The 60,948-nt window shown below is 48.2% G+C and overlaps 1 protein-coding gene across 3 annotated transcripts; it reads left to right on the forward strand.

Annotated features, from left to right (window-relative positions):
- The first annotated feature begins 22,596 nt into the window (after positions 1-22,596).
- LOC140396286 (hemagglutinin/amebocyte aggregation factor-like) lies at positions 22,597-51,063 on the forward strand. Of its 3 annotated transcripts, none has more exons than XM_072484696.1 (7): positions 22,597-22,727; positions 25,070-25,099; positions 38,730-38,759; positions 42,829-42,907; positions 43,445-43,633; positions 49,748-49,900; positions 50,880-51,063. In XM_072484696.1, exons 1-7 carry the CDS (start codon positions 22,670-22,672, stop codon positions 50,923-50,925), a joined length of 585 nt encoding a protein of 194 aa, XP_072340797.1. In that variant the 5' UTR covers positions 22,597-22,669; the 3' UTR covers positions 50,926-51,063. The 3 variants fall into 3 exon arrangements, with proteins under 3 accessions (XP_072340797.1, XP_072340796.1, XP_072340798.1); XM_072484695.1 differs by lacking the exon at positions 22,597-22,727 and adding an exon at positions 24,059-24,179; XM_072484697.1 differs by lacking the exons at positions 22,597-22,727; positions 25,070-25,099 and adding an exon at positions 34,889-35,023.
- The last annotated feature ends 9,885 nt before the right edge of the window (positions 51,064-60,948 follow it).

The following is a 60,948-nucleotide window of genomic DNA, read 5'->3' on the forward strand; positions in this document are numbered from 1 at the left end:
CCCCCCCCCCAAGTATAAGAAGGAACCCCGCCATGTGTTCCCTCTCTTGGAATTGGCTCTCAACTGGAGAGACCCTGCCACCTGCACCATCAGAAGCAAGTAAGTTCAAGTTCAATGCTCGCTACAAGACGGACGACCATAGCTATACTCCTGCCACTTCTTCAAACCCAACAGCCTTAGATCCGAATAACGGCCACTGTTCCTCTGACCCAAGTGGGCACCCGAAGTTAAGTATAGGTGGTAGTGATAGACAGAGTTTATCCTGTAGTGTTATTGTGCATGAGTTTATCCTGTAGTGTTATTGTGCATGAGTAAGTCATACTGTGTGTAAATAAAGTATCATTGACTTTGAACTAACTAACTGGTGTACTCGCTCTTTGATCGGTATTCGGTTGAATCTTGTGGCGGTATCAAGAGATAACTGGCGACTCTGAAAGCATATGCATAATTAAGATTAAAAAGGTGACCTTATTAACCACCATATTTATAGCCACAAAAGAGAGCAACATTACTGGCGACTCCGCCGGGACTTGACCTAGAAGTGATTTTGTCACTCTGAGAGAACCCAACTTTGAATTAGAAACCCAATTGGAAGAAGTAAAAACCATAAGCGTAAGGCCAGTATCGATCAAACCTCCAAGATTCGGAGGTGTGTAATTTGCATCCGTATTAACAAGGAATATAAGGTAACCTGAATAGATTTTGTTGCGTAAAACTGTCGGGAGTTTTGTAGACCGGAAATTAGCTTGAGCCGTATCCGTGTTTGCATCACCGCTTTATTCCCCCCCCGTTCCAAATTTATGGTAGAAACCCAGAAATTACAGTAGAAATGGCAATGGAACGCCTTATGAACACCCAGGAATTTGAGGTTGATGCGACCAATAGAGCAGAGCAGTATCCTAAATGGGAAGAGGAAATTAGGAAGTATCTAAAAGGGAAAGGATGGCCCCTTTGGAACAAATTTTGCACAAATGAGGCACCAGGTCCCGGAAGTATAGGACAGACTTGGTGGGATAACCTGACCGAGATTCATAAGAAGGGTTTAGGGAAAGTTCGTAAGCCGATGGCAATCGTGTCCTGCTTGGCACAATTGCGAGGCACAGAGGAGGTTGTGAAGATGCTCCGCAGAGAGATTCGAGACAGAGAGAAGAATAGTGAGGGAGACGTTAGCGAGTGCGAGAAAGTTCATCAGCAACTCAGGGAGCAGTTAGCAGCGAAGGACAAGGAGATGGCTGATGTCAAACGGGCACACCAATCATGTCTCGCTCACCTAAGCAGCTTTCAGTCCCAGTACAATAAGGCCTACCAAGACACGCAGCGTGTGGTTTTGGTAAGAGAAGAGGCCGAACTTCAAGTCGAACAATTAAAGAAGCAATGTCAGGATTTAAAAGCAGCCCTACGAGCCCGCCACAGTTCCACGATGGAACAAAGCCAGAGTTCGGTGGACCATGCCAATGCCGAAAGCAAATTGCAGACCTGCAATCCCTGCTCTCAATACAAAATGGTTTCCAAGATACATTTGGACCCCAGCTAGATCAGGAAAATGGCCCCGATTGGCAGGAGTTAAACGAAACTGCCCACCGCTATGTGCATGGAGCATGTACTCAAGATAAAACCCAGAAAAGGAAAGCACCCCCACTCCCAACCGCATAGGTAGTGCACAATCCCATGGACCCTGTCACCACACAGAGCAGTGCCACAACAAATGGAGACCCCGATTTTCTGTACACCACCCCATTAACCGTCACCCAATTAAGGGACACGTGTGACAAAATCAAACCGTTTCAACCCACATCAGACCCACACCATTACTTTGCGAAAGTTAAGCAACAGGCGACCATGTATGGCCTGGACGAAAAAGAGCAAGTTAAGCTCACAATTTTGAGCCTCGACCCCTCAGTCGTGGCAGCCCTTCCCAACCCACAAAATGTAGGAGGAGGCACCCGCCAAGAAATGAATGCAGCGATCCTAGATGCGATCGGCTACATTAAGGGAGATCTTGTAGAAGGACTCAATAAATGCAGACAGAAAAAGACCGAGCACCCAGCAGCATTTGTTGGACACCTTTGGACCCACTTTACAGTAGTATTATAGAGTTAGCCCGCGCCCATTTGACACCAGAAAATATGGCCAAATGGACTCATATCCTAGTCTCCCACGCGACCGAAGCAGGACAGAGACCTTGCGCCAATTATGAACCCTCAGATGACACACATAATGAGAAATGGGTATTAAAGAGATTATCCCGAGCTTGGGAACAGTCCCTTCAGGGAAGGTCAGAACAAGGGCAAGTAGAGGAAGAGCAGGCAGATGCTAACATGCATCCAGTCAGGACACATCAAAACTCTGCATGGGTAAACGAGGGAAGAAACAGCCCATAGCAACCTAAATCGCAAGAATGCTATAATTGTGGACAGTTAGGACATTACGCCCGAGAATACAATGCCCCCCCAGAAACAGCAACAAAACCAGCAGGCAAATACCCTCAATAAGAACAGAGCCAAGCTCATTCACAGTGTTAGCGCCCGTTCCGAGAACGCAGACATGAACGGCACCGATTGACTTGGGTCTGCGACACCCGATGGGACAAGTCCGGAAGACCGGTAGTAGCACGCACAGTCCGGGGACACCCTGTAGAATTTCTTTGGGACACAGGAATGTTCCGTATCACGTTAAATTCCTCCACAATGTTCCAACGGGATACATGGCCCACCACAGACATCATTACCCTTAGCAGCTTCACAGGACACTTACAGCAGAAACACATTACGGCCCCTGTGGCTATTCAGATAGGCAACATTGAGACAAAACACCCCATTGTTCTAGTAGATCTACCCCAGACAGCCGAACACATTTTGGGGATAGATTTCATGAGCTCCCACAATCTTTCGTTCGACCCCGTCAATAGATGTGTATGGAGAATGGCAAATGCAGAACGAGCCCCCGCTACGCTCACAGTTGGAGACTATACACACAGGATTAGCGCAGTAGGAGACTTCTGGTTTGATCCACGAACCATTAGTCAAGACAAAAAAATTAGAGACGTTTTACAGAAACACAAAGCATCTTTTTGCCCAGCACGAGCATGACTGCGGCAGATCGCAGGTTTAGTTAACATCACAGGACCCGATCCTAAACCCCAGAAACAGTACGGTTTCCCCCAACAAGCAGAGGGAGAAATTGCAAAAGTCATCCAAAGTTTACTTGACCAAGGCGTATTTCGTTCAGTAGCCTCAACTAACAATTCCCCAATCTGGCCCGTCAGGAAACCCGATGGCTCATGGTGACTGACCATCGATTATAGGGAACTAAACAAAGTGACCCCATTAGCAGCCCCACCGTAGCCACGAGTCCCGAGACAATGTTAAAACAGGGACCCCAGGCGAAATTTTTCATGGTTTTGGACATCAGCTACGGCTTTTGGTCCATTCCATTGGATAAAGCGTGCCAATACAAATTTGCTTTCACCTTCCAGGGACATCAATACACGTGGACGTGCCTACCACAAGGCTTCCACAACCCCCTTCCATTTTCCGCAGACAATTGGCAAATGGATTAGCTAAATTTTCCCGACCCGATTGCCTTGTCCAGTATGTAGACAACTTACATCTACAGACGGACACTAAGGGAGAGCACATTTAGCTTCTCACCAAATTATTAGGACTCCTTCACGAAATCGGATGTAAAGTTAACCCCAAAAAGGCCCAGATTTCCCAGGAAAAGGTAATTTATTTAGGCACAGTACTCACCCATGGCAAACATGAGATCGAGCAGAAAACCATTGACTCCATTGTTAAATTACCCTTGCCCCATAATGTTACAGCACTCCGGTCATTTCTAGGACTGGTTCGCTACTGCAGGAACCACATGGACGGTTTTGCCACAAAGGCAGCCCCTCTTTCCGAACTCCTAAAAAAGCAAGCCCCATGGAAATGGCTTCCACAGCACACGGATGCCGTGGATACATTAAAACGTGTCCTGAGCACAGCTCCCGCTTTACAGGTACCAGACGCACTCGCCCCATACGCAATAGAGGTAGCAACCACCGACCGAACCCTTTCGGCCGTGCTCCTTCAGGAAAGACACGATCGTTTAGGCCCCGTAGCCTACGCCTCACGAGTTTTAGATCCGGTAGAGCAAGGATTTTCTGCCTGCGAAAGGCACTTGCTCGCAGTTTTTTGGGCTGTTCAGTACTTTGCGTACATAACAGGACTCAACCCCGTAATCATTTTGACAGAGCACACCCCAACCCAACTTCTACTAGATGGTAGATTAAAGGATGGCACAGTCAACCAAATTCATGATGGACCCTACTCCTACAAGGACGGGACATTACAGTTAAAAGGAGTGAGGCACACACGTTTCTAGCAGACAATTTACAGTACACAGGCACCCCACATGAGTGTGAGATCATTACCACCAAGCACAATACAGGACCCTTTGTACCCAAATCAGCTCCCCGAAACCAGGTACTACACCCCAGAGACCCCCGCCCACAGACACAGACGCAGCTCTTAGGATTTATGTGGATGGCTCCTCCACAGTTTTAAATGGTAAAAGAATCACAGGTTGTGGCATTTATGTAGAGGACGTGCAGGGACACGCATTAGAAGAAATCTCACTGAAATTGCCTGGATATCTAGGTTCGCAGGCAGCCGAATTAGCAGCCGTAGCCTACATTGTACAGCACCCTGACTCGTTCCCGACTCCAGCCGACATATACTCCGGCAGCCTATATGTCTGCAGTAGCTTAACTGAGTTCCTACCCCTGTGGGAATCTAGAGGTTTTGTTTCCACAGACGGAAAACCCCTACCCTCAGCCCCATTACTCCAGCATTTCCTCAAGACAGCTAAAGGCCGTAAATACGGTATCGTTAAGGTTCACAACCACCATCGTTCTTCCCCCCCCCTGGTAATGCTAAGGCGCCCTAGCAAAAGCAGGTTCCAGACATGGTCACTTTTGGAATCCCCCTGAGAGTACCCCAGTACGCACTGTCCAGGTCTCACAGGCCAATATTCAAGATTTAGCCCAAGCACAGAAGGAAGATGAAAAGCTCAGGGAAGTTTTAAAAGGTAACTTCCCAGCCCCCTATGATAAGTACAGAAACGCTTTAACAGCACACGATGGCATAATTTTAAAAGATGGTATTTATGTGGTCCCCGCCCAAGAAAGAAACCAGGGGCACGATTCTCCGACCACCCACCGGGTCGGAGAATTGCTGGGGGCCGGCGTGAATCCCGACCCCGCCGTGTCCCGAATTCTCCGCTACCGGAGATTCGGCGGGGGCGGGAATCGCGCCGTGCCGGTCGGCGGAAATCGCGCCGGTCGGCGGGTACACCCCCGGCGATTTTCCGCTCCGCGATGGACCGAAGTCCCGCCGCTGTCAACCCACGCCAGCCGGCGTGGATTGAACCACCTTTCGAACGGCGGGACAAGGCAGCGCGGGCGGGCTCCGGGGTCCTGGGGGGGCATAGGGCGATCTGGCCCCGTGGGGGGGGGGCCCACGGTGGCCTGGCCCACGATCGGAGCACACCGATCGGTGGGCGGGCCTGTGCCGTGGGGGCATTCTTTTCCTTCCGCCTTCGCCATGGTCTTCACTATGGCGGAGGCGGAAGAGACCCACGCCATTGCGCATGCGCGGGGATGCTGTGAGCGGCCGCTGACTCTCCCACGCATGCGTCGCACGGCAAAGTCATTTCCGTGCAGCTGGCGGGACGCCAAAGGCCTTTCCCGCCAGCCGGCGGGGCGGAAATCAGTCCGGCGCAGGCCTAGCCCCTCAAGGTGAGGGCTCGGCCCCTCAAGATGCGGAGAATTCTGCACCTTTGGGGCGGCGCGATGCTGGACTGATTTGCGCCGTCTTTGGCGCCGGTCGGCGGACATCGTGCTGATTGCGGAGAATCCCGCCCCTGATTATCTGCCAATTCCATGACAACCATGGACACCAAGGGATAGATTCAACCCTTGCCCACCTCAGACCTCTCTGCTGGTGGCCCGATTTAAAATCCAATGTGACTCATTACATTGAGGATTGTTTGATTTGCGCCCAGAACAATCCAGACAGGTATGCGAAGAAAGGTCAACTCAGTCACACCCGCCCTGTTAATGGCCCCTGGACTAATTTACAGATTGATTATGTAGGTCCCCTACCACTCTGCAAAAATGGTTTTAAATATGTGTTGGTAGTGATCGACACCTTCACGAAATGAGCAGAAGCTTTTCCATCTAGGACTAACACGGCTAAATCGACAGCCAAGATTCAAACACAGCACATCTTCACAAGATGGGGCCTTCCCCATAGTACAGAGTCAGACCAAGGCTCACACTTCACAGGACGCATCATGAAAAATGTCTTCACAATTTTGGGCATACGACAAAATTTCATATAGCCTATCACCCCCAATCCAGCGGAATCGTAGAATGCATGAATCGAACCCTCAAAGCAACCCTTAGGAAAATGGTGCAGCAACATAATACGACATGGGACACAGTTCACCCATTTGCACTCATGTTCATTAGGAACACGGTATCGACTTCGACAGGATACACCCCGCACACCCTCATAACCAGACGACCCATGAAGGGAACAGAATACTTATTAGGGCTTGATTTGGCCAGCCCCACAGTCACCGCCCTCACCCATGAGAAAGCAGTACAACAAATCCTGGAAAATGTTAAAGCAGCCCAGCTCGCAGCAGCTGTAGGCTTGGCACACGGAAAAAACAGAATAAAGCATGTTTTGCCAAAACGGTACACCCAACGGAATTTTCAATAGGACAGCAAGTCTTGCTCTCCCTGTACAACCCCAGTTCATTTCTTTCCCCAAATCCGCAGGACTCTACTCAATTTCAGACAAAGTCAGCCCCTCCGTTTATAAGATCACTTATCCTAATAGCAAGTCAGGATGGTTTCACGTAAACCAGCTTAAGGCTTATGGCACACAGAGCAACCACTCCCACCACATCTCACTCGCAGCGGCAGACAAACACGCCCCGCCCATTGACGACCTATTCCTACCCTTCCCAGCCCGTCCACGGACACCACTTCGACTCCACCCCCAACCACACGACTCCGCCCCTGACTTCATTCGACCAGCACCGACAGTGACAGCGACAGCACTGATACGTTAGACCTCATAGAACCGCCACACAATTTGAACTCTGCACCAGGCCCCACTCCCAGCGACTCCGAACACGATATGTTTGACCTCTTCGCGACCACTTATATAAAAGCCCCTGAACCGGACCCACCACCCGATGACAATGGATTGCCCCCTACCGCCTCCACCCTAGACACCAAGCATTGGCACCGCGACAATTCCTACAGACACATCCGTAACGATGAGATGGACCCCATGTCGGCCCAGGCCGCCTTGGCACACCTACTCCAGTCATGAGTTTGGCAACCGGGAGAAGATGATGACTCAGTCTGACTCCCACCAGGCCAGCCCCTTTGCGACTCTTTTTCCAGTAGACCAATGAGGTGTCCAGATGATGGTAAAAAGGAACCGACTGAGATTTACTGTGTCCTTCTTTCTGATGGAACCTGCCCGTTTTGTTATTTTAGATTGCTATGTTACATGTTGAATGTTTATATTGTGTACGACCCTTTGATACTGTTTCTTCATGGCCCCACGCCAAATTCTGATGCAGTCCCAACTACTCTTTTGACGCCACATGGCAGTTAAAGGAACAAGTTTGTCGGCAGACACCAATTGATACAGTCATAATTACTCTTCTGATTCGACGGCAATCATAAGAGGCAGTTTATCCACGGTGAACACAAATTCTTTCCATTCTTGTCCGGTCACCCAGGCAGTGGAGTAACGGCACTGGTCCCCGCCCTACCTGAGGACCCCCATCTGGTCAGGTAAGCTTGGGTAGTGCACCTACGGCACTGGCCACCGCCCTACCTGGGATTCCACCCATTATTGCCCCGCCACGGCCCACACGCACCCCATTCGGCGCTTTTATTTTGAAACTCTTTTACTGTTTCTTAGGATGTGGTTTAAAGAATGCTCTTTGCCACAAGTTTTGTTTGCTTTCTGGCGACCCTTAGGTCGCTATCACACATGCTATTTACATCCTCAAACACGTGGGTGAAACAATTTGCTGCTGGACGGAGAAATTGTCCACCCACTCAGCGCATCGACCACACAGGCTGCGACATTGCTCGCACTGTGACAGTATTTTCTTTTTCGGATGTCTTGTCCCCAAAAATATTTAGTTTAAAAGAAAAATGAGGGAGTCACATATGGTGACAATTCTAATGGGCAATTGATGATAAAAGGAGAGACAGACAGACATACGAGATATTAAACAAGGTAATAACCGATATTATGCTTGTGCCTACAGGAAATCCAAAACACCAGAAGACAGAGGAAGACCAAGAGAAAAATGAAGACGGACATAATGACCTACATTTGGATCATCGTGGGATCACTACATTGCGCGTGGAAGCGACCCCCCCTTACCCCTACCACACAGGCCGTGAATGTATCCCATCACTGTCATACACCACACCCAGAAACAGCCACTAACCTGGTGCGACAACCTCATAAAATGGTATTCCCTTTCATACATCGTGGAAGCCCTATTAGTGACAGTAATACTCTGCAGTGTCATCCAGACACTGAGACTTCGAAAATGGCGAAGGAAAGCCTCCCGCACTCCGGTATACACACTTAGACCCCCTATTTTCGGACTCCAGCAAACCCCCCACTCTCTCGAGATAAATAAAGTGCATCGACTATTTTTAAAAATTTATTCTAATAAAAGAAAGGATTTGAATTTTCTGTACTTGACCGCGAGGATACAGAGAAATGTAACGCTGCTATTGTATAATTTTATACTGTTTGTAAATTCTTTTTATTGCCTAAACAGCCTGAATATAGTTTAGAGGAAGATAGTTAGAGGTTCCCGTGTTTAAAGAAAGAAATGTAATGCTATGCTTGAATGTTATAGTGCCCCTTAGGATTTTATAATGATATGATGTAAATAAAAGCAATTTAGGTAAAGGTTCGAATCTATAGGACAGAGTAGGATAGAACCTGTCCTTGATTGCGGGTGCTCAACTTAGGCAGAGAACAAAGAAGATTCAGTAATGTGATCCTTCGCGTTGAGGATCATAAGGAGGAAGTGTAGCCATCTGGGGTGGCCACTTTCAGCATACAAAATGGACAATGCAAAGTAACAGGCAGGCACAGAGCCTGGATGTGTATTTAGAAGACAGACTGCAGACAGAACCGAAACTCTTGGCCGATTTGCACATTGATGGCCCATCTCCGATAAACAAAGGACTAGTGCTCAGGTAGCCGATATCGTCCCAGACATTCCGGCGCCACTACCTCAGCAAGAAGACACAAACAAAGCAAAGCCAACGGCCACTTAGGACTCGCCCAGCCATCAAGGCGCGCGGACCTTTATTGGCTCAGATCGATGGCGGTGATCGAGAAGCTGCCTAATTGATTGGGATCAAGTTTAAGGCCCGCCTAAAAGCGCGCGAAGCCCCCCCCAAGTATAAGAAGGAACCCCACCATGTGTTCCCTCTCTTGGAATTGGCTCTCAACTGGAGAGACCCCTCCACCTGCACCACCAGAAGCAAGTAAGTTCAAGTTCAATGCTCGCTACCAGACGGACGACCATAGCTATACTCCTGCTACCTCTTCGAACCCAACAGCGTCAGATCCGAACAACGGCCATTGTTTCTCTGACCTAAGTGGGCACCCGAAGTTGAGTATAGGTGTTAGTGATAGACATAGTTTATCCTGTAGTGTTATTGTGCATGAGTAAATCATACTGTGTGTAAATAAAGTATCATTGACTTTGAACTAACTAACTGGTGTATTGGCTCTTTGATTGGTATTCGGTTGAACCTTGTGGCGGTATCAAGAAGATACCTGGCGACTCTGAAAGCATATTCATAATTAAGATTAAGAAAGGCGACCTTATTAACCGTCATATTTATAGCCACAAAAGAGAGCAACATGTAGGAGTGCTTGTTGTCGAGATGTTCTAGGGATGAGTGTAGGCCCAGGGAGATGTGTCTGCAGTGGACCGGTTGCAGCGGTATGCGAATTGCATGGGATCAAGGCGTTCTGGGAATATGGAGATGATGCGCTTCATGACCAACCTCTGTGAGCCGGAGTGCGATGCAACAGGCTCACTCCCGTAGGCGAAATCAGGACCCTGCCATAGCAAGGCGATAAATCAATTATCACCACTAAAGCCCTATTTCTGTACAATTAACGGGAGGCACCCCACATTCAGCAGCCTTCCGTGATTCAGCCGCCTCCCCAGCAAGTGGTCATGCTGGCGCCGATTAATACTCCTTTTGAAAAACATGAACGTAGTGGATGGGCTGCTGCAGGGAGCCGAGGAGGTGAGCAGCCATTTTTGCTCACAGGCAATGTGGGCACTGGGTGTGCTGCCCCTGTGCTTGGGGGTGATGGGGGTGCAGCACCGGTTGGGGGTGGGCCGCCATGGGAGGGCTGGGGGTATTGGAGCTGTGGGGGGGGGGGTCTCTGTTGGGGGAGGGGGGTTTGGATGTGCATGGGTCCACCATGCCATCTGCTGGACTATTCTGGTGGGCAGCACGGTAGCATTGTGGATAGCACAATTGCTTCACAGCTCCAGGGTCCCAGGTTTGATTCCGCCTTGGGTCACTGTCTGTGCGGAGTCTGCACATCCTCCCTGTGTGTGCATGGGTTTCCTCCGGGTGCTCCGGTTTCCTCCCACAGTCCAAAGATGTGCAGGTTAGGTGGATTGGCCATGATAAATTGCCCTTAGTGTCCAAAATTGCCCTTAGTGTTGGGTGGGGTTACTGGATTATGGGGATAGGGTGTAGGTGTTGAACATGGGTAGGGTGCTCTTTCCAAGAGCCGGTGCAGACTCGATGGGCCGAATGGCCTCCTTCTGCACTGTAAATTCTATGAAACCTAGCCCCTGCCTGTATGCCTCAGCAACCACCCATAACTTACTGAGCGCGAATCCCTCTGGCCTTGCGGCTGAAGGAATTGCTAATAGGGAATTGGCAATTGAGGTTAAATGCGCACTTCACATGTCCCAAGTGTATCCCTGTGGGTGGGTGGGCCATGTAGCATTGTGTAGCATCCCAATCACATCTTGATGCATGGACACTGTGATTGAACACTGTGGGAGGCAGCACCACAGACGCAGCAGCCAAGATTCAGTCACCCAGGGTATGAGCCCCACACCCAGGTACATGTCCACGACCAGATGTGCGTGGGCAGGGAGTCTCGGGTGGGGCCAATGTCTGGGGGGATGGGGCATGGGATTGGTGGGGCCAGGGGCTTGCTCAAAAAGGGATATGGCTGATCAGAAGGAGGAGTTCCCCCGACCAGGCTGGTCACGTGGAATGTGCTGGTTAAACAGTCACATGTGTTCACACATCTGAGGAGTCTGAAGGCGGACGTGGCATTTTTGCAGGAGATGCACCTGAAGTTGGAGACCAGACGAAGCTGAGAAAAGGATGGGTGACGCAGGTGTTTCATTCATGGCTGAATATGAAGATGGGGGGGGAGGTGGCGGTGTTGGCCAATAAGAGGGTTGCGTTCGAAGTGGGGAATATTGTGGCCAATCCGGGGGAGGGGGGGGAGATATGCGATGGTTATTTGGAAGTTGGAGAGAATGCCGGTGGTTCTGGTGAACGTTTACGTCATGAATTGGGACAACATGGATTTTATGAGGCGGGCGTTGGGGAAAATTCCGGACTTGGACTCATATTGGTTGATTATGGGGGGGGGGGGGTGATTGTAATACGATCATCGATCCGAGCTTGGAGTCATCAAGGGTGTCGGCAGTGGCAAGAGAGCTGAGGGGGGGGTCATGAAATGCATGGGGGTAGATGGAGGGGTGACCCCATGGAAGTTTGGGAGGCCAAGGGCGAAGGAGTTTTCATACTTCTCCCATGTGGTCCGGGTGTACTCCTGAATTGACTTTCTTGTGATGGACAAGGTGCCGCTGGCGGGGGTGGCTGACTCGGAGTATTCGGCAATTGTGGTTTCTGACCACACGCCCTATTGGGTAGATTTACGGGTGGCTCAGGGGTAGGCTCAACGACCGCAGTGGAGACTAGATGTGGGGTTGTTGCCGGATGAAGAGAAGTGTGAGCGGGTGTGGGCTATCATTCGGGGCTTCGTGGAGTTGAACGACATGGGGGGAGGTCACAGCTGCCACGTTGTGGGAGGCACTTAAGGCGGTAGTCAGGCAGGAGTTCATATTGATTGAGCATATAGGGAGGATGCGGAGTGGGAGGAGAGGGCAAGGCTGGTGGATGAGATATTGAGGGTGGACAGGAGATACAAGGAGGCGGGATTGTTGAAGGAGAGGCAGAGGCTCCAGGTAGAGTTTGGCCGAATTTCTATGGGGTGGCGATGGGACAGTTGCGGAGGGCCAGAGGGGCTGTGTATGAATATGAGGGAAAGGCGAGTAGGATGTTGGCTATCAGTTGAGGAAACAGGAGTAAACAACTCTCGTAGAACTACTGCAAATACGTCTATCTCCCAGCACGACCAACTCCCTACTCCCAGATCACATGGTGATGTGATATGTTTACAATGCCACCTAGTGGTCAGAGGTCATGCAAAACATTATGTACAAACTTACATTATACATATCATCACAGGGATGATAAGGGACCCGGAGGCCTTTTATAGGAGGCTCTTCGAGTCGGAGCCCCAGAGCGGGGAGGAGGGGATGAGGTGGTTCCTGGATATGCTGGAGTTTCCCAAAGTGGGGGAGGGGTTGGTTCAGAGTCTGGGGGCCCCAATTGGACTGATTGAGGTGATGGTTTGGAGATGCTGCAGGCAGGTAAGGCTCTGGGGCTGGATGGGTTCCTGGTAGAGTTTTAGAAAAAGTTTGGGATGGACCTGGGGTCACTGCTGGTGGGGGTGTATAATGAAATGAGAGAGAGGGGGGAACTCCCCTCCCTTTATTGTCGCAGGCCTCCATCTCCCTGATTTTAAAGAAAGATAAGGACTTGGAGCAGTGTGGTCATACCGCCCAATGTCATTGTTGAATGCAGATGCCAAGTTGTTGGCGAAGGTGGTGACTTTGCGGAATGAGGACTGTGTGCCGGGGGTGATAAGCGAAGATGAGACGAGGTTTGTGAAGGGAAGGGAGTTGTCGGCGAATGTGCGGAGGTTACTCAATGTAATTATGCCTTTGGAGGGGCAGAAGGTAGAGGTAGTGGTGGCACTGGATGTGGCGAAGGCATTTGATCGCGTGGAGTGGGTGTATTTTCTGGAGGTACTGGAGCGGTTCAGGTTCAGGCAGGGGTTTGTGGATTGGGTCCAGCTGCTATATAAGATGCCGGTTGCGAGCGTGCGGACGAACTGAGTGATTTGGGCATTTTGGGAAAGGCAGGGGAGCCCGCTCTCCCCGTTGCTTTTCACCTTGGTGTTAAAGCTGTTGGCAATGGCGCTTAGGGCGTTGAAGGTTTGGAGAGGGATTGAGCGGGAGGATACCAAGCATAGGGTCTCGTACGCGGACAACCTTTATTGTATATCTTGGACCCAGTGGGCAGCATTGAAGGTATTATGGAGATTGTGGGTGACTTTGGCCGGTTTTGGGGATATAAACTGAACCTGGGAAAGGGTGAGGTGTTCCTAATTAATGCCAGAGGGCAGGGAAGGAGGCTGAGGGAGTTGCCATTTAGGGTGGTGGGGGCTAGTTTCAGATATTTGGGTATCCAGGTGGTGCAGAGCTGGGTGCAGTTGCATAAACTGAACTTGGCTCAACTAGTGGAGCAGATGAAGGCATACTTTAAGAGGTGATGCCGCTGTCGTTGGCAGGGCAGGTGCAGATGGTGAAATTGACGGTGCTGCCTAGGTTTCTGATCCTCACGATCTTTGTCTCCAAGTCATTCTTTAGGAAAGGTGATGGGCTGATTTCTGGGTTTATGTGGGCGGTGAAGACTCCGTGGGTGCAGTAGGTTTTGTGGAGGGGTGAGGGGGGCTGGCATTGCTGAATATGCTAAATTATTACTGGGCGGCAAACATTGCAATGGTGAGGAAATGGTCCGTGGGGAAGGGGTTGATGTGGGGCGGGTGGAGGCGATGTTGTGTGGGGGAACCAGTTTGCGGGCTTTGTTGTTGCCATCTTTACCGTTCTCGCTGGCCAGGTTCTCCGCGAACCCAGGAGTGGTATCGGCCTGAAGGGTGTGGGGGGTGTGGAGGTAGCATTTGGGGCTGGAAGATGCCTTGGTGTGGGCACCGATCTGCGATATCCATAGGTCTGCACCAGCGGAACTGGATGCAAGGGTTACGGGATGGCAGCGGGCAGGGATCGAATGATTTGGCAATCAGTTTATAGGGGGCAAATTTGCAGGGCTGGAGGACTTGGAGGAAGTGTATGCATTACCCAGGAGGAATGGCGTTAGTTAACTGCAGTTTCGGGACCTCATCAGGAAGGAGGTGCTGTCCTTTCCAGGGCTGACGAAGGAAATAGGGGAGGGGAAGGAGTCGTAAATTTCTAAGTAATTAATGGAGTGCAAGGGAGCTCTAGTGGGAGACATTAAGTGTAAATGGGAGGAGGAGCTGGGAGGGGAGGTGGCCGAGACGTGAGTGGAGGCTTTATGTATGGTGAATGCGCCCTCGTCATGTTCAAAGTTAAGCCTCATCAGGTTTAAGGTGGTGCATAGGGCTCATATGATGGTGGTACTTTGCAGGGGTAAGGGATAGGTGTGGGCGCTGTGCAGGGGGCTCGTGAATCACGACCACATTATTTGGGCATGTCCAAGACTGAGGGGGTTCCGGCAGGGGTTCATGGATGTGATGTCCGAGATGATGGGTGTGGGGTTGGCTCTGAGTCTGAAGATTACAATATTTGGGGTGTCGGAAGACACGGGTGTCCAGGGGGTGAGAGAGGCTGACGTCATGGCCTTTGCCTCCCTGATAGCCCGGAGATGGATTTTGCCTGGGTGGTGGGACTCAGAGCTGCCAAAAGCAGAGTGTGGGTGAGTGACCTGGCAGAATTCCTGAGGCTGGGAAACATCAAGGGCGAGATTCTCCACTCCCGCGCCGGTTGGGAGAATTGCCTGGGCCGCCAAAATTTCCCAGGACGCCGGTCCGACGCTCTCCCGCGATTCTCCCAAGCGGCGGGAGCGGCCCCGTCGAGTTCCACGGGCCGCAGGTCGGAGAATCGCCGGAGACACCCAAAATGGCGATTCTCCAGCACCCCCGCTCTTCTCAGGCCCGGACGGGCCGAGAGGCCAGGCCAAAACGGCGGGTTCCCCCTGGCGCCGTCCACATCTGGTCGCTGCCGTCGGGAACAGCGCGGGAACGCTGGGGGGCGGCCTGCGGGAGGGGGGGGGGAGGGGGGAATCCTGCTACCGGTGCCCACCGATCGTCGGGCCGTCCTCTCTGAAGGAGGACCGCCTTCCTTCTGCGGCCCCGTAAGATCTGTCCGCCATCTTCTTGCGGGGCGGACTCAGGGAGGACGGCAACCACGCATGCGCGGGTGACGCCAGTTATGCGGCGCCGGCCGCGTCATCTATGCGGCGCCGCCTTTACGCGGCGACAAGGCCTGGCGTGTAGATGACGCGGCCCCCATCCTAACCCATTGTCGGGGCCTGAATCGGTCGGGATCGGGGCCGTTTCGCGCCGTCGTGAACCTCGACGGTGTTCACGACGACGTGGGCACTTCAGCGCGAGAGTGGAGAATCCCGCCCCAAGTTCACTCTGCAGGGACGGCACATGGCACAGTGGTTAGCACTGCTGCCTCACGGTGCTGAGACACGGGTTCGAATTCCGGCCCTGGGTCACTCTCCGTGTGGAGTTTGCACGTTCTCTCCGTGTCTGTGTGGGTTTCGCCCCCACAACATAAAGATGTGCAGGTTAGGTGGATTGGCCACGTTAAATTGCCCCATAATTGGAAAAAAAATAATTGGGTACTTTTTTAAAAAAAAGTTTCACTCTGCGAGGGTCGGCAAAGGGGTTCACCCGGAGGTGGAAGCCGTTTATCGATTTCTTTAAGGAGTATTGAGGGGTCAACAAGGGGGGTGGGTGGGGGTGAGGGGGGGCTTAGGGGGTTGAAATGGGAAGGTGAGATGTGATAGGGTGTTGTTATCAGTGGGAGGCAAGCAGATTGTCGTTGTTTATTTAGTTGTTTTGTTGTTCTTCTGATATTTTGTGTATATATGTGAAAATGCCTTGAATGAAATATTTATAAAAATAAAATCTTCCTAAAATCAATGGTATACCTCAACTCTTTTCAACAAGGATTCACCTCCAGGATTTCCAACTTCTTTTTCACCATTCTTTTGTCTTGAATAGTCACAATCTTTCAAGCTTTCACAATCGCTCAGGTACTCAGTCCTCAACCAAATATTATTGTTTCAAAGACTGGAATAAGGACACCAACCTTATCCTTGCTTCAGATACCTGGATTTTCTCTATCCTGTCTCATCAGTTCTGCTCTTCCCAGTTCTGTCTTTAACTTCAATGAATTGTAGTACACTGCACAAATTTCATTCCCTAGTTTCTGGACGAGCTTTCTCGCCTTGCCCATCACTCCATTGTATAGCTTTCCTGCTTCTAGCAGGGCTGTGAGATCTTCCTTCTCTCTCACTGCTAGGCTCGAAGTGCTGTGAATTCAGCTCAAAAAACCTTCCTCCAATAAAAGTGCCCCCAGTTGTTCAGCAACAGATCATTATTTCTTCAATTCTCTTGCTTACCTATAATATGGTAAACTCTCTAAATACATACACAGTTTTAACTGAAACCAAAACTCCTTTTTTTTTGTATACAGGACATACCTGGGCAATTTTCCACATTGCTGGGTAGATGCCAGTGTTGTAGCTGTACTGGAGCAGCTTGGCTAGGGGTGCAGTAAGCTATGGAGTTACAAGTCTTCAAAGCTATTGCTGGGATATTGTCAGGACCCATAACCTTCGCAGTATCCAGTGCCTTCAGCTGTTTCACGAAATCACGTGGAGTGAATGAAATTGGCATCTGTGATGCTGGGAACCTGCGCAGGAAGCCACGGTGGATCAGCCGCTCGCTACTTCTGGCTGAAGATTGTTGCAAATGCTTCAGACTTATCTAAATGAACAAAATTTTCTACTCTGGAGACTGAGGCCAAGATTCACTGTTCCCAAACACAGCCGGCATCATGGCGGGCAAGAATGCAAAATATCATGAGAAAGCAAAGAAAATCAGTCTTACGTTGCTGTGAAACCGGGCATGCTTGTGTGCTGCAGCCATCAGTAGCAGGTTGCATGTCCCACTGCTGCACACTGGGGGCATCCGTTCAATATATTTGCATCTCATTATAATTTGGCTTTGATTTATTGTCACGTGTTCCGAGGTACAGTGAAAAGTATTGTTCTACATACAGTCCAGATTGTTCTGTACATTAAAAAACCACAGGACAAACATAAATACACAATATAAATACATAGACACAGGCATTGGGTGAAACATACAGCGTGTAGTACTACTCAATAAAGAAGATGCGTGAAGAGCTCAGTTCAGTCCTTAAGAGGGCCGTTTAAGAGTAACAGCAAGGAAGAAGCTGTTTTAAACCTGTTGGTGCGTGTTCTCAGACTTTTGTATTTCCTGCCCGATGGAAGAGATTGAGAGAATAACCCGGGTGGGTGTGTTCTTTGATTATGTTGCCCACTTTCCTAAGGCAGCGGGAGGTGTAGTCAATGGATGGGAGGCGGGTTCGCGTGATGGACTGGGCTGTGTTCTCGACTCTCTGTAGTTTCTTACGGTCTTGGGCCGAGCAGTTGCCACTGAGGTTACTTCAAGTCTCAGACAGTTTCTGGGATACAGGAATGCTCACAAACTATGACCTGAAGAAACGTACATGCATTTTACATACAGCATATATACATTGACCTAAATCGTCCAGTACTACGTGCCGCTAGAATTGTGGGCAGGTTGGAGAATTCGACAGACAAGTGAAAGGTCCATTGACACTGGGTGGTTGGGTGGGAATTTCTGGTCCCGGGGCAGGTGGGTCTGGAAAATTCCACCCATTGTCATTTTACACTTGCACCCCGTAAAAACTTAGTATTCACACACTTAGTGTACCTAAATTATTTATACCTAAGCACATGACTTTAGAGCCCAAATTCAATTCTGGAATATGTATAGTATGCACTGGATAAATGTGGCTGTTCATTCATATCTATTACTGTGGAACTTGAGTGCCTCAGTGTCTGACTGTGTACGTGTAGAATTCACAGTGGTTAAAAAGCTTCAATTCCCTCCAAACAGATGGTGTAAAATTTTGTTTATCTGTGTTGGCACCAAAGAAGCTGCTCAAGTTTAAAAATCCTGCACAATTGATATAACTTTATTATTAAAGTAAAGATACAGCAAAGTCATGAATGATTGATGAATTTACCCGTGGAACAAGTGGGTACAAGGCCATTTATGATCACGAGGACCTGATGCATGTGGTAATTGATTATATAATCTTTATTCCTGCGTATGATTTTCTTCAAACATTATGCAACTGCTTCTAATAATGAGAATAACATTGAAGTTATTTTACAAATCCTTCTCTGTGAAAACATGATTTACAGTTTTCTCGTTAGGGAACTATTTTGATAGAGTTTGGATGATGTAAGATCAGCCAGTGTTGCGTGGTTTGGCTCCATTCACCGAGTTTCCGTTTGCCTTGCCTTTCTAAGTGAATAATGCATATCCTAATTTCTGGTACTTTCTCCAAAAGATCGTTTTCTCTCATTTTCTTTCAGGTTCAGTGGAAACTTGCCACTTCTGGTGCAGAACAGGTCTGAGAAAAGCAGGAACATCTTGGGTTTCATCCCTATTCAAACATCCCTCAGTACAGAAGGAAGCCATTTGGCCCATCGGGTCTGCGATCCTCTGAAAGAGCACTCTACCATGACCCACTCTCCCACCCTATCCCTGTAACCCTGTAACCCCACGTAACCGGCAACCCCAAATTTGGACACTAAGGGCAATTTAGCATGGCCAATCCACCTAACCTACACATCTTTGGACTGTGGGAGATAACTGGAGCACCCAGAGGAAACCCAGCAAGAAATGGGGAGAAATCTAAATGCTGTAATCACAATGTTTATAAACATCAATTACAGCAAAGAGAGTTAAGTGCTGTCAATTTCCAGCTCAGCACTTCAAAATCGTTTCAGGTGAAGGGACGTGAAATACCCTTAAATCTCTTTGATGTGGTTGATGTTCGTGAACATTGTGATTTTAGCACTTGGAGTTGCTCATCCATGAAGAGGATGAATAAAGCAAGGCTCATCGCTGGTTTGTGGAAGCTGTCAATCACAGCCCACTATAAATGAATGACTTGTAGCTAATGGATCTGACGGATTTAAACATAGGTCACAGCTGTTCTCTTTCCAGGAAAGAACACATGGTTCTTCCAGGTAAGTGTTACAACTGTCATTTCTGTCACTATCCCTAGTTAATTAGTCCCTGGGGGTCCCTTTAGTTAGGGAGCTCTGTGGGGGATTCCTTTACTTATGGGGCCCTGTGAGGGATGTCCCTATTTAGCAGTCCCTATGAGGTGTCCTTTTACTTCAGGGGCCTTTGACGGGTGTATCCCTATTTAGGGGTTCCTGTGGGGTCCCTTTAGTTAGGTGGCCTTTGTGGAGGGGTCCCTTTAGCTAGGGAGTCTGTGTGCGGGTTCCTTTTGTTAGGTGGCCTCTCGGGGGTTCCTTTAAGTTAGGGGGTCCATGTGGGGGCTTTTCCTAGTTATGGGGTCCCTATATCCCTATAGAAGAGTTGGATTGGGTCAGCCCCATACTTGGGGGAAGGGGTGGGCACCCAGAAAATCCTGGGGTTGGGGGCTGCTTTGTGATGTGGGGAGCGTGGGGCTGATTTGCAGGGTGGGGATGGGGGGCTGATTTGCGATGCGTGGGGGGTGAAGCATGCATGCAACCCGCCTCTACTACTCTCCCAGGCAGTGCATTCCAGACTGTCACCACCCTCTGGGTAAAATTGCTTTTCCTCAAATCCCCCCAAACCTCCCCCCCCCCGCCCCCCCCCCCCACCCCCCGCTCACCTTGAAGTTGTGTCCCCTCGTAACCAACCCTTCAACGAAAGAGAACAGCTGTTTTTTTATCTGCCCCTACTAATCTTGTACACCTCAATCAGGTCGCCTCCTCAGTCTTCTCTGCTCCAACGAAAACAACCCAAGCCTATCCAACCTCTCTTCATAACTAAAATGTCCCTGCCCAGGTACCATCCTGGTGAATCGCCTCTGCACCCGCCCAAGTGCATTCACATCCTTTCTATAATGTGGTGACCAGACCTGCACACAGTACTCCAGCTGTGGCCTCACCAATGTTCTATATAGCTCCAACATGACTTCCTTGCTTTTGTAATCTATGTCATGGTTGATAAAGGCAAGTGTACCATATGCCTTTTTCACCACCCTATTAACCTGCCCTTCTGCCTTCAGAGATCTATTTACAAACACGCCAAGGCCCCTTTGTTCCTCAGAACTTCCCAGTATGGTGCCATTCATTGAATATTTCCTTGTCAAATTGCTCCTTCCGAAGTGTAACACCTCACACTTTCCAGAGTTAAATTCCACCTGCCACTTTTCTGCCCATTTGACCATCCCGTCTATATCTTCCTGTAACCCAAGACTCTCAGCCTCACTGTTAACCACCCAGTCTATCTTTGGGTCATCCGCAAACTTACTGATCCTACCCCCTACATAGTCATCTAAGTCATTTATAAAAATTACGAATAATAGGGGACCCAGATATATCACTGGACACTGGCTTCCAGTCACTAAAGCTGCCGTCTGTCATCACCCTCTGTTTCCTGCAGCTCAGCCAGTTTTGAATTCACTTTATCAAGTTCCCCTGTATCCCATGTGCATTCTTTATAAATCTCCCATTTGGGACCTTGTCAAATGCTTTGCAGAAATCCATGTAAACTAAATCAACAGCACTACCCTCATCTACACACCTCACATGCTCAAAAAATCCAATCAAATTTGTTTGGCATGACCTCCCTCTGACAAAGCCATGCTGACTATTCCTGATCAATCCTTGCCTCTCCAAGTGGAGATAGATTCTCTCCTTCAGAATTTTCTCCATTAGTTTCCCCACCACTGACGTGAGACTCACTGGCCTATAGTTCCCTGGCTTATCCCTACAGCCTTTTGTAAATACTGGGACCACATTTAAGGTTCTCCAGTCCTCTGGCACCTCTCCCGTGGCCAGAGAGGAATTACAAATTTGGATCAGAATCCCTGCAATCTCCTCCCTCGCCTCCCACAGCAACCTGGGCCACAATTCAACTGGACCTGGAGATTTCTCCACTTTTAAGCCTGCCAACACCCTATGACAACTTGCTCAATAACCTCACAGTCTCTCTCCCCGAGTTCCATATCTGCCTCCTCATTCTCTTGGGTGAAGACAGATGTGAAAGATTCATTTAACACCCCACCAATGTCCTCTGGCTCCACCCACAGATTCTCCCTTGGTCCCTAATGGGCCCTACATTTTCTCTAGTTATCCTCTTCCCATTGACATACTTATAGAATATCTTGGGATCTTCTCTACTTTTACCAGCTAGAGATTTCTCATATCCCCTCTTTGCTCTCCTAATTGCTTTCTTAAGCTCCAACCTGCACTTTCTGTACTCCACTAATGTCAATGCTCCCTTCGTACTTCTTGCAAGTCTCTCTTCCTTCTCATTGTATCCTGAACATCTCTGGTCATCCATGGTTCTTTGGGCTTGTTACTCCTTCCTATTACCCCAGAGGGAACATGTTGGGCCTGACCCTCCCCATTTCCTCTTTGAACACCCTCCACTGCTCTTCTGTAGATCTCCCCCACTGGTAACTTGCTCCAATCTACCTTGGCCAGATCCTGCCTTATTTTACTAAAGTCTGCTCTCCCACAATCTAAGACCTTTTTCTGCAATTTGTCTATTTCTTTGTCTGTAACAAACTTAGATTGCACCATGTTGTGGTCGCTATCACTAAAATGCTCCCCCACCATCATATCACCCACCTGTCTGGCTTCATTCCCCAGAATTAGATCCAGCACCGCACGTCCCTTGTTGGACCCTCCTCGCGTTTTCAATTTTGTGCGATTCTCTGCTCAGTCGTGAATCGCGTTGTCATTTGCACTTGATGTGAGAAAATGTATATCGACCAAGCCTGAACTGTAACAGGACATTATAGAGGAAAAGATAGTGTGCAACTTCGGTCGAATCTAGGAATGCTTGCTACTGAGATTGGCAGTTAAAAAGTTGAAAGTGAGACATTCTCCAATGTTGGCATCTTCCATCTCAACGATAATAAAATTGACTTGGACTCCCAGGGAAAATAATGCAAACTATCCATGGGAGAGAGAATTAATGCCTGTTGCTGGGCTGTACGGTTGGTGAAATGAGTGATTGCGGACAGTTTACCTGTTACTGGCTGGATCAGACTTGGGTATGAATTCATGTTCCCTCAGAAAAGCACCTGCTGTTCTATCTTTCCCCAGAGATATTTTGAAACCAGTTTGCTGATGTTGATTTTCTCACCAGCACCTGTAGTTAATGGAATTGAGAAACTCAGATTCACACAGCTGTTTATTTAGGCAACTGATCGGGATATTTCTTTGGATATAAAAGCTGGGGACAGGAGCTCCTTGTCCTCTGTTCTGCTTCTCCTGGAGTCAGTCCTTTGATCAGAAACAATGAGGACACTTGGTCTTCTTCTTATTATAATTGCTGGAATCCATGGAGGGCCTCCAGGTAAATGGAAAACCTGTTTTACTAACCTCAGAGTAACATTTTCATAACCTGACCAATCTGTGGTTTCTTTCAATGAAATTACCACTTTAGTGGCAATAAATGTCTGTACAGGTTTGTAAAGACTTGTTTGTAATTGTTGGTTTGTGGGTGTGCAGCTATGGGAACTGGATTGAGACTCCCCAAGCTAATCTTACAGACAACGTTTGAAGTCAATTGAGACAAGGGAGTTTTCTCAGTTTTGGCTGGATTATAACCCGGGTCCCACAAGTTCTCCGGTCACTCTGGCCAAGGTGTAAGTGTCTCTTCCATATGTTATTGCCTGAGCTGCACAGCTATTTACAGCAGTTAGCACTGTTGCTTCACAGCTCCAGGGTTCCAGGTTCGATTCCCGGCTTGGGTCACTGTCTGTGTGGAGTCTGCACGTTCTCCTTACGTCTGTGTGGGTTTCCTCCGGGTGCTCCGGTTTCCTCCCACAAATCCCGAAAGACAAGGGGCGAAATTCTCCGGAAACGGCCAGTCTGGTGCCCAAAACGGCGCAAATCAGACGGGCATCGCGCCGCCCCAAAGGTGCGGAATGCTCCGCATCTTTGGGGGCCGAGCCCCAACATTGAGGGGCTAGGCCGGCGGCGGAGGAATTTCCACCCCGCCAGCTGGCGGAAAAGGCCTTTGGTGCCCCGCCAGCTGGCGCGGAAATGACATCTCGGGGCGGCGCATGCGTGGGAGCGTCAGCGGCCGCTGACAGTTTCCCACGCATGCGCAGTGGAGGGAGTCTCTTCCGCCTCCGCCATGGTGGAGACCGTGGCGGAGGCGGAAGGGAAAGAGTGCCCCCACGGCACAGGCCCGCCCGCGGATCGGTGGGCCCCGATCGTGGGCCAGGCCACCGTGGGGGCACCCCCCGGGGCCAGATCGTCCCGCGCCCCCCCCAGGACCCCGGAGCCCGCCCACGCCGCCTTGTCCCGCCGGTAAGGTATGTGGTTCAATTTACGCCGGTGGGACAGGCAATTTATCGGCGGGACTTCGGCCCATCCGGACCGGAGAATAGAGCGGGGGGGCCCGCCAACCGGCACGGCACGATTCCCGTCCCCGCCGAATCTCTGGTGCCGGAGACTTCGGCAACCGGCGGGGGCGGGATTCACGCCAGCCCCCGGTGATTCTCCGACCCGGCGAGGGGTCGGAGAATGTCGCCCATGCTGTTAGGTAATTTGGACATTCTGAATTCTCCTTCATGTACCTGAACAGGTGCCGGAATGTGGCGACTAGGGTTTTCTTTACAGTAACTTCATTGCAGTGTTAATGTAAGCCTACTTGTGACTATAAAGATTATTAAAAACATTTATTTCAGCCATATGACTTTACAAATTTACAGGTGCAGTTTTTGTGGAATCCGGGTAAACCTTCTTGTCATCAAATCACAAAAAGAAGGATGTAAATCATGTGGTGATATGCATCACTGTAAGTACACAAAGGGGTTAATGTAAATACACGTAGACTAGATAGACACTAGAGGGAGCACCAGAGACATGACACACAGACAGTCAACCAATAGGTCAGTAAGATAGGACACGACCAATGGGCATTCACGATACACATAGAGGTGACACTACCACAGGAGGGCATTACACCAACACATATAAAAGGACACAGCACACATGATCTTCCTCTTTCCAGTGGAGACACTCAGTGAGTGCAGACACAGGGTTGATTGAACATCACACCCACCACGTGGGTTCTGGCAGACAGGTTCGTCAGTCTGAGTAGCTATAGAAGGATTAACAGTAGCTTCGAATCCAAGTAGGAGAATTATTAATAGTTTAATAAACGTGTTAAAGCTATCTCCAAGTCTGAACCTTCCTTTGTCAGAGTGCACATCAAGGAAGCAGCTTATGCTACGTCAAGAGCATAACAAGAGCATAACAAAACAAATCAAATGCTTGCTTTATGCGAAAAGGACCCAATAGAATGTGATTTCATCCCTTTAATATTAATTCAAGAGGATAACAGTGAAGTTACACAGACAGGGAGGGATGTGAGTTCTTCTAGCAGGAGCGTGTTTCAGTAAAACATCAACTCACTGTTGAAGATTGCAAGTTGGCACTTGTACAGCAAACACACACTGTATTGTGGTGACAGCTGTCCCAGTACTGAGGACAGACAATAAAATGTTGAGATATAAAATAACCCCAGCAGCATTCCGTTTATAGCTATCAAGTTGCCAGGCTTGAGACAAAACCTTATGGTGCAAGATTTGTAAGTTTTCAATCTATGACACTTGTGAAAGGATGAAGAGATTTGCAACTGATTCCACCTCACTAATATTTACTCAATAATTTTATCTCTTGTAGCAAGAACACCCAATGAGATCCGAGGTCCTGGTAAGTCCCATAAATCTTAATGATCAAATTAGGTTATGAATATTGTACCTTAGTAGATAAACACAACAGGCTGGCATTCTATCCAGTGTAACATAGCATTATCCTTCACACACATGATGATTCTTTACATGCCTAAGTCACGATTGTGGGTTGAGTGGGGAATCTCAACACATGCACAGGAGGAGCCACAGGATCGTGATCAGGCGAAGAAACTCTGGGAGTGTTTTTATAGCCTTTCTCTGTAGTGATCTGCATATCTGCATGTATACAAGGGGTTAATGTACAGACATCACAGTTAATTAATGACTAGACAGCAGCACTAGAGATGGGTATAAAAGACAGACTCGAGCCGAGTTCCCGCCTCTTTGTGTGTGTAGTGACTATACCAGAGGTAGAGGGAGATAGCTGAGAGTGCAGGTGTTGTTATTTGTTTATTTAGTATCTAGTATAAGAATTGGAGAGAGAAAAAACTCACAGTTTATTTGTTAACGTTACTCAATAAATTATTTGCTTTAATTGGAAGACAACGAATATTAATCAGCATCGAGTTTAGGATCATCTTGGTAAGAATCAAATGAGTAACAAAGTAATATAACTTGCGACCAGGATTAGTAATATAATATAACATGGTACAAGGTGCACATAAGAACATAAGAACTAGGAACAGGAGTAGGCCATCTGGCCCCTCGAGCCTGCTCCGCCATTCAATGAGATCATGGCTGATCTTTGTGGACTCAGCTCCACTCTCCGGCCCGTACACCATATCCCCGAATCCCTTTATTCTTTAGAAAGGTATCTATCTTTTTCTTAAAAACATTTAAAGAAGGAGCCTCAACTGCTTCACTGGGCAAGGAATTCCAGAGATTCACAACCCTTTGGGTGAAGACGTTCCTCCTAAACTCGGTCCTAAATCTACTTCCCCTTATTTTGAGGCTATGCCCCCTAGTTCTGCTTTCCCCGACCAGTGGAAACAACCTGCCCGCATCTATCCTATCTATTCCCTTCATAATTTTATATGTTTCAATAAGATCCCCCCGCATCCTTCTAAACTCCAATGAGTACAGTCCCAGCCTACTCAACCTCTCGTCATAATCTAATCCCCTCAACTCTGGGATCAACCTAGTGAATCTCCTCTGCACTCCCTCCAGTGCCAATATGTCCTTTCTCAGGTAAGGAGACCAAAACTGAACACAATACTCCAGATGCGGCCTCACCAACACCCTATACAATTGCAGCATAACCTCCCTAGTCTTGAACTCCATGTCTCTAGCAATGAAAGACAAAACTCGATTAGCCTTCTTAATCACCTGTTGCACCTGCATACCAACTTTTTGTGACTCGTGCACCAGCACACCCAGGTCCCTCTGCACAGCAGCATGTTTTAACATCTTACCGTTTAAATAATAATCCATTCTGCTGTTATTCCTCCCAAAATGGATAGCCTCACACTTGGCAACATTGAATTCCATCTGCCAGACCATAGCCCATTCACCTAACCTATCCAAATCCTTCTGCAGACTTCCGGTATCCTCTGCACTTTTTGCTTTATCAATCATCTTAGTGTCGTCTGCAAACTTTTCCACATTGCACTTGGTCCCCAACTCCAAATCATCTATGTAAATTGTGAACAACTGCGGGCCCAACACTGATCCTTGAGGGACCCCATTAGTTTACAGGTTGCCAACCAGACAAACACCCATTTATCCCCACTCTCTGCTTTCTGTTAGTTAACCAATCCTCTACCCATGCTACCACTTTACCCTCAATGCCATGCATCTTTAGTTTATGCAGCAACCTTTTGTGTGGCACCTTGTCAAAAGCTTTCTGGAAATCCAGATATACCACATCCATTGGCTCCCCGTTATCTACCGCACTGGTAACGGCCTCAAAGAATTCTACCAAATTAGTCAGACATGACCTACCCTTTATGAACCCATGCTGCGTCTGCCCAATGGGACAATTTCCCTCCAGGTGCCCCGCTATTTCCTCCTTAATGATAGATTCCAGCATTTTCCCTACAACCGAAGTTCAGCTTACCGGCCTATAATTACCCGCTTTCTGCCGACCTCCTTTTTTAAACAGTGGTGTCACGTTTGCTACTTTCCAATCCTCTGGGACCACCCCAGAGTCTAGTGAATTTTGATAAATTATCACTAGTGCGTTTACAATTTCCCTAGCCATCTCTTTTAACACTCTGGGATGCATCCTATCAGGGCCAGGAGACTTGTCTACCTTTAGCCCCATTAGCTTGCCCAATACTGCCTCCTTAGTGATTACAATCATCTCAAGGTCCTCACCTATCATATCTTTATTTCCATCAGTCACTGGCATGTTATTTGTGTCTTCCACTGTGAAGACTGACCCATAAAACCTGTTCAGCTCCTCGGCCATTTCCCCGTCTCCTATTATTAAATCTCCCTTCTCATCTTCCAAAGGACCAATATTTACCTTAGCCACTCTTTTTTGTCTTATATATTTGTAGAAGCTTTTACTATCTGCTTTTATGTTCTGAGCAAGTTTACTTTCATAGTCTACCTTGCTCTTCTTTATAGCTTTTTTAGTAGTTTTCTGTTGTCCCCTAAAGACTTCCCAGTCCTCTAGTCTCCCACTAATTTTTGCCACTTTGTATGTCTTTTCCTTCAATTTGATACTCTCCCTCACCTCCTTAGATATCCACAGTCGATTTTTCCCCTTTCTACCGTCTTTCTTTTTTGTCGGTATGAACCTTTCCTGAACACTGTGAAAGATCGCTCGGAAGGTTCTCCACTGTTCCTCAACTGCTTCACCATGAAGTCTTTGCTCCCAGCCTACCTTAGCTAGTTCTTCTCTCATCCCATTGTAATCGCCTTTGTTGAAGCACAAAACATTAGTGTTTGATTTTACCTTGCCATCCTCCAACTGTATTTTCAATTCCACCATATTGTGGTCGCTCCTTCCAAGAGGATCCCGAACTATGAGATCATTAATCAATCCTGCCTCATTACACAGGACCAGATCTAGGACCGCTTGTTCCCTTGTCGGTTCCATTACATACTGTTCCAGGAAATTATCCCGGCCACATTCTATAAACTCCTCCTCAAGGCTGCCTTTACCAACCTGGTTAAACCAATCGACATGCAGATTAAAATCTCCCATGATAACCGCTGTACCATTTCTACATGCATCCGTTATTTCTTTGCTTATTGCCTGCCCTACCATCCTGTTACTATTTGGTGGCCTATAGACTACTCCTATCAGTGACCGTTTCGCCTTACTATTCTTGATTTCCACCCAAATTGATTCAACCTTGTCCTCCATAGCACCAATATCATCCCTTACTATTGCCCGGATGCCATCCTTAAACAACAAAGCTACACCACCGCCCTTACCGTCCATTCTATCCTTTCGTATAGTCTGATACCCTTGGATATTTAACTCCCAGTCGTGACCATCTTTTAACCATGTTTCAGTAATGGCCACTAAATCATAGTCATTCACGATGATTTGCGCCATCAACTCATTCACCTTATTCCGTATACTACGAGCATTCAGATAAAGTACACTTATGCTGATTTTTATGTCCTTGTTATGAATCCTAACACCTTGATCAGTAACTTTGCGCAAATTATTTTTCCTCTTACCCTTTCTCCTAATTTTCTTTGTCTTTGACCCCATATCTCTACATAATAACCTGTCACGTAACCTGCTGCCTTGCTCTCCATTAACCATCATACTGTCCATAGCTTTACCCTTCCCTTCCCCCCAACTTGCTAGTTTAAAGTCCTTGTGACCAACCTATTTATCCTATTCGCTAGAACACTGGTCCCAGAATGGTTCAGGTGAAGACCGTCCCATCGGTACAGGTCCCTCCTGCCCCAGTACTGATGCCAATGCCCCATGAAATGGAATCCCTCTTTCCCGCACCACTCCTTTAGCCACGTGTTAACTTCCCTAATTTTCTCAACCCTATGCCAATTGGCACGTGGCTCGGGTAGTAATCCAGAGATTATAACCCTGGAGGACCTGTTCTTTAATTTAGTCCCTCGTGTTTGATAATCCCCAAACAGGTCCTCTTTCCTAGTCTTACCTATGTTGTTAGTCCCAACGTGGACCACAGCAACTGGATCCTCCCCCTCCCTCTCCAAAATCCTTTCAAGCCGATCAGAGATGTCCCTCACCCTGGCACCGGGCAGGCAACATACCATGCGGGACTCACGATCTGGCTTACAAAGGATGCCATCAATCCCCCTAATTATAGAATCCCCTACAACTACCACTTGTCTTTTTGCTCCCCCTGTTGAATGGCTTCCTGTACCACGGTGCAGTGGTCAGTCAACGCCTCCTCCCTACAGCCCTCTTCCTCATCCACACAGGGAGCAAGTACTTCATACCTAGTAGTAGTGTAGTAATATATCATATTCTCTAAATCAGAACTACTGAGTCTGTATTGTCCCCTTAACATTACCGTGGTTGTGACCCCCGATCGTACTGATCACCTCCCTCAGCACCAAAACACACGGCCGCTTTATGTCTGAGACAGTGGAGGAAGTTTGGAGTTATTTTTCAGAGTTATCAATAAACATTTTTATTCTGATTAAATGTTTCAAATATGTAAATATTAACGTACTTTAAAATGCCCAAGACTGTAAAGTTTTATTTAAATTGGAAACATAGGCTGGGGTTTTCTCCGTTCCTGAGACTAAATGTTGACGTCGGTGCAGGATTCATGAAGTTCCACGACAGCAAAGCTGGCGCCGCACCTGGACCGATTCAGCTGCTGTTAAGGGGATAGTCCGGCACCACGTGGAAGACAATCGTTTCCAATGAGAAACGATGTGGGATTTCGACAGTTTTGTGATTGGCACTCAGGAGGCAGACAAGCTGCAGCCGTATACACACACCGCACTCCCCACACACCATCCCAGCCAACAAGATGGCAGCGAGGAGAGCAGCACCCTGTTACACGGACGCTGAGCTGCAGACCCTCCTGGACGCAGTGGAGGAGAGGCGGTTGTACCCCGGCCCTGAAGGAGGCTGCCAGCTACTGCCATTCGCCGTGCCTGGGCGCAGGTGGCAGAGGCGGTCAGCGCCGTGAGCAACACCGTCCGGACCGGCCAGCAGGGCCATACAAAAGTGGACAACCTTCTCAGGGTGGCCAATGTGTGTAGGCAGCACTGTACGCCTGGCACAAACCCGCATCCCACACACCCATAACCCCCCCCAACCCGGAGAGCGGCAGAACCCCCACCCTGCACCACATGCCGGCACCCATACAGGCTGTCATGGTCAGTCGGACTGTCTAACACTGTTGTTTTCTGCCCCCCCCCATCCCATCAAAGGAGAAGACTGCCCGTAACTACCAGTAACGGGAGAAAATTGGAGGGGGCTGCCGGACCTGCGGCCCCTCCCCGCGGCAGAGCAGACAGCCTTGGATGTAGTTGGCGGCTGGGAGGAAAGGGTCGACGGGGTTGCCGCTGGTAAGGAAGTGAACCCGGTTCCCCGTGACACGTGTCAACCCCTCCCACCCCCCCCCCCCCCCCCACCCCCAGCACCACCACCACACGACTCGCACCCTCATCTCCACACCACTCTCACCCCCACACCACCCTCACCCTCACACCACCCTCACCCTCACACCACCCTCACCCTCACACCACCCTAACCCTCAACCTCACACTCACCCCCCCCCAACCACCATCACCCACCAGCAGTATAATCACGCATCTTGTGTCTTGCAGGACCTGCTGCTGATGGGGCAGATCCAACTGGTGTCCCCCATTCCCAGCCAGTGTGGCAGCCAAGCCCCCCCCGGGAGCCAAGCAGTGACAAGGAGACCAGCTCAGATAGCAGACCTTGACAAGAGACTCAGGACACCCAAGAGCTCGAGTCCGATGTTGACACAAATTTCCCATCACAGCCGCCTCCAACACATTCCACTATCCCAGAGACACTCACCTGAGTTGGCCACTTTAGTGAAGAGGCTCCTGGGATACTATCTGGTGCTCACCACACAGCTGCTCCGGTACAGCAGGTGGAGGTAGGAGGACCCGAGGGGGAGGACGGTCGGAGGGACCCCAGGGACTAGCCGCCATCCAGATGGGTTTCAGGTTTCTGTAACGGACAGTGCCATCAATCGTGGAGTTGCAGTTGCAGAGCCAGGGACTACAGCAGGGGTTGTCGGCGAGCTGCAGCTGCAGCTGGAGAGGTCCAACCGCGTGCAGCAGCAGCAGGTGGTGCCGACAATGCGTGCCACCCAGGCCAATACCGCACAGGTGGTGTCCGTGGTGGAGGCATTGGGGGCGAGGGTTCTGGCTATGCATCAGCATGTCCAAGGCCTGGGCATTCTGTACAGGAGCTGGCCGAGGCCCAGGACAGGGTTGCTGTTTCACAGGCTCTGTGCCAGAGCCACCTGGAAATTGCAGCGGCGCTTCTGAGTGCAGCCCAGTCACAGCGGGCCATGGCTGGGAACGTCAGCGGCATTGCCCAGGCGCTGGCCGACGAGGCGCAGGCACAGAGGGCGGTGGTGCAGTCACTGGCTGATGTGGCACAGGCCCAGAAGGTGGTGGCACAGTCAATGGATAATGTGGCGCCCAGACCCAGACAGAAATCGTCCACCCCCTGTGCTCCATGGCCGCGAGCATGCAGACCCTGGTCGAGACGAGAGCGGGCATCGAGGACTGGCAGCGCCAGGTGGCGGGGGGACTCGGGGGATAGCTCCACTCACACCCCCGTCCATGGAGTAGCCTGGGAACGCTGAGGGAGGAGGCAGTGACCCCTGCAAGGGGGGGGGGGGGGGTTGCCGGAACACCGCAGCACCTCCGACTCCCCCCTCCTCTCCATGGCACTTCTGGTGGGCAGCTGACAGAACAGAGCGGCACTACGCCACCTGGGACACCTGAGCAGCAGCCAGAACCCAGGGACTCGATGGCACGGTGTGATAGAGTGGCCAGCTCGCATGCAGGGATCACCCAAGTGGACGGTGAAAAGTGGTACCGTGGACAGGAGTCAGAGATTGTCAGATGTGTGGACCACCAGAGCTCATCGCAGAGCGGGTTGTCATCAATGTCCATCCCATGGACCAGACCATGTTACTGCCAACCCAGGACCCACACCCTGTAGTGCGGAGGTATGTATCATGGAGGGGGTCGTAGGTGGGGCTGGCTGGAATGGGGCGAGGGGGGATGTGGTTTCTGTGCCCCGGCGAGTTTCACCCACTCCCTTGCCCCCCCGAGTCGGTGAACCTGGAGGCGATCAGAGCCTCCTGTGCACGTTGACCCTGGCGCACATGCCGTGCGGTCTCCCGTGCCTGCCTGGGCCCCATGACCTCCCACCCTCGCTCGCCACTGCATCTTCCTCATTGAATGAAGCCTAGCATTCATCCTCCTCCTCCAGCACATTGCCCCTCTGCTGCGCGATGTTGTGGAGGACGCAGCAGTCCACCACGATGCGGATGAGCCTCTCAACATGGTGTTGGAGGACCCCTCCAGAGTGGTCCAGGCACCTGAACTCCATCTTCAGGAGGACAAAGCACTGCTCGGTCACACCCCTGGTTACAGTATGGGCATCATTGTAGCGGGCCGATGCATTGGTCTGTGGCCAATGTTAGGGTTCCATGTGGGGGCTTTTCCGAGATATGTGGTCACTACGGGGGTTTGGGTCAGGTCACCAGCATACTTGGAGGAAGGGGGGCACCCAGAAATCCAGGGTGATGTGGTGAGGGTGGGGCTGATTAGCAGTGCGCGGAGGGGTGGCTGGCCCTGGGACCTCACTATCAGGCTGCCAGCTCAAAATGGCAGCCCGATAGCGGGATTCCCTCGCGAAGGATACTGAATGGCAGCTGGAACTGTTTTTAAGCAATCCACTTACCAAACACATACTGCAGCAATGAAGAATGTTCACAGAAGTTCTACCCTCCTGGGTTCGGGAGTCCGAGATGGACCCACAACACCATTGCATTGAGGAGAGGAGGGCCACCCTCTTCCCAGGATGGGCTACAGACTCAAGACCGCCCTCTGAATGGCATCTGGGAGGAGGTGTTGATGGCAGTCTGCGCTGCCAGCCTCACCAGGAGGAGTCAGTTAGTGTTCGTGATCCCTACAACGTGAATCGCGATCATGAGGAGAATCGCCCAAAAGGGGCCACTAGTGATTCCTCTGCTCTGAGAGGGCAGCTAACCAGGGAGGGCTCCATAAGCCATGGTGCTGGTGTCCTCTGGTTGTGGTGAGCTCTTCTGATCCCTTGCTTCCTCTGCAGTGGGACAACACTTCTGAGGTGTGCCAATACCTGGTGGGCCCCTGATTGAGCTTGGCCATGCCCATCATCTTGATGAACCAGCTTGTATACAAGGGTGTCCAGAGTGGCAGCCTTGGTGGGCTGCCATATGACCAGAGGCCTCTGAGCAAAGGACACAGGCAGCCCTCAGCAGAGCACTGCAGCAATGCCGGTCTGAGCCAGGTCTCCCTGATCCCAAGGGAGACATCCTGAGTCATAGAACATAGAACATGTGGTAGGTTATATTAGGGGTATTACGGTACCTAGGTGGGATGTACCTTATACTGTAGTATGATTGGTAGAACCTGCCTGCTGGTTCCGCCCAGCAGGCGGAGTATAAGAGTCTGTGTATCACCCACAGCAGTCATTCTGTACCAGAGCTGCTGGGGTAACTTGTTAATTAAAGCCTTCAATTGGACTACAATCTCGCTTCAGTAGTGATTGATCGTGCATCAGAGCATACAGTGCAGAAAGAGGCCATTCGGCCCATCGAGTCTGCATCGACCCACTTAAGCCCTCACTTCACCCTATCCCCGTAACCCAATAAACGTCGTGGAGGGGTGGTGCATCGCGGAGGGGTGGAGCATCGCGGACGGGTGGAGCATCGCGGACGGGTGGAGCATCACGGAGGGATGGAGCATCACGGAGGGGTGGAGCATCGCGGAGGGAAGAAGCATAGTGGAGGGATGGAGCATCGTAGAGGGGTGGAGCATCGTGGAGGGATGGAACATCGTGGAGGGATGGAGCATCGTGGAGGGATGGAACATCGTGGAGGGATGGAGCATACTGTGTCCAAGCCACTAATGATATAGAAATCCAGGCCAATGACGGTTTTGCATGGATCGGCCAGCACGAGGTGCAAACAACAATATCACTGCCAGCGAGGGACGGGAGCATGGCATCGGAATCGGCGCTGGGCGCAAACTCTGAGTATCCAATTTGGGGCGATTCTCCACATGATCGCGATTGATTGGTGGTAGGGATTACGAAATGGAAAGTTCAGCCCAAAATTTCAATTCACAGACAGTGTGGATTTACCTGTGGAAGTAAACATTTGCACTGGGTGTGAGAAAATGTATATAGACCAAGCCTGAACTGTAACAGGACATTATAGAGGAAAAGATAGTGTGCAACTTCGGTCGAATCTAGGAATGCTTGCTACTGAGATTGGCAGTTAAAAAGTTGAAAGTGAGACATTCTCCAATGTTGGCATCTCCCATCTCAACAATAATAAAATTGACTTGAACTCCCAGGGAAAATAATGCAAACTATCCATGGGAGAGAGAATGAATGCCTGTTGCTGGGCTGTACGGTTGGTGAAATGAGTGATTGCGGACAGTTTACCTGTTACTGGCTGGATCAGACTTGGGTATGAATTCATGTTCCCTCAGAAAAGCACCTGCTGTTCTATCTTTCCCCAGAGATATTTTTAAACCAGTTTGCTTATGTTGATTTTCTCACCAGCACCTGTAGTTAATGGAATTGAGAAACTCAGATTCACATAGCTGTTTATTTAGGCAACTGATCGGGATATTTCTTTGGATATAAAAGCTGGGGACAGGAGCTCCTTGTCCTCTGTTCTGCTTCTCCCGGAGTCAGTCCTTTGATCAGAAACAATGAGGACACTTGGTCTTCTTATTATTATAATTGCTGGAATCCATGGAGAGCCTCCAGGTAAATGGAAAACCTGTTTTACTAACCTCAGAGTAACATTTTCATAACCTGACCAATCTGTGGCTTCTTTCAATGAAATTACTACTTTAGTGGCAATAAATGTCTGTACAGGTTTGTGAAGACTTGTTTGTAATTGTTGGTTTGTGGGTGTGCAGCTATGGGAACTGGAATGAGACTCCCCAAGCTAATCTTACAGACAACGTTTGAAGTCAATTGAGACAAGGGAGTTTTCTCAGTTTTGGCTGGATTATAACCCGGGTCCCACAAGTTCTCTGGTGTAAATCACTCTGGCCAAGGTGTAAGTGTCTCTTCCATATGTTATTGCCTGAGCTGCACAGCTATTTACAGCAGTTAGCACTGTTGCTTCACAGCTCCAGGATCCCAAGTTCGATTCCCGGCTTTGGTCACTGTCTGTGCGCAGTCTGCACATTCTCCCTGTGTCTGTGTGGGTTTCCTCCGGGTGCTCCGGTTTCCTCCCACCAGTCCCGAAAGACGTGCTGTTAGGTAATTTGGACATTCTGAATTCTCCCTCTCTGTACCCGTACAAGCACCAGAGTGTGGCCACTAGGGGTTTTTCACAGTAACTTCATTGCAGTGTTAATGTAAGCCTACTTATGAGAATAAATTGTGATCATAATATGGTAGAATTCATACTCCAATTTGAAAGAAAGAAGGTAGAATCAGATGTAAAGGTGTTACAGTTAAATAAAGGTAACTACAGGGGCATGAGTGAGGAACTGACGACAATCGACTGGGAGCAGAGCCTAGTGGGAAAGACAGTAGAACAGCAATGGCAAGGGTTTCTGGGAGTAATTGAGGACACAGTACAGAGGTTCATCCCAAAGAAAAGAAAGGTTATCAGAGGGGGGATTAGGCAGCCATGGCTGACAAAGGAAGTTAGGGAATGCATCAAAGCAAAAGAGAAAGCCTATAATGTGGCAAAGAGTAGTGGGAAGTCAGAAGATTGGGAAGGCTACAAAAACAAACAGAGGATAACAAAGAGAGAAATAAGGAAAGAGAGGATCAATTATGAAGGTAGGCTAGCCAGTAACATTAGGAATGAAAGTAGACATTGGGCCACTCCAAAATGACACTGGTAATCTAGTGATGGGAGACAAGGAAATAGCTGAGGAACTAAATAAGTACTTTGCGTCAGTCTTCACAGTAGAAGACATGAGTAATATCCCAACAATTCCGGAGAGTCAGGGGGCAGAGTTGAATATGGTAGCCATCACAAAGGAGAAAGTGCTGGAGAAACTAAGAGGTCTAAAAATTGATAAATCTCCGGGCCCAGATGGGCTACATCCTAGAGTTCTAAAGGAGATAGCTGAAGAAATAGTGGAGGTGTTAGTTATGATCTTTCAAAAGTCACTGGAGTCCGGGAAAGTCCCAGAGGATTGGAAAATCGCTGTTGTAACCCCCCTGTTCAAGAAGGGAACAAGGAAAAAGATGGAAAATTATAGGCCAATTAGCCTAACCTCGGTTGTTGGCAAGATTCTAGAATCCATTGTTAAGGATGAGATTTCTAAATTCTTGGAAGTGCAGGGTCAGATTAGGACAAGTCAGCATGGATTTAGTAAGGGGAGGTCGTGCCTGACAAACCTGTTAGAGTTCTTTGAAGAGATTACAAATAGGTTAGACCAAGGAGAGCCAATGGATGTTATCTATCTTGACTTCCAAAAGGCCTTTGATAAGGTGCCTCACGGGAGACTGCTGAGTAAAATAAGGGCCCATGGTATTCGAGGCAAGGTACTAACATGGATTGACGATTGGCTGTCAGGCAGAAGGCAGAGAGTTGGGATAAAAGGTTCTTTTTCGGAATGGCAACCGGTGACGAGTGGTGTCCCGCAGGGTTCAGTGTTGGGGCCACAGCTGTTCTCTTTATATATTAACGATCTAGATGACGGGACTGGGGGCATTCTGGCTAAGTTTGCCGATGATACAAAGATAGGTGGAGGGGCAGGTAGTATGGAGGAGGTGGGGAGGCTGCAGAAAGATTTAGACAGTTTAGGAGAGTGGTCCAAGAAATGGCTGATGAAATTCAACGTGGGCAAGTGCGAGGTCTTGCACTTTGGAAAAAAGAATAGAGGCATGGACTATTTTCTAAACGGTGACAAAATTCATAATGCTGAAGTGCAAAGGGACTTGGGAGTCCTAGTCCAGGATTCTCTAAAGGTAAACTTGCAGGTTGAGTCCGTAATTAAGAAAGGAAATGCAATGTTGTCATTCATCTCAAGAGGCTTGGAATATAAAAGCAGGGATGTACTTCTGAAGCTTTATAAAGCATTAGTTAGGCCCCATTTAGAATACTGTGAGCAATTTTGGGCCCCACACCTCAGGAAGGACATACTGGCACTAGAGCGGGTCCAGTGGAGATTCACACGGATGATCCCAGGAATGGTAGGCCTAACTTACGATGAACGTCTGAGGATCCTGGGATTATATTCATTGGAGTTTAGGAGGTTGAGGGGAGATCTAATAGAAACTTACAAGATAATGAATGGCTTAGATAGGGTGGATGTAGGGAAGTTGTTTCCATTAGCAGGGGAGACTAGGACCTGGCGGCACAGCCTTAGAATAAAAGGGAGTCACTTTAGAACAGAGATGAGGAGAAATTTCTTCAGCCAGAGAGTGGTGGGTCTGTGGAATTCATTGCCACAGAGGGCGGTGGAGGCCGGGACGTTGAGTGTCTTTAAGACAGAAGTTGATAAATTCTTGATTTCTCGTGGAATTAAGGGCTATGGAGAGAGAGCGGGTAAATGGAGTTGAAATCAGCCATGATTGAATGGTGGAGTGGACTCGATGGGCCGAATGGCCTTACTTCCACTCCTATGTCTTATGGTCTAATAAAGATTATTAAAAACATTTATTTCAGCCATTTGACTTTACAAATTTACAGGTGCAGTTTTTGTGGAATCCGGGTAAACTTTCTTGTCATCAAAGTGCAAAAAAGGATGTAAATTAAATGCTTGCTTTATACGAAAAGGACCCAATAGTCTGTGATTTCATCTCTTTGATATTAATTGAAGAGGATAACAGTGAGGTTACGCAGACTGGGAGGGATGCGAGTTCTTCTAACAGGAGCGTGTTTCAGTAAAACGTCAACTCACTGTTGAAGATTGCAAGTTGGCACTTGTACAGCAAACACACACTGTATTGTGGGGACAGCTGTCCCAGTACTGAGGACAGACAATAGAATGTTGAGATATAAAATAACCCCAGCAGCCAGGTCTTGTATTCTGTTTGCAGCTATCATAGAATTTACAGTGCAGAAGGAGGCCCTTCGGCCCATCGAGTCTGCACCGGCTCTTGGAAAGAGCACCCTACCCAAGGTCAACACCTCTACCCTATCCCCATAACCCCACCCAACAATAAGGGCAATTTAGCATGGCCAATCCACCTAACCTGCACATCTTTGGACTGTGGGAGGAAACCGGAGCACCCGGAGGAAACCCACGCACACACGGGGAGGATGTGCAGACTCCGCACAGACAGTTACCCAAGCTGGAATCGAACCTGGGACCCTGGAGCTGTCAAGCAATTGTGCTATCCACAATGCTACCGTGCTATCAGTTTGCCAGGCTTGAGACGAATCCTTATGATACAAGATTTGTAAGTTTTCAATCTATGATACTTGTGAAAAGATTAAGGATTTGCAACTGATTCCACCTCACTAATATTTACTCAATAATTTTATCTCTTGTAGCAAGAACACCCAATGAGATCCGACGTCCTCGTAAGTCCCATAAATCTTAATGTTCAAATTAGAATATGAATATTGTACCTTAGTAGATAAACACAGCAGGCTGGAGTTATTTTTCAGAATTATCAATAAAAAGTTTTATTGTGATTTGATGTTTTGAACGTGTAGATGTGAACATACTTTAAAAGGCGTAAGATGGTAAACATAGAACATACAGTGCAGAAGGAGGCCATTCGGCCCATCAAGTCTGCACACACCCACTTTAAGCCCTCACTTCCACCACAGCAAAACTGGCACCACACCTGGACCGATTCCGCGACTGTTAAGGGGCTAGCTCCAGTGCCGCGTGGAACAAAATCGTTTCGATTCCAATGAGGCACGTTGCGGGATTCGCCGGGACTGTGATTGACACTTTGATTAGTGATCATTTGATTAGAGATAGTCAACACAGTTTTGTGAAGGGTAGGTCGTGCCTCACAAACCTTATTAAGTTCTTTGAGAAGGTGACCAAACAGGTGGATGAGGGTAAAGCAGTTGATGTGGTGTATATGGATTTCAGTAAAGCATTTGATAAGATTCCCCACGGTAGGCTACTGCAGAAAATACAGAAGCATGGGATTCAGGGAGATTTAGCAGTTTGGATCAGAAATTGGCTAGCCGGAAGAAGGCAAAGGGTGGTGGTTGATGGGAAGTGTTCAGACTGGTGTCCAGTTACCAGTGGTCTCCCACAAGGATCTGTTTTGGGGCCACTGCTGTTTGTCATTTTTATAAATGACCTGGAGGAGGGCGTAGAAGGATGGGTGAGTAAATTTGCAGATGACACTAAAGTCGGTGGAGTTGTGGACAGTGCGGAAGGATGTTACAAGTTACAGAGGGTCATAGATAAGCTGCAGCGCTGGGCTGAGAGGTGGCAAATGGAGATTAATGCCGAAAAGTATGAGGTGATTCATTTTGGGAGGAATAACAGGAAGACAGAGTACTGGGCTAATGGTAAGATTCTTGGCAGTGTGGATGAGCAAAGAGATCTTGGTGTCCATGTACATAGATCCCTGAAAGTTGCCACTCAGGTTGAGAGGATTGTTAAGAAGGAATACAGTGTGTTAGCTTTTATTGGTAGAGGGATTGAGTTTCGGAGCCATGAGGTCATGTTGCAGCTGTACAAAACTCTAGTGCGGCCGCATTTGGAGTATTGCGTGCAATTCTGGTCGCCGCATTATAGGAAGGATGTGGAAGCATTGGAAAGGGTGCAGAGGAGATTTACCAGAATGTTGCCTGGTATGGAGGGAAGATATTATGAGGAAAGGCTGAGGGACTTGAGGCTGTTTTCGTTAGAGAGAAGAAGGTTAAGAGGTGACTTAATTGAGGCATACAAGATGATCAGAGGATTGGATAGGGTGGACAGTGAGAGCCTTTTTCCTCGGATGGTGATGTCTAGCATGAGGGAACATACCTTTAAATTGAGGGGAGATAGATATGGGACAGATGTCAGAGGTAGGTTCTTTACTCAGTAAGGGCGTGGAATGCCCTGCCTGCAACAGTAGTGGACTCGCCAACACTAAGGGCATTCAAATGGTCATTGGATAGACATATGGACGATAAGGGAATAGTGTAGATTGGCTTTAGAGTGGCTTCACAGGTCGGCGCAACATCAAGGGCCGAAGGGCCTGTACTGCGCTGTAATGTTCTATGTTCTACTTGGGAGGCTGACAAGCTGCAGTTGCATGCACACATTACAATCCTCACACACACTCATCCCAGTCAACAAGATGCGCCCATACAGCTTATGGGTCGGATGGGGCCAGAGGGCACCCAAGGGGGTGGCATGGTGGGGACACCTATACAAACCGTGGCCCTAAGTTCACATTGTGCTGTCAGCGGCATGCCCAGCGGCATGGCTGCCTTTCCTGCTGTGGCAATGTTGTTCCGTGCCCGTCCACCCCGACCCCACAACCCACCTCCTGACCAACCCCCAATACTCCCCCCGGCCCTGGCAGAAGCTTTTCAGACAGTTGCACAACTGTCAGCAAACTATGGCGATGTTGGGCACTTTCCTTCCCCCACTCTCTCTCCCTCAGTAGCCGCCATGCCGGTTTCACGAATTTTAAAAGCACAAGTGAACCACGCCGTGGGGAACTCAGCCCATTGGAAGCCGAGTATTGCAGAGACCTTGGAGAATACCGGGTCGGGCCCGTTAATGGTATGCAAAGATGTCCACTGTACGTGCGTTCTGGTACACATTGACGCCACTGTCGAGGTGACGGAGAATTGCAATTTGGCATCAATTTGGCGTTCGCCACGATTTTAGCATCCGAACCTATTCTCCACCAATTGCGTTTTGCAATTTCGGCATCGGCAAACGGAGAAACCAGCACAGCATCTTTCTAAAATACAACTGAAAAATATCCAGTGGAAAATTACCATGATAACAATAATAGTACAGATAATTTCCCTACTTTGCTTTACATTTTAAATTATTTATCCGTGTGCTCTATCCAATGTCATGGAACAGTAGCTGTGGGACCAGCTGAATGACAAGCCTCTGCCAATGGTCTTTTTAGCTATTTGCTCCTTGACCTTTGGTTGCACTTCAACCCCACGTTCCTCATCTTTGGTCACCCAGTGTGGAGAGGGGCGAGCAGGGAGGAGGTCCTCCTCATAAGCCTGCTCCTGTGCCTGGCAAAGTTGGCCATTATCAGGTCCAGGCAAAGGGTCGTCCGACTACTTTTACCATGGCTATATTTGTGGCTGGGTAGCCTTGGAGAGTAAGCATGTGGTGTCCACCAGCACTTTTCAGGCCCTTTGCAACCAGTAGGCATTGTGAATACTGAGGGACACCATCCCGGGAATATGTTATAGAACCATAGAAACGTTACAGCACAGGAGGCCATTCGGCCCATCTGGTCCATGCCAGCCTAAGGACATCCACGTGCCCTTTCTAATCCCAACTTCCTGCTCCCGGTCCATAGCCCTTTAGCTTAAAGCACTTAAGGTACAGATTCAAGCACCTTTCTTAAAGAGTTTAGCATCTCTGCCTCCACCACTAACTTGGACCGTGAATTCCAGACTCCCACTGCCCTCTGCGTAAAAATGTTCTTCCTCATGTCCCCTCTACATCTTCTGCCACTTATCTTGAATCTATGTCCCTGGTTCTAGAATTCTCCACCAAGAAAAACTATTTTATCCTGTCCACCCTATCTCTTCCACTCATAATTTTGTACACCTTAAATTTATTAAGGTACTTTTTCATGTTCTGTTACAGTATGCCACCAGGCGCTGTCATACTATGTCATTTGTGTTCAATTTATTTGATTTTTTTTTGGTTCTAATCATAGAGTATAAATGGGTGATAGCTGGGACACTGGTCTGTGTTACAGGAGGGATGTGAGAATGAACAAGCCAATAAACATTCTCAGGAAAGATAAACTCTGTGTCTTGGTTTTGGCTTGATCAGCTGATTTGAATCCTATCAGTGCTCTTCGCTCATTCATAACTTACAATCACTATCTGAGAATGAGATTCACTTTCTGCAGGAGTGAGGAGAGTTTAAAGGGCAGTGGTAACTCCCAAACTGCTAGGAAATACCCCTTCCAATCTTCCATCTCTCTTTCCCTTGCTCGCCTATCCCCTCCCCTCCCCTGCCTCTTTCTTTCTCTCTCTCTCTCCCCCTCCCTCCCTTCCATCTGTCCTTTCCTGCCCACTCCTTCCCCGCTTTTCTCTCACCTCTCCACCTTCCTTCCCTCTTCCTTTATATGCTCTTATACATGCATCACTCAGATCAGAACCATTTACAGAATGTGCCTAAAATGGCTTGGCCAATATTTGAAGAGACAAATTAATGTTTGGAGTGGGAGACCTTTCCAGTGAATCCTAGTCCCAGATGCCGATGCAAATTAATAGGTTCTATTTTGTATCATTGTTTTAGAGAGGCTGCAAACAGAACCTTAGATTGGAGCCCCACAAGGCAAACACCTCCCCTGCAGGGTGCTGAACTAGTATTCCACACTTTGTGCTGATAGTCAGTGTCCTGAAATATGCTTCACTTGTACCTAATGCCCAGTGAATCAAAAAGTCAAATGTGTATAATGACTGTGATCCATTCCAGATAATCGTTGGCTGAATGAGTTTGATGACAAGCTGCTTTTTACCTGTCCCACATTGAATACAATTGGTTTAATTAGCAGGTAAGTGACCTAAGATCCCAATCAGCTGAGTGTAGGGATATATTACAAAGTGAGTTTTTAATATTTCTAACTTCTGCATTTCCTCTTTGGGCTGTCCTATAATATCCAGCAACTACAAAGAGAGTGGCCAGATTACCTTTGCTCTGCTCTTGTTTTGGATGTAGAGATGAGCAGGGTGTGTCACCTATGCACAGGTTTACTGTGCTGTGGAATCATGGGGCTGGATTCTCCGCTGGTGGGAAACATCGGCAGCACACCCAGGCCCGGGGATTTCCCGACGGCGTGGGGCTGCCCACCATGGGAAACCCCATTGGCTGGCTGGCAGGACGGAGAATCCTGATCCTGATCTTTGGGTTAATGCTGCCTTAGCTCAATTTAGTTACAGCTAGCAGAGGGAGGAGGCTATCATCTTCTGAGGTAACAGTTCAATCTGAACACACATTTTAGGGTAAAGACAGTTGGCAAATTCACAGACACACACCCAAAGTCTAACACTTGCACTCGTCCTGAAAATGCTTTTTGTGTTTTCTGTTCTAGTCAACATCACAGTTACTATGAGGATCGCTTGTGGGATTTCAAATGTAAGGCAACATTCAGTGAGTTGCCAACATGTGCATGGACTAACTACGTGAACAACATGGATGAGGAGTTTGCCTTCACCTGCCCATTTGGCTCCATTATTACTGGTGTCGAGGCTTATCACAGCAACTATTATGAGGACAGAAGGTATTTTGGAAAATAATAGCATTGTTCATAGTAAGGCTAGTATCTGCATAATATCAAAATAATAAGGCATAATATTCTCCGTTTGCTGATGCAAACAAAATCCATGTTAAAACATTTTTCCAGCTCCTTAAAATGCAGTTATTCTGCAGCTTCTGTTGTGTTGATGTTACAAATGTAATCACTGAGTGATTATGTATAACTCCAGACTGAAGTATGCAAAATATTGAACATAATGGAGAGGTTAACTGAGAAAAATAATATTTAAGAACAATAATTTCATTTTAAGATTCTGGTGACAATGAATCATATTTATGCTAGCATACAAAATTTACAGCAAAGTATCAGGCTACTTTGCCCCACATTCCATACGAACATCCTCCCATCCCTTTCCAATTAACTCTAGAAGCTTTATATGCTACCTGTCTCCCTTCTGGGCCTACCTCTTACCTCAGTTGTTTGAATGGTTCCACATTCTACTTACTCTTTGGATAAACAAGTTCCTCCTCAATCTCCTCTTGGACGTATTGGTGACTATTTTACATTTACTATGCCTGGGAAAAATCACTTACATATCTACCCCCCCAAAACCTTTCATAAACTATATTGAATCACCCCTTATCTTTCTCTGTCCTGGATTGGTATTGAGCAGAATCTTGGTTTCGACTGCATGAATCTGCACTTCACTTCGCTTTCCCACTACATTGTTTATGAGGTACTTGTCTTGATATGCAGACATGCAGATAATGATATACAGACAGGCACAGACAGGCAGCTAATGAACACAGAGAACAGGACATGGCCAATGAGCAGGCAGGACACTCAGGGGTGGTATCTCACTATAAAAGGCACAAGGCACTCACACTCTGCCTCTTTCCACTGATGAACATCTACAAATTGAGTCAGGGTGTATTTACAGTATCACACCTCCAGCACGTGGCTAAGAGCTAGTCTGGTTCAGTCAGACAGAGTAATTACACTGAGGTTAGCAGAGAGTTGAACTCATAGAGAACTGTGCTAACTGTGCTACTGGTTCAATAAATCGATTGAACTAACTTCAAGGTCTGGAGTATCTTTGGTTAAAGCTGCATCCAGTTGCAGCCTGTGCTATTCCAGAGTACATAACACAACATGCTACCAGGAGACTGGTTTACCTCAGTCCGTTCCGTGACGACCAGTGAGTGTATCCCGGCACCATGGGGAAGATTCAGGTTCCTCACCAGCTCAGGACCTCCGGCAATCTCAGTGCCAACTGGCGGACATTCAAGCAAAGGTTTCTGCTGTACATCGCAGCTTCAGACCTCGTGGGTGCGTCTGATGCAAGGAAGATCGCGCTTCTCCTCTCAACAGCGGGTGATCAAGCCATCAAACTCTTCAACTCTTCTCACTTCACCGAAGGCCAGGACAAGATAAAGTTTCAGACCATCCTGGACAAGTTTGACAGTCACTGTGAAGTGGACACCAATGAAATCTTCGAGCGCTACATATTCAAACAGCGTCTACAAGGTAAAGATGAATCTTTCAACTCCTTCTTAACTAATCTCCGCCTGCTTGCGTTGTCCTGCCATTTTGGTGATATTGCTGACTTCATGATCAGAGACCAAATCGTTTTTGGAGTTCACTCTGATCCTCTGAGAGAGCAGCTACTGAAAATCAAGCATATGACCCTGCTAGTCACGATTGAAACATGAGCACGCCAAAAATCGCTATGCCCAGTACAAATCAGCTGAAAATGAGAAACTTGCCTCCCATGAGGCAGAGAGTGTGCAGGCCATCTCCCGGATGCAGCGCCTCAGCATTGATGAAAGCAGCCATTTCGCGCGCTTTTCCCGGGGCCCTCGCATGCGCGATGCGAACGGGATAACGAAGCGGCCGACACCCACACTGCACAGGTGCAGATGTCTGCCGACTGCCCTGCGCATGTGCGACGACGCGCGGAGCGGCAGGACGCTGACGTCATAACGTGCTGGAACTGCGGCAACGCCCACTTAAAGAAACACTGCCCTGCAAGAGGCAGGCGATGTTTAAACTGCAGGAAGCCTGGACACTATGCAGCCTTGTGCAGGTCTGCACCACCAGTCAGGGCCCAGCACTCCCAATTCTGACGACGGCGCATTCAGAGTGTGCAACAACGGCTACAGGATTCTGAAACTGGCAGCACAACGGATCCAGAGGAAGAATGCCTGGACTCCGCCTACTGTGTGGGCATCATTACCAAATGTGAATATGCCACATCCAACTCATCACAAATTCAATCCATCCTCGCTGTGGGTTCTGCAGACGAATGGCGTGCAGTGATGCAGGTCAACCACTGCTCCATCCAGTTTAAGCTGGACACAGGTGCTTCTGCCAACCTCCTCTCACAGGCAGATTTCAAACGCATCAAGAAGCCCCCAAGGTCCTTCCAGCAGCCTGCAGGCTCCTGGACTACAACGGAAATGCCATCACGGCACTGGGATCCTGCCATCTACTCGTCTCCAACTGGAGCACCCACGCACGGTTACGTTTTGAAATTGTCAAGCCAGACAGGGCATCCCTACTTGGCGAGCATGCCTGCAAGCAGCTGAACCTCGTGCAGCAGGTTTACACAACGACATCCTCCAATGTGGATCTTCAGGCCGGCATTGACGACATCTTTGCTCAGTATCCAGATGTGTTCGTCGGGATGGGCACGTTGCCATATCGATACAAGATTCTGCTACGACCTGATGCCAAGCCAGTGGTCCACGCACCAGGCCGGGTCCCGGTTCCGCTGAGGGAACGCCTGAAGGCACAGCTCAAAGATCTTCAGCAACAGGGCATCGTTTCCAAGGTAACCGAACCGACTGACTGGGTCAGCTCGATGGTATGTGTTAGAAAGCCTTCGGGAGACCTGCGCATCTGCATTGATCCCAAGGATCTCAATAAGAATATAATGCGTGAACACTACCCCATCCCAAAGTGGAAGGAACTCACCAGTGAGAGGGCACTCGCACGTTTTTTCACCAAATTAGATGCATCACATGGATTTTGGCAAATCCAGCTGGATGAGTCCAGTAGAAGGCTCTGCAACTTCAACACACCGTTTGGCAGATACTGCTATAATTGCATGCCGTTTGGCATTGTCTCGGCATCGGAGATCTTCCATCGCGTCATAGAGTAGATGATGGAGGGCACTGAAGGGGTTCGTGTGTACGTGGACGACATCATCATATGGTCCACGACCCCTGAAGAGCATGATTCCCGTTTGCAGCAGGTATTCCGCCGTGTCCATGCCAATGGCCTGAAGCTGAACAGGTCCAAAAGTTGCTTTGGCATGTCGACACTCAAGTTCCTAGGTGACCAGATCTCTCAGCAGGGCGTGTGCCCGAACACAGACAAGGTCAAGGACATCGAAACCATGAAGGTCCCTGAAGACACGAAGGCGGTGTTGCGCTTCCTGGGCATGGTCAATTTTCTGGGCAAGCTAATCCCAAACATGGCCTCGCACACCACGGCCTTACGAAACCTGGTGAAAAAGTCGACTGCCTTTGAGTGGAAGGCAGCACATCAGGCAAAGTGGTTGGAGCTGAAAGCCAAGCTCACCACTGCACCCGTCTTGGCATTTTTTGACCGAGACAGGGAGACAAAGATTTCAACAGATGCGAGCCAGGATGGCATCCATGCGGTGCTGCTTCTACGCGATGACACTTCATCCTGGGCACCGGTAGCCTACGCATCGAGGGCCATGACGCCCACCGAAACAAAGTATGCAGAAATAGAGAAGGATGCCTGGGTCTTCTCACTGGCATTCTCAAGTTTCATGACTATGTCTACGGCCTGCCGACATTCACTGTTGAGATGGACCATAGGCCTCTGGTCCACATTGTCCACAAGGACCTGAACGACATGACGCCTCGGTTGCAGCGCATCCTCCTCAAACTCAGAAGGTACGACTTTGACTTCGTGTACACGTCTGGCAAGGAGCTCATCATCACTGATGCATTGTCCCGCTCCATCACCTTGCCTAGTGAACCGCTGGAAATCATCTGGCAGATTGAATCACAGGTGCAGCTGTGTGCTAGCACCCTCCCGGCGTCTGATGAGAAGGTGGTTTGTATCCGCGAGGAGACAGCCAAAGACCCCCTCTTGCAGCGTGTCATGCACCACCTCGCCAATGGCTGGCAGAAAGGGCAGTGCCCTCAATTTTACAATGTAAAGGATGACCTGACTGTGATTGATGGTATCCTCCTCAAGCTGGACCGGATTGTCATTCCACTCAGTGTCCAGAGCTTGGTGCACCGCCAAATCCATGAGGGACACCTGGGTGTCGAGAAGTGCAGATGCAGAGCCAGGCAGGCTGTCTACTGGCCCGGTATTAGACAGGACATCGTGAACACGGTCCTCAACTGTGTGACCTGTCAACGCTTCCAGCCAGCGCAGAGCAAGGAGACGCTCCAGCAGCATGAAATGGAGACCTCCCCGTGGTCCAAGGTTGGCATCGACCTCTTTTGTGCGAATGATCGTGACTACGTGTTCATTGTTGACTATTTCTCCAACTACCCTGAAGTCGTGAAGCTCTCAGACCTCACATCTCGGACCATCATCAAGGGCTGTAAGGAGACGTTCTCCAAGCATGGTATCCCACTCACTGTCACGAGTGACAATGACCTGTGCTTCAACAGCCACGAGTGGTCTATGTTTGCCAAGTCAAACCATTTCAAACGTGTCACTTCCATCCTCACTATCCGCAGTCCAATGGGAAGGTTGAAAAAGGGGTGCACATTGTGAAACAGCTCATCTGCAAGGCCGCGGATTCTGCTTCTGACATCTACCTCACGCTGCATGCGTACTGGGCGACCCCACTGTCCACTGGCATGTTGCCGGCTCAACTCCTGATGACAGGGACCTGCAGATGACACTTCCAGCCATACACTTGCCCAACCTGGATCACCTCCCAGTGCTGCAGAAGGTGCAGCAGCTCCGAAACCAGCAAAAGCAGGGCTATGATGCTCATGCCACCGATTTGCCCGTGTTATCCCCGGCAGACACTGTCAGGATCAAGATACCGGATGGTGGCTGGTCTGCTCCAGCTGTCGTTGTTCGACAGGCTGCGCCCCGCTCGTAAGTTGTACGTATGGCTGATGGTTCTGTTGTGCGACGAAACAGAAGGGCACTGCGCAAAGACAGCTGTCTTCACATGTAAATACGTTCACATATGCCACCGCTTGTAAATATGTTAATATATGCCACCACATGTAAGTACGTTCCCATGTGCCAACAAAACATTTTTTTTAAAAGGGAAGATGTCATGATATGCAGACAGGCAGCTAATGATATACAGACAGGCAGCTAATGATATACAGACAGGCAGCTAATGATATACAGACAGGCAGCTAATGATATACAGACAGGCAGCTAATGAACACAGAGAACAGGACACTCAGGGGTGGTATCTCACTATAAAAGGCACGAGGCCTTTTATAGGCCTCTTTCCACTGATGAACATCTACAGTGAGTCAGGGTGTATTTACAGTTTCACACCTCCAGCACGTGGCTAAGAGCTAGTCTGGTTCAGTCAGACAGAGTAATTACACTGAGGTTAGCAGAGAGTCGAACTCATAGAGAACTGTGCTAACTGTGCTACTGGTTCAATAAATCAGATTGAACTAACTTCAAGGTCTGGAGTATCTTTGGTTAAAGCTGCATCCAGTTGCAGCCTGTGTTATCCCAGAGTACATAACACAACAGTACTGTTATCTAAAATTAAATACAATTTACAAACTCATCACTAAATGATTACATTTAGAGCATCAAAGCACATCATTACAGGAACTGCAGTATAACTGTGGTTTCAAGTTCCAAGTTTGAGGCTACTTCAGAATTTTCCAGGTAGGGCAAAGAACATAAAAGTGGTTGCTTCACTTTCATCGAATCATAGAATCCCCACAGTACAGAAGGAGGCCATTCGGCCCACCGGTTCTGCACTGACCCTCCGAAAGAGCACCCTATCTAGGCCCACGCCGCACCCTATCCCCTGAACCCCACCTAATCTTTTGGATACTAAAGGACAATTTAGCATGGCCAATCCACCTAACCGTACATCTTTGGACTGAAATGATTGTCACATTCACGGTTTTAATGCTTTATCTTTCTCAGGTGGAAATTTTACTGTTGCCGTGTGGCAAACACCTGCAATAAAGACTGCTTCTGGACAGACTATCTCAATCTTTTTGATGGCTATTTCAGTTGGAAGGTTCCTGACTCTACACACCTTGTGGGGGTTTCCAGTTACCATAACAACTATCGCGAGTAAGTAATTTGCTGCATTTTAACTTCGATTCTCTTTTTGTGTGCACTAGATTGACTAACGACAGCTAGAATCAACAATACCAGGACAGATGTCTCAAGAGTTTGACTATGCAGTGATTTGGGAAAATCATACTGTGGTACCAACAGGCCAGTCAAAGAGATCATATTGATTAATCTAAACTCCAGCCTCTTATTTTAATATTTATCGAAAAAATACCAATATTTAGACCGTAACATGACTGTAGAGAGCTCTACAAAGGAAGTAGTGTACATGTCTGTGATGTTGTAGGTGATGGTGTCTGGTCTGGATTCAACACGGTTTTCTCACAATTCAATACGATATCTCCTCTACATGTTTTCTTAATTTTTTTAAGTGTCTGTAGACCCCATGGCACAGATACCTGTAGGTCAGGTGTTGTCAATTGTTGCACTCTCTCAGCTTGCATCCTTTTCTTCTCAAAGAATAATGGAAGCTCCGCAGCAAATTCTATTAATTGGCTGTGAGGAGTTTTCTTTAAAGCCTCAGCACATTTCACAAGGGTACCTTTAAAATACAGAAACTGCAGCTTCAAAATAGAGACCTTTCACCTTCTCAATATTCCCACTGGTAACCACCATAACACGTTTATCAATTCCCCCTTTATAATGGTGCTGTTTTACTGGGGTAGTTAGTGAACAGAAGTGCAGAGAGAGTGGGGTCACACTGGTCAAGGCCCATAAATCATTTAAATATGATGTGGGCTGCTTAAGGTCACATTGGGTCATTGGAGCCGAGACCGTGGCAGCTACGTTTAGGGATGAAAATGTTGATGGAGGGTCTCTCCGAACCATTTTACTCACAAGACCATCTCTGCACTACCTGCAAATCCAGACCACAGTGTCAGAATGAAGGAACATAGAGAGCAGCATAATATAACTGCAATGCACTGCTGGCCTGTTAATAATGAGCACTTGTTTTTTTTAACATCTTCAATTACAGGGACCGTCGGTGGAAATATCAGTACTGCACCCAACAAAAGTGTTAATTCAGTAGAGACTGTTGGAAAAACGTTCACCAATGTCCAGACGGAGGTCTTAATGAAATATATTCCAACTTGAAAGCTGAACAAAAATTCGAATGAAGTAAAACTTGACAATAAAGAAATAAATTGGGTTTCTCAAAATTTTCATTTTGGGGTGATGTTATGCTGAGCAAGATTCTGCTTTTTGATTCTTCCTACCGAAGTGAACAACTTCACATTTTTCTACGTTATACTCCAGCTGCCAGCTTTTTACCCACTCACACAATGTCTGCAAACCTCCTTATATCCTGAATTTAAGATTCTAATTTAAGATACCCCGAGTAATGACAAAACTCTCAGTCCCCTCCGACCAGAAAGTGATAAAAATGACTTTAAAATAGCTCAGGTAATCACTTCAGAGACTCTGTTGCTATCCTGGTCACCGGTGTCCTCCTCCACTAACCATATTAGAGTTTGCAGCATTGGTGAGGAAACATCTAATTAGCATCTGACAAATTACAGTACTATTTCAGGGTGGATCTACAGCCCTGCATGCGGGGAGACATTTTTCCTAGCAGACCTCCAAGCCAGACCACGTTGAACTTGGCTCCCTGTGATTAATAATTAAAATGATCTGGCTATCTGTCCAGCAGCTTCTGTGAATCAGTGAGCTAATGCAAATATGTAAAATAAAGCACACAGGTGAGGTGGATATAACGAAGAGGAAAAATGAGCAGGGGGCGGGATTCTTCCAGCCCTGGGCCGGGCCAGAGAATCCCCGCGACCGGGCCCCGACGCCCCGACACCGGCACGCGATTCTCCGCAGAGCCGGTTGCGGGCCGCCCTACGCGACCGGCCCACCGATTCTCTGGCCGGGTTGGGCCGAGCGCCCGTCGTGGAAATGCTGAGTCCCGCCGGCGCTGTCCACACCTGCTCTCAGCCGTCGGGAACTCAGCGAGGAAGGGTTGGGTGGCGGCCTGTGGGGGGGGGCTCCGACCCCGGAGGGTGGCCTCCGTCCCGGGGCCCACCGATCGGCGGGCCGGCCTCTCTGGCTGGCGGGCTCCTTTCCTATGCGCCGGCCCCTGTAGTCCTGCGCCATGTTGCGTCGGGGCCGGCGCGTTGAAGGGAGCTGCTGCGCATACGTGCGTTGGCGCTGGCGCCACTGAGCATGCGCGGATCCCGCGGCGCCAGTTCGTGCCGGGAACCGCTCCAGCGCCGTGCTGGCCCCCTGTAGGGGCCAGAATTAGTCCTGGGGCAGGATTCGCAACTCCCGCGTCGAAGAGCCCACGCCGGCGAGGTTCACGACGGCGCGAAACGGCCCCTATCCCGACCGATTCAGGGCCCGATAATGGGCTAGGAGCGGGGCTGCATCATTTACACGCGCCAGGCCTTGTCGGCACGTAAAGGCGGTGCCGCATACATGACGCGGCCGGCGGCGCATAACTGGCGTCACCCGCGCATGCGTGGTTGCCGTCCTCTCCGAGTCCGCCCCGCAAGAAGATGTCAGGCGGATCTTGCGGGGGTGGCGGAGAATCACCATTTTGGGCGTCTCGGGCGATTCTCCGGCCTGCGCAGCGCGGAACTCGACGGGGCCGTTCTCGCCGCTTGGGAAAATCGCGGGAGGGCGTCGGACTGGGCTAAGTCACAGGGACAGCAGCATAGTGATTATGATCCTGGATTAGTGATTTAGATACCTGGATTAATGATTTTTTTAAAAAAATTAAGCTTTCTTTAAGATTTTGAAATGCTTCCTTGGTTTGGGCCTTACCAATGGGCTCCCATATGGGTCCTGAGGCATTTGAACTCGCAGTGTACTGACTTGGACCCTGGAGTGAGAGCTCCCAGCGACAGGTCATATTTGCCTTTTTGAAACTGAGGGAAGTTCTATCCTGTATAAAATTGAAAACTCGCAGAAATGACAGAGACTAGTTCCAACTCAGTTTTCAAAACTTCTGCCAAAGTTATGGTTGTGAAAACTCGAAGAACTTCAGTGATAATGTTTGCTCTGACAAACATTAAGTCAGTCACCTGTTTGACGTGTATATGGACTGTAGATTTACTGGTGCTGATGTTCCCTGTGGCAGCACAGTGTCTACTCCGGGGAGGAGGAATCTCATGAATACATTTAAATCGAGGGTGTTTAGGACACTGATTAAATTTTCATATTCTGCTTTGAAAAATGCATGGGTATGTTTTAGTCATCAAATGATGTATGGGTCCAAGAGAACATAAATATATCCTCTTCAGAGCAGAGGACTGAAATGAACAAGATAAGAGAAGTTGGAAGTGGAAGGATTGAAAGGAAGAGAATAGAGAGTTCATAATTAAATTGACTTGGTTATCTCTTCTAACAGACTCCATGAATCAGTGAGATACTGTAAAAATATAAAGAGCACAGGAGAGGTTCGTATAATGCAGAGGAAAAAGGAGCATGAATCCTTTGCTCTTGTTCTGCTTCTTTATAGCACCGTACTTAATCACAGGGATAGTAGCATAGTGTTTAAATTACTAGACTAGTAATCCAGATTCCTGGATTAATGATCTGGCGACATTGGCCAAATCATTGACAGTGTTCAGGAAAACCCGAGCTCGACATTTTCTCAGCTTGCAAACTGTACCGCACCCATGTGTGACTTCAAATGCTATTTTGTGTTTTCACATACATGGGTGTTGCAGTGCATTTTGCACGTTGCGATGGAGTGTATAAGTGGGTGCAGAAGCGAGCTGATTAGCTGACCTGCCTCAGTTCTCCACACAGCAGCCAAGCTGCCAACCTTGTTTAAAAGCCTGACAATCTTCAGCCCCTCACCCAGAATGCATTATGCAGCAGTCATGGAATCTCGAACAACCTAAGACAACTCTGATGGAAAACATATCATCAAGAATGAAAAAATATAAGGAAGTAACCCTTTAAGTGCATATCGAGGGCGGGATTCTCCGACCCCCCGCCGGGTCGGAGAATCGCCGGGGGCTGGCGTGAATCCCGCCCCCGCCGGTTGCCGAATTCTCCGGCACCGAATATCCGGCGGGGGCGGGAATCGCGCCGCGCCGGTTGGCGGGCCCCCCCCCGGCGATTCTCCGGCCCGGATGGGCCGATGTCCCACTGCTGGAATGCCTGTCCCGCCGGCGTGGATTAAACCACCTCTCTTACCGGCGGGACAAGGCGGCGCGGGCAGGCTCCGGGGTCCTGGGAGGGGGGCGCGGGGCAATCTGGCCCCGGGGGGTGCCCCCACGGTGGCCTGGCCCGTGATCGGGGTCCACCGATCCGCGGGCGGGCCTGTGCCGTGGGGGCACTCTTTTCCTTCCGCCTTTGCCATGGTCTCCACCATGGCGGAGGCGGAAGAGACCCCCTCCACTGCGCATGCGCGGGGATGCCGTGAGCGGCCGCTGACGCTCCCGCGCATGCGCCGCCCGGCAAAGTCAGTTTCGCGCCAGCTGGCGGGGCACCAAAGGCCTTTCCCACCAGCTGGCGGGGCGGAAATCAGTCCGGCGCGGGCCTAGCCCCTCAATGTTAGGGCTCGGCTGCTCAAGATGGGGAGGATTCCGCACCTTTGGGGCAACGCGATGCTGGACTGATTCGCGCCGTTTTTGGCGCCGGTCGGCGGACATCGCGCCGATTGCAGAGAATTCCACCCCAAGTTTGTAAACAAATTCTGAACCACAGCAAAGACACATTCTGTTATTATAGGCTCATATAAGTTTTGATATTCCAAGACCAATTGTTAAGTTGAAGCTTTTGAAAACCAGCCAAGAATTCATAATGGAGCAGCTGTCAAATATAAACTTCCAGATCCATTAAGGAACCGTTTTCTTTTCCATTTCAAAGCAGTGTGCCTGTCAATCAATGTGGAGCAAGTGTGAGGCAGTTAATTTTTACCTTCGAAAACAGCTTTATATATTAAACAGCCAGTTCCCGTAACAGCCTCCCCGAACAGGCGCCGGAAATGTGGCGACTAGGGGCTTTTCACAGTAACTTCATTTGAAGCCTACTTGTGACAATAAGCGATTTTCATTTCATTTCATTCTGGCAGGCCAATTAAATCAGAGGACAAAAATATGACCGTAGGGAACATCTTTTTACATTTTTCACTGCAGAATGGAGCTTTCTCCATTGTAATGCATGTGGACAATTGCACAATGCTGGCCAAAGTAAGGATCAACTTACCTTTAAAGGACAGATCACGAAGATGAATCACTGCATTAAGAATCTATCTACGATAGATAGGGGGCTGGATTAGCTCAGTTGGCTGGACTGCTGGTATGTGACGGAGAGTTCAATTCCCGTACCAGCTAAGGCCTGCCTTCTCAACCTTGCCTGAGGTTAAATTGCCACCAGTCAGCTCTCCCTGTCAACGGGGAAAGCAGCCTATGGTGATCTAGGACCATGGCTACTTTACATTACAATACAGTACCTAATGGTGACATTTGAAGGCGTGAAAACATTTTACACTTACCTTCAGAATGTTCCCAAACCTCATCAGGCTGTACATTCTTTTCTCAAACCTGGTGTATTTTTAATGGACTTCCATACCACGAGATGAAAATGATTCATGGGAGGAAAACCGATCCCCTCCTACACCCGGCCATTAAAACTGGGAACTGACCTCATTGGGGATAGGGTGAAATTCGCATATTAGGTATTCCTGAGTTGCAGGAGCACCAGAGGAAAATGATAGGGGGCTGCAAATGCAGAGAAAAGTGTGGCTTTAATAAAGGCAATGGAAGTCAAGACGAGTAACACAAAGAATACATTTATTTTAATACGTACTACTTACAAACGGTCCCAATAAGAACCTCACCGGGTCCTCTCTCTCTGTCGGTCGGTCCCTATCTGGCTGACCTTATATACATGGTATCAGCCCCATAGTTAGCGAGGGAGCTCATACTCCTCGAGCCACACGGGGAGAACAATCCAAACATCCCCGTGTGTTCCGTGCAGATTATCACAGTGGCCATTTGCACATGGCAAAGTTCATCCGCACTCAGACAATAATTTAGCCCATGGGTTCAAATCCCATCACAACATCTGGGAGATTTAAATTGTGTTACTTAAATAAATCTGGAGTAGAAAACAGTCATGAAACTGCCAATTGGCGTAAAAGTCCACCTTGTCCACTGGTGTCCTTCAGGGAAGGAAATCTGTGATTCTTACTCCTAGCCTGGCCTTGACTGCTCAGAGGGGGAAGCCAGCCAGTACACACCCCTGTGGGTTTGAGGCTCATGATGGTCTGCTCTGTCCTCAAAATCATTTTCCTATGAAGGGCCAAATGCCTCCAGGAATCCAGAGGCCACCTTAACAGGAGGAAGGGAGGTATTTGGTGCAATAAAGGTTACAAGTCTGGATTAGTGTGTGTAAGTCTGCTGCAGTGGCATTTTTAAAGAATCCTGCTTTGAAACATTTTGGGAGCCAGAGGGGCAATTAAGTCATGATAAAAAGTTTGGGCTAATGGGGTTTTGTAGGCTAAGGTATCAGGCATTGTGCAGAAAAACGGATCAGTTGAGTTTTATATTGGGATGTGAGAAGTCAGGCATCTGCTCTCACTGTAGTTCAGTTAATACAGTTTATACATACTGGGAAGAAAAAAGGAGCTAGGGCTGATCCATTGGACATAGCACTTCCAATCCTTCTGCAATTGAAACAACATTGATTAAACCTCTTGTTTCTTGTCTATGAACTAATTTTCTGACCATGCTGCTAAACTTATTTATCCCCGATATCATGGGGCTCAGCTTCTGTAAAAGCCTTCAATGAGACATCTTGTTGACTGTCTTCGGGAAATTTGCACCTATCACATTCCATTTATCTATCCAATTGGCCAACGCTTCAATATATATCATTAAGTTTGTAAAACACAACTTGCTTTTGCAATGTTTTTGTTATCTTTGAAATTCTCATACATCTCTAAATACTCACTAATTGGATTTCTCTCACAACTGCTGCTAGACTAATTGGCCTACACTTACACAATTTATCCTCCTGGTTATTTGCATAATTGGGACATGATCCCTGTTGAAAGCTAACAAATGACTGATTAAATACACTGAGATTTATATTAAAATATACAGAATGAAATAATTCCAGCTTCAACCCGAGCCTTTGGCCAGTTTACTCACCTAAGCTGAGCTGCTATTGATGTGGAGTTAAACAAAAGTGTCACAAGACCCTGGGCTAGTGCACGGTCAATTCCAACCCCGCAGGCCCTAGAGTCCCAACACAAGTGAATTAACCAACAATTTGAAGAAAACTTCTCGAAATCTTTGGTCCCTGACTGTCCAATAATTAGTCACCACATTTGTAAGTTGAAACACAAATACTGTTTATTTATAACAGAACTAAAGATGAAATATGCAGTAATTCCAGATGAATAGCAGCAAACTAACCTAATATGCTCATCCCTCCCCCTTTAACTGTTCCACTCTTCCTTGCTTCAGATGCTGAGACCTTGCAGCAAACTTTCCTCCCAGCACACTGACTGATTGAAACCACTGGTGTATAGTTGATGATCTTCTTGCAGAAACATTCTTTCAGTATTGACAAGCAGTAGGATTTCTTCTGGAGAGACACTTCAGCCTTTATTAAACTGGGTCTTCAACTCAAAGGTCCACCTATGAGTCCAATTCTCTCTTAAGATGCTCACTTAAAACCCAGCTTCCATCCTGTGTTTTGGCCTCAATCCTTTGCAGTTTCAAAAACATCAAGCCTTTCTGAGGAGAGTTCTTACACTGGGTTTCAGAGCGATTTCAATATATCCGAGAGAGAGAAAATCAGAGCTGCACCTTGCAGCTTCAGAACCAAAGCGAAGCTAAACCACCCAGCCTTATGGCACTGAGAAACATTCCAGAGAAATCAGAGCCAATCACCACTGGTTATCGACGAAGCCCAGCATTTTGAGATAGTTCATTGGCTGCCAGCCAAGTCAGTCAAAAAGAGTCATCACTGATCTCTCCGGCTTGATTTAAAGGCAAAGGCCACTGTTTCTGCCTTAGTTAAAGATACACGTTGCTTCAAGACATATGTCCCTAAATCATCCATGGGTTAAAATGTGGAACGGGAGAAATAAAAGAAAGGGAAAACAGGGATCAACAGTGTTTAAACAGAAGGGCCCTTACAAAAGGCAAAAACCGTTAAAGAACATAACATTCGTTATTAAGAGTAGGTACTGTGTGTTAGCTGTATTTGATATTTCATACAATCATTGCTTCTGTTTGAACAATCCATTCCTCAAACAACAGTGGACAAACAGAAATGTTCCCTGTTGGAACTGAGGGGAATATTGACTGAAGGTTGGGAAGGTTGGGCAAGTCAAATTGAAGAAATTATGATTCATTTAATTGTCACACTGTGTCTTAAATAGATCTTTAGGATTAGAAACTGGAATTACATTAATCAACAAGGTCAGCAAAAGCTCAAGAAGATTCCCAATAGGACAATAGCAGCCACCGTGTTCTGATGTTCAATCACTCTAAACAAAACACAATGAGCAACATTATTAATGTTGCTTATGGTCTTATAGCGGGTAAATGGAGTTGAAATCAGCCATGATTGAATGGTGGAGTGGACTCGATGGGCCGAATGGCCTTACTTCCGCTCCTATGTCTTATGGTCTTAATAACGTTGAAATACACATCAAGTTTTGAGAAATTTTACCATTATCTCAAACTTTCAGTCACTGTTATTAAGAAGTTGTGATAAAATGAAAATGAAGGAATTTAATAATCGGGAATCTGTTGTGTTGGGCGTATGATTAAAAGAGAACAAACTATTTGTAAATGGAAATTGGTTAGGAAGACAGGTTGGCTGAGGTGAAGCAACTGAGGTCTTTGATATACTGATTAGCCCAGTAACACTGTAAACTGATGTTTACCTTAGACAACAATGGGACATATAATTTCGGGAGTTAAAGCAAAGATGGTAACAGTTCAAAAGAGAAGATGAGGGTGAATTTCAAACCTACTTTCTCATGTCAGAAATGTAATTGAGAGGCTATCAAAGAACGGTAGTTCAGTGAGAAAAGATCAAAATAAAAGCAGCATATCAATCTTATACAGAGAGAAGATCCAAGAAATCCACCCATGGTCTAAGATATTTTCACATAGATAAATATTTAACAAACACAATAATTGAATTGTGCTGAGTTGAATAGACGCCAAGATTTGAGAGGTTAAACAGGACGGAACAAACTTTATTAATATCACCTTCCTTTCCACATTGCTCCATTACACACAACAGGCTATGAAGTAGCAGGTAGGTGCCCATTGGCTTCAGGCAGATGAGCAGGTAAAAGCTTTATCACTGCATATGTTTGAATTTATTCAATTAATTCACTTCTTTGGAACAAGGAAGGAGAAATTAGTTATGGACTATTCTCAGGTGCATTGCCAATGGAGTGCCCCAACAAGGTGCCATCCCAAAAATATATTCCAATGACCTAATTCGTGCTTAGTGCAGCCACATGGATTGGCTTAACAAAGTGACTGACGTATTTATCGCAGTGGACTGAGTGGATGTGCAGTTCGAGCGCAAACTGTTCCACTGCTAAATGTCTCATTGTAACAGGTTTTACACCTGAAAAGCGAACACAATACGTGCCAATTCTGTTCCAGTTTAAATTAGGATTGTCCATCTTAAAAAATAAATGACTGGTTCAGTTTGGCTTTCCTTAATGTTTCATTTCATTTCTTATCACAAGAATAGATTTTGATTGAAACAAGGGTGTAAAAATGGGTTATGGCCCATCCTCTGTTTGCCTGAGGCCAGCTCGAAATTGGGCCTTGGATGTCATTAATATTAATTGGATTTGTTGTTGCTGCCTATTGTGCCTCTGCCTGCAGAGCTGCTTGTGTGTTTGAAGGAACTGAATATTGGTCCATTTTCAATTCCGAGTTCCATCAGCATTCCTGATATTCCTGGGTCGTCTAAAGGGAAAATATATGGGGGTGATTCTCCATTGGCTTATGGGGAATGCGATTTGACGGAGAATAGGTTCTGACACCAAGATCGCGGCAGGCACCGATTTGATGCCATATCGCAATTCTCTGTCACCTCGACAGCGGCGTCAATGCGGTCCGGAACACACGTACATTAGACACCGTTTGCGTGGGTTTGCGTGGGTTTCCTCCGGATCTCCAGTTTCCTCCCACAAGTCCCGACACATGTGCTGTTAGGTGAATTGAACATTCTGAATTCTCCCTCCATGTACCCGAACAGGCGCTGGAATGTGGCGACTAGGGGCTTTTCACAATAACTTCATTGCAGTGTTAATGTAAACCTACTTGTGACAATAATAAAGATTATTATTGTTAGCGGGCCTGACCTGATACTTTCACGATCCTCCGCCTCCGATGGGCCGAGTTCCCAATGGCACGGTTCACTTGTGCTTTTAAAAATCATGAAACCAGTGCCGTGGCTGCTGAGGGAGAGAGGGGGGGGGGGGGGGGGGTTACATAAAGTGTCCAAAATTACCATAGTTTCCTGACAGTTGTGTTGCTGGCCGGCGGCCTTCTGCCAGGGCCGGAGGGAGTAGCGGGGGGTGGCCGGGAGGTGGGCTGTGGAGTCAGGGTGAATGGGCACGGAACATCATTGCCGTAGCCGGAACAGCAGCCATGCACCTGCACATGCCGCTGACTGACCACTGTGAACATAGGGTCACTGGTCATGTAGGTGTCCCCCAGGCCACTCCCCAACCCACCCATCAGCTGTAAGAGCGCACTCCAGGACAACCAGTGCCACCTTGTTGGCTGGGATAAGTGTGTGTGGGAAATGAAGTGTACATGCAGCTGCAGCTTGTCAGCCTCCTGAGTGCCAACCATGGACCCAACGAATCCCGCACCGTTTCTCATTAGAATCAATTGTGCTCCACATGGCGCCGGTGCTAGCCACTTAACAGTAGCTGAATCGGTCCAGGTGCAGTTTTGCTGTTTTGGAACCCCACGAATCCTGTGCCGGCATCAACACTTAGTCTCAGAAATGGAGAAACCAGCCCTATAACTTTCTGAAAAACTCAACTTCTATTGAGTCATTGCTGAAACACCAATGGTTGGGGCAGA

The sequence above is a fragment of the Scyliorhinus torazame genome, chromosome 19, assembly GCF_047496885.1.
Source record: "Scyliorhinus torazame isolate Kashiwa2021f chromosome 19, sScyTor2.1, whole genome shotgun sequence".
NCBI classification, from domain to species: Eukaryota; Metazoa; Chordata; class Chondrichthyes; order Carcharhiniformes; family Scyliorhinidae; genus Scyliorhinus; species Scyliorhinus torazame.

Coding starts and splice junctions, on each gene's coding strand:
- LOC140396286 (XM_072484695.1), top strand. CDS start 24,074: ATGACTTTACAAATTTACAGGTGCAGTTTTTGTGGAATCCGGGTAAAC. Junction 24,180..25,069: donor ATGTGGTGATATGCATCACT/GTAAGTACACAA, acceptor TATCTCTTGTAG/CAAGAACACCCAATGAGATC. Junction 42,908..43,444: donor ACAATTGGTTTAATTAGCAG/GTAAGTGACCTA, acceptor TTTCTGTTCTAG/TCAACATCACAGTTACTATG.